The sequence below is a fragment of the Herpailurus yagouaroundi genome, unplaced genomic scaffold, assembly GCF_014898765.1.
Source record: "Herpailurus yagouaroundi ecotype Mexico unplaced genomic scaffold, PumYag 77, whole genome shotgun sequence".
In the NCBI taxonomy this organism is placed as follows: domain Eukaryota; kingdom Metazoa; phylum Chordata; class Mammalia; order Carnivora; family Felidae; genus Herpailurus; species Herpailurus yagouaroundi.
In genome coordinates this window covers 8,386,705-8,457,251 of record NW_024412388.1, presented here as the reverse complement: position 1 = coordinate 8,457,251, position 70,547 = coordinate 8,386,705, and the positions used below count along the sequence as shown (strand labels likewise).

Sequence of the window (70,547 nt, the reverse complement as noted above, 5' to 3'; positions counted from 1 at the left end):
AGGTATTAAATACTTGTGAGCTGTCTTTGTGAAGCCAGAGGAGGGTGATGGGCGCTGTCTCTTCTGCATGAATGAGCGTGAACAAACCTGGCCCTGTTGGAATTTGTATTTAAACAAGGAGTTGGAGAGGCCTTGTGTCATTTCAATTAATAGGAGCAAGGTGCAGTGTCCTCTACCTGGGTTGTCTTGTTTAATCCTCCCAGCAACCCCACAAGATGGGAGTTTCTGTCATCTCTCTTTTACAGACAAGACAATGAGACACAGTGAGACTGACTAATGTGCTGGGGGACACACAGCGGGCAGGCAGCAGAGCCAGGAGTTAGAGCCAGGCTGGCTTGGAGATCACACTCTCAGCCTGGATGCTGTGTACCTGAGGGAAGGGGGTTTCATTTCTTCCTGTGGGTTGATGACTCTGGCAAGTAGTGGATGACGAAACTGGGACTGGTTGAGAATCCACGTGTTCAGAAAAGAGGAGAGTAGAACCTCAGAATCAGGGCAGTTTCACAGCACCTGGAAGGAATAAACACAGAAAAGAAAGAAAAGGAGGAGAATTGAGAGATTGTTCCAGAGTCAGAATCCAGGAGGCTGTAGTGAGAGCAGGGGGGTGGGAAGAGCCCAGGAATGGGCTGGAGGGGCTTGGAGAATGACTGGCCTGGGTTTGGCGGGTAAAAGGGACAGGGACCTCAAGGTCTATGTCACTGACATAATACAACTCGGGGCAGGGCACCATTTATAAGGAAAAAGAGGTGAGTGGTAAACCCTGCAATTGAACAACTGAGAGACCCCGCCTGGGGACACTTTGCTTAGAGGAGCAGCCAGCTCACCACAAAGAAGAGGAGGGAATACACAGAAGAGCTTACTATGTGCTTTAACACTCTGCCCAAGCTAACTGGGCACTGTGAGGCCCAACACGGGAACAGACCCACGTGTACATTGTCTTTATCCTACAATCATTCCTGCCAGCGGTGAAAGTTGGTACGTTCAGAAGTGGTGGGCCCCATAGGCAATTATTCAGGGGTTAGATATAGTGCCTGTTTGTCTCATGTGCTTATCTGTCTGCCTTCTAATTCCTATGGGAAACAATCTCTCTACCACCACACACACACACACACACACACACACGCACACACACAAAGTTCCAGTTATCTTTTGTCGCATAACCTATTACACCTAGGCTTTGTGGCTTAAAACAACCATTTTATTATGATCACAGATTCTGTGGGTTAGGAATTGGGAAAGGACATAGCAGGGATGCGTTGTCTTTGTTTAGAGGGTGTCTGGGGCTTTACCAAGGAGGACTCGCTATTGGGGAGGAATCATCCTGATGCGATGTCACTCACATGTCTGGTAGTGATGTTGGTTGTCCACTTTAACCTCCACTGGGGCTGTTCTAACTGAACACCCACCCTTGGCCTTTCTACATGCCCTGGGCTTCCCACAACTTGGTGGCCTTGAACTTCTTAAATGGGGGCCCAGAGCTTCAGAGGTGAGTGTCTCAAGAAACAAAAAAATAGAAGCTGCCAGTTTCCTTTCTCTTTTTATTTTTTTAAATGTTCATTTATTTTTGAGGGAGAGAGAGAGAGAGACAGCATGAACGGGGAGGAACAGAGTGAGAGAGAGAGAGAGAGAGAGAGAGAGAGAGAGACAGAATCTAAAGCGGCTCCAGGCTCTGAGCTGTCAGCACAGAGCCCGATGCAGGGCTTGAACTCATGGACTGTGGGATCATGACCTGAGCCGAAGTCAGACGTTTAACCGACTGAGCCACCCAGGCACCCCAAAGTTGCCAGTTTCTAAGGGATGGACCTGGAAAAAGAGAAAGAATTACTTTTAACATATTCCAGTGCTCTAAGCAGCCACAAAGTCTGCCCAGATTCAAGGGGAAGGGACCAACGTGACCATGAGATGAAAGGAGTGTCAGTGTTACGTTGTAAAAGAACATGGGAGATACTGGGGCGGGGGGGGGCATGAATGGAAAAATACAATATACATATACTTAGTCTTGGTGTGTTCATCAATAATGGTGTTCTTCTTGTCTGGGAGTATGAAATCTCGGGCCTGTGGTGACCCTCTTGGCTAACTGGTTGGGGCAGGCCCACCTGCAGAATGACTCCAAGCAGGCATAGGCAGAGCTGAGAGTTGGAAAGAGACAGAGTTCTAACAAATTACTTAAGCCTCTGGGTAGAGCCATGCCCCAGCCAGCTCTTGTCCAGGGTTTTCATGTTTCTGGCACAACTGAAAGAATTCTTAACAATAAAGCGAGGGAGAGAGGGATGGTTGTACCACAAAAGTAGTAAAAGGGCCAAGATTTTGAGCCCCAAGTCTCATTCTGTGGGGGAGAAACTTCTTCTAGACGGAGGCAGAACATCTCCCAGGGGAGAGATAGTGGGAGACTGCTTTGGGGAGGTTCCACCTCTCACGGAGTATTATCACCTCATTCCTTCCTTTCCTCTCACCATGGCCCTAAAGAACCCAAGAATCACGGAGATGATCTAGAAGTTGGGCAATTAAAGGTAGCTGCTTTCCATTCCTGTGATATTGAGCAAGTCACTTAAATCTCTCTTAGCTTCAGTCTTCTCATCTAAAATGTGGAGATTATGGGGTAATGTGAGGATTAAATGAGATGATACTCAGGAAATCCTGAGCACAGTGCTGGGTACACTGTAAGCTCTTGATGACTAGAAACTATTACATGAGCTCTTTGGGTAGTCAAGATTCTTCTGATGTTAACACAAAGATGGAGGTCTTCGCATCTCTGAAATAGCCTCAGGTCTGCCCAGCCTTCTCTCAGTGCAGCCTGTGGAACTATTAGAAATGACAGGAGGCTCTCTTGCAGATTTATATGTATGGGTGAGCGGTAATTTCCATAACAAACACAACCACACACAGGCGGGGCACAGATACCTCCAAGGCCCAGGAGCTGCAAAGGGAACACCTACTAAATCAGGACTGGTGAATAAAGCCCAGGGTGTCTTCCTCCCCTTCCCCATGCTAATGAGCTTGTATATCCCAACTTATGAGCCCAGTGGAAGGGCCTGGCCATGATGGGATTTGCCAGTAGCCTTGAAACTGAAATAGTCATACATACCCACCAGAGGCTGCATGGAGTACAGGCATCTTTGTAGTACCAGCATACCTCCTGATGATGACCAGAGAGGTTGCAGAAGAGCCAGAGCCCAGCAGGGGCTTGAAGGGGCTGGGAGAAGGGGAAGGGGATGTCTGGAGTGAGGTGAGGAAGGCTGTGCAGAAGGCACTGCTGTGAGTTCCTTCTGGAAGAGTTAGGATTTACCTGAGTGAGTTGTAATTGCATCTATGTCCTCTCTCATTCAGTTGGTAGATACGTGAATGGTCCTTGTGATCTTGAGGCCTCGGTTTTCCCATCCTGAAAAATGGGCACAATGATACATACTTTCCATACTTTTGGGGGGAGGGATTTGGGGAGTACAAGAGGAGATACAAAAGAATGTGGGAAATTGAGGTCCTAGGGCCATTGCAGGTTTAGAGACTTCTTGAGCTAGAAAATCATGAGGTTCAAATAAACCCCTTCATTTTGCATTTGAGAAAAACAAGGCCCAGGGAAAGGAAAGGATGCACCTGACATCTTCAAGTGAATTAGTGAATGAGATGAGACCAAGTGTCAGAGAACCTGATACTAAGCCATGTGATCTTTGTTTTTCCTCTCCTTGCTCAGTTTGCTCCCTTCCTGGTGGTCATATTGGATTCCAGTTCCCATATTGGATACTTATGGCTGGTGAACCTAGTTGGATAGAGCATGGACTCACATATTATGCATTTGTGGTCTCCCTTGGTCCTGTGGCTGGTCCGGGAAGTGATATCACTGTTACATTAATGCTTTAAATATCATATACATTCATGCTTTTGTTCACTGCATGATAGATAGTGTATAGTCTCCTCCAATGACATCCCATCAGCATGAGCCTACAATTCCCACTGACTTGGTAAAGCTTATTTCTCAGATGATGAGCCATGAGGAGTGGATTCAGTGCTCTGCACATCCTTTCTCCCCAAGCAGTAACCCATGAATTGAGAGAGTGAGAAAAACTGGTGTAAAAGAGGTAATAGATTCTATTTCTAGATGAGACAGGTGGCTCTGAAGCCACCACTTATTCGTTCTTTCAATTGAATGAGCCATAATATGTGACCATGTGCATGTTCTCTCATAATATCTCACAATAACCAGTGTGTGGCACTGATTATAAGAGGGACTGGAGAACAGGAACATGGGTGACTCAGACAAGTGCATCCTTAATTTTGGAGACAAAATTGCAAACGGTGGGAGGTGAGAAGGGTTATCGTAACCATTGTCTCTCAGTGGACCTTTGCCACAGTCCAACTTGGTCTGCTAGCTTCCTCTCCCACTTCCCCAGTCCACTCTCCCCATAGGGGCTAAAAAGCAGGTTGTTTTAAACAGAAATCGGATCACTCCCATGCTTAGGATCCAAATGTCTTATATGACCCACAAGACCCACGTGGACCAGTTCCTTCCTATTTCTCCAACCTTATTCCTCCAGGTCTTCCCCTCGTGCACTACACTCCATCCACATTGGGCTCCTTTCCACACTCTGAACATGCCACATTTGTTTCCACCTGAGCACCATTGCAGTTGTGGCATCCTTTTCTTGGATTGCATTTCTGCTAGCTCTTCATAAGTCTGACTCCTTTTCATTGTTCAAAACTCAACTCATTCATCATCTCTTCAGAGCAGCCTTCCTTGACTATCCTAGCCAGAGTAATTCTCACCCTGTCACCATAGCCCATTTCTCTGCTTATTTTCTTCATAGAACTTACAACGAACTGAAATTATCCTAGTTACTGATATATTTATGTAATTTTTGTCTTTTCCTCCCACTAGCCTGTACACTCCGTAAGAGCAGGGAATTTCTTTGGCTCATCACTATATGTCCAGTGCTTAGCACAAAGCCTGGCACACAGCAGGCTTTCAATAGTCAAGGAAAGATTTCTAAATAATAACCTCACTTTTCACTCTCTCAGAGAGGAGGTATTCTTGCATGTAGGTTTCAGAGGGAAAATAAGTTTGGTCCCAGGGGTTCTGCTCTTCTACCCATGTACTCCACTGACAACTTTAAAATATGAGAAACTCCATTTACCTGGGCATTCCCTGAAGTGCAGGTCCCTTGGGAAACACGTGGATTGGAGGAAGGAGGTGGAGGTGGAAGGGAGGTAAATGTTGGGTGTTTTCCAAACCAATCTTCTCATCACACATACATTTTTAATGCTGTCAGAATTTAATTTGTTATACAAAGCTGGAAGCAGTCGCGTTGTGTGTAAATAGCAAACTGTGGGAAGATTGCTCTCTGCAAATAGGTTTTACCAGCCCAGTCTATTTCCATACCCATTAAATGCACGAGCCGCTGTCCCTGGTGCTGAAATAAGAGACCCAGCTGGGCACCAGGGTTTAGCGAGGGTCCTTCCCCTGTCCAAGGTGCTGAAACAACCTCTGGGAGCTACCCCTGGCGTCTGGTCACCAAGCATAGCTGGATCACTGCAATGATAGCTGTTGGGAATCACAAGGCTGGACTGTAATTCAATTCTAATTTAGTATGTCTTGAAATTAATCCAGGAGCTTCTGCGACAGCCATCCTATTCTGCTCTAGGGAGAGTGGCAGGGCTATGGGATGATGAGAACTTTTGGCAGCTCCAAGGGGCATGTCCAGCCTCAGGCGTTGTGCACCACATCAATAATGCCATGAGGAAGGACAGAGGTGTCACAGATTGTAGTTCACAGTCTCCACTCGCCATGATACCTGTCAGTCCAGCCTTACACTACGTGGTCTGTAGTGATGTCTCTGCTGGAAGATCCCATAGCTCATTATCCTCATCTGCACAATGAACAACTACGTTTCCATTTCCCTCAAGATGGAAAATAAAGAACAAAGGTTTGTAATTTTATAGCCCTTGAGAAGTGAATGACAGGTGATGATTTAAATTTTGGACTGAGGGAGTGGAGTGACCATTTGAAAACATTTATTAATCATTTTGAGGAATAACTTGTATAAAGTACACAAATCTTAAGTATACAGCTTAAAAGTGTGCACGTGTGTATAACCACTATCCAGATAAAATGCGTAACATTTTCAGCACCACTTTCTTGTGATGCCTCCCACCAAGGGTAACTCCTTTTCTGACATCTGTCACCAAAGATTAGTTTTTCTTGTCCTTGAACTTCATATAAATGTATTCACTCTTCTATATCTGACTTCTTTCATTCAACATCATGTTTTGAGATTCATCCATGTCATTGCATATCAGTAGTTCATTCTTTTTTTATTTCTGTATAATACTCTTTTGTGTGAATAAACCACAGTCTATTGATCCATTCTACCATTGAGGGACATTTGAGTTGTTTCCAATTTGAGGCTGTTATGAATAAATCTGTGAACATTCTTGTGCATGCCTTTTGGTGGACAAAGCACTCATTTATGTTGGGTACATACCCAGGAGTGAAATTGCTGATTATATGTATATTTGAATCAATTTACAGTCATTTTTTAAAAAAAGATGAATTTCTCCTTTGTGATTTTGTCTTTCTTCATCCTTTTGGTCAACAGAGAAGATGTTCTAGGAAAAACTCTGTTTAAATAATGTGGCTTTAGATTTTTCTGGGACATTTTATTGATTAATATTGATTAGTCAACTATTCCCTACTAATCTTTTCCTGGAAACCAGAGACATTCTTCCCTGAGATCTTTCTTCTCTTTGGTTATCACCATGACTGACCCCTGTAATGGAATGTGAATGAGATGATGCAGAGCTTATAATGAATAATCTTCTCCTTCCTCTGCATCCAGGTACAACATGTCTGAGAGAAGAATCTGGCCAAGAAGAGCTAGGAGCATCATATTTACCTCCCCCCACCTCCCCGCCAGTGCAATGAAAGAATTTTGGGAGCTCCACACACTCAAAGGTCAATTAAAAATCTGCAAGGAGTTTTATGCTCCAAGAATGGAACGGGGATGGGTAGCAGGGAAAATAACAAGGTCTTTGTCCTTTGTTATTCTCCATTCTTGTCTTTTGTCCAGATTTTATGAGATTTGGGAGCATTATATTCACTGCTAGTATACAATGTTTAGATAATTTTAGGGTTCAAATTTGGACTATATTATAGACAGCTCAACAATCTCAAGGGCACACATGGAGTATTTTACAGATTTTCCTAAACATTGATCCATTCATTAAGAGACCAAATGCCCAGTCTGCCTCACCTCCCTGGCTGTTCTCCCTGGCCTTGAGGTCACGAGATTTTCCATTACACATTTACTCCTCTGTAAAATTTCTCTCTCTCTGTTGCTCTATGCTCTTTTTTTTTTTTTTAAACACTAGGTCTGTCATTCTCCTCACTTCTTTCCTCTGGACTTCACATTTTCCCTCTCTGTTTCCCTTCCCACTTCCTTCTGTCAGGCATACCCTTTGGACAAAAGATCTCTGGGTTCAGAGCAGCCAAAATGACTGACGAAGAATAAAATGAGACCCTGATGTTCTCTTGAGATGGAGATAAAGTTCTTACAGCCCCTTTGGAGGTAGCAGTAGAGACGGATAATGGTTTGTGCTTTATGAAATGGAAGCAATCAGAACTACGTCAACAAGAACCAAAGACCTTCCATCCTGCCTTTCTGAGTTGGGGTTAGAGAAGCTCTTGTCTGAGCTGAGGGTTAAAGGACTTGAAACTTAGGATAAGGAAGGAAAGTAGAACACACTTGTGGTATACCTTGGCTTGGATCCCTTTGGACTAGGGAGTTGGGGGTCAGGAAGTCATGGTGGGACAAGAGAGGGTGCAGTGTTCACCCTGGGGCCCTGGGAATCTTGGAGGGTCACACATATCTTTGACATGCCTTTAGGGAGTCCCTGTAGGACTGGAATTAAGGGCTCTGCCTGCCTCAAGGTTATTTAACTTCCTCATCAGCCATCAAGGCTACCTGCAGGTCATACAAAAAGTGATCTCCAAATCTGCCATAGCTGCAGGATTCTCCCCTGGCCCACCCCACCTCTCTGGCCTGAAGATGGTCACTGTCAGCACTTTCCCTCTCTATGTAGATCAATAGGGCCCTTGGATATGACCTCAAGTTCAATTATGGCTTCACTTATGGAATAAAGAGGCCGTTATTGCACACCTACCTCTTATTAAAAACACTGCACTGGGGGGCTGGCAGAGACTGGACCTGGGGGGAGTCATTAGCCCACTAATTTGAAATCAATTTAAAGTGTATTTGCTTAATGGTATAAGCATAGTGAATTATCTATAAATTGTTAATTTAGTGGAATGTCACACCAGATTTTCGTTTTATAAATTGCATTTTGGGGTCGGCAAGAGTATATGTCCTTTCTCTCCCCTCCACCCTTGCTTTCTCTCTTTTTTCTAAAACAAAGCTCGATAATCTGTCTTCTGGGATTCAACCCGTAACAGGAGGGTTGAAAACAATTCAAGCCATTATAGGAGGCCTTGTGCACTCCTGCTCATTCTTCAGGAACCATGACGCTGCCTTGTGAACAAGCCTGGTGAGTGACATATGGCCCTGTGACCCTTGTTCCCCCAGATTGACAGCTAGCCAAGCCCCCAAAGCAAAACCACTCAGTTAACCCACAGCTGACTGCAGACACATGAGAGAGTCTCTAGCATCAGAAGAACCACCCAGATTATCCCAGCGTAATTTAAGCATGAATCATGAGCTAAATAAGTGGCTATTGTTTTAAGCCACTAGTTTTTGAAGCGGTTTGTGAGGTGGCAGTGGATAATTGGTATATTGAGACTCAGAGAGATCATGTGGCTTTCACAAGGTTGCACAGCTATAGGTGGAACCCATGCAGCCTGATGGTCTGATTATCACACGATGGGGAAAGGACCTGCCCCAAGGTATCAGATGTCCCAAAGTCCCCCTGGGTCAAGGGCCCCAGAGTCCCTTAGTGGGACCTCTGGAGTTCAGTGATTCAGGGGACAAAGATGGGAGGAGTCTTGCCTCAGCTCCGCCATTTGCTGTGAGATATTGAGAGAAATAACTTCATCTTCCTGAGCCTCAATTTTCTCCTCTGTAAAATGGGGTGCTAATAGGCCTGCTTTGCAAAGTTGTGTGAAACTGGCGAGACAGCCTCTTGTGGGTTGCATAGTGTTATACTCATTTTAGGGTGTCTCTATTTTTATTATAATAATGTCTTCTATGCTCTCTGTTCCCTTTGGTGCTACCTGCACCACTGAGCCACACCAAGTCACTGCTCAGGGCGGAGGCAGTTGCATGCAGTAGAAACTGACCTTGGAGTCAGCCAGCCTGGGTTAGAATCCCACCACTAGGTGAAGATAGGTGACCCACTTTCTTCTCTGAAAAATGGGGATACAATCTTCCTTTCAGGGAGCGTAGTAGGAATGACACGATTTCAAGGCATGTATAAGGGACTCAGTTATGTCTCAGCTTCCCTCCACCCCTCCCTGTAGAATTCTGCTGTTCCCACCAAGGGAAGGCAGATCTGCCCTGAAGGCACTCTGGCAGGCAGAGTGGAGGGACTGTTGTGGCACAGTCTGGTCAGAAGCCCTCCTCCTCTCCCCACACAAGCCAGATAAGTACAAGCAGCATCTCTGTCAGGTAGGCTTGTGCAGAACAAAGGCTCCACTGATCTGCCAAGAAACCCGTCCTTCACCTCGAGTCCCTTTGACAAGAGGTGGGGGAGGAGGCTGAAGGCAAGGAAGGATGCAGGGTTTCTGGAGAGTAGAAGGCACCTGTTAATTCACCCCCCTGTAGAGAAGCAAAGCAAGGGCATCCTTCTGCCCCAGTTCTGATGAAATAGTTCCCATTTTACAAGTAGGCAGATGGAGGCTTGAAAGGGACAGGAAATTCATTCAGTCAGCAGATATGTACAATGAATATACTCTATGCCAGGAACTGGGGATATTCAGTCTTTTGCCTTCATGGAATATGCCCTCGTGGGGAGAGAGAGACAAGTAGAAGGTCACTAAAAATACGGGGCACAAGAAATACAAAGGGCTGTGGGGTCACATCCCAGTACAGCCAACTCAGACATGGGGCAGTAGTGAAGCTGAATCCCAAAGGGTAGGAAAGAGCTATCAAAGTGCAGTAGGGAGAGGAGTGTTCCAGGCAGGGAGAACAGCCCACAGTGGAGGCTGGAGGCGAGTCAGAGCACTACATGCATCAGGACTGAAATAAATTTGGTTCAACTGAGGCCCAAGGCACAAAGTGGAGTCAGTAGTGTGAGATAAAAATGGGGAAGTTGTCAATGAGACCCTAAAAGAATTCGAAGACTACATGAAGGACCTTCAACTTTATTCTGGAAGTAATGGCCAGCTTCAGTCAGCTATTGCTGCAATAATGCTGCAAAACAAATCTCCCCAAACCCAGTGGCATAAAACAACAATCACTTACAGTGTCAGCTGAAGAGTCAGGTGATCTATGCTAGGACTAGCTTTGCTTGACTCTAGACTACAGCTTGGATCCAGTCTGTTCCACATATCTCTCAGCCTCCTAGAACAGGTGGGCTCCCTGGGACACATCTTTCTCTTGGAGAAGCAGAAGCTCAGAGGGCAAGTCCCCTCAGACAGACATATTTCAAGCCTTTGCTTGCTTCACGCCTGCCAGCATCCCAGTAGACAATGCAAAGTCATATGGCCAGACCCAGCAGCATCAATGGGACAGGAAAAAAACATTCCACTCACAGTTGGAGAAAAACTAATTGGGAAGCAAATAGTCCCTATTTATTGAACAGCTTTTCAACTTTAAGCACATAAATGCTACCCTGAGTTGGGAGAAATCTGTTATACAACAATGACGATGGTAGTGATGATGGTTTAGCAGATATCACTATGGCCAAGTCCTTGGCATTATATTATCTCATTTAAAATACAACAAGCATGCACCATGGACTATTCTATTTAATGGATGAGCAAACAGGTTAAGATAGAGCAAGTGACTTGCTCAAATTCACACAGCTAATGGAGGCAGAATGAGGACACAAAACCCGATTTCTAGGACTGCACACCAGCCCAGACACATAGCCTGGCCCCGGCCTTTTTCTATCACCCTGTGCCCCTACCAAACATCCCCTCTGCCTTCCAAACTACAAGGGGGAGAGGAAGAGGCATCAGGCAATGCCACACTCCTGGTCACTCCAAAGCCTCCGATTAAATTCTTTGGCTCCAGAGCAGGTGGTTGTCCCATGTTTCTGCTTAGAGAAGGAGGCAGGGAGGCTGCCATTGGCCCCACCAGCTCCTGGCAGTGCCTGGGTTCAGAGCACTCCAGCTGATGTTTGTAGATGCTTTTTCTGGGGGGAGGGTGCTCCCCTCCCTCCTTCCTCACTGTTCACCCTGCCTCACTACACCCTCCTCCAGTCTACCCTCTGCCCGGCAGCCAGAGTGAACTCTCTAAGGAGTAGATGAAAGCCACATTTCTCCTCTGCTTAAAAAAACAATCATCCAGGTACTACATTCCTGCAGTCAAAAAAAAAAATCCAAGAATGTGAAAAGATTTATTAAAAAAGTCTTCCTCCAGTGATTGTCTGCCATCTGCCTGGTACCCTCCCCCCCCCCCATGCCCACAGGTAACCAGTGTTTTAGCTTTTCTTGTTTCCTTCAGCATTTCTTTATGCATATACAAGTGAGAATGAGTATATATCCTCTCACCTACCTATTTTTTTAAACACATAAGCTAGCACATTTTACACACTGTTTTGCCACGTTCCCTGATTTGATGTAGCTTGGTGATGTTTCGCCTGTTGGCACTTAGCTTCCTTGTTCTTTCTTTACAGCCATAGAGTATTCTATTGTCTGAAGGGACTAATTTATTTCATTGGTCCCTGTGTTGATGGATATTTAGGAGCCCCCAGTCCTTTGCTATACCAGACAAGGCTTCAGTGATTAACGTCTACACTTGACCAGTGTATGTTTATCTGCAGGCTAAATTCTCAGAAGTGGGTTCGCTTAGTCAAAAGGATCATGCAGTTGTGATTTTGAGTGTTACTGCCAAATTACCCTCCATTTTGAGTTGTTTCTACTCTTACCAACAATGCATAAGAGAGCCTGTTTCCCCAAACCTTGCCAACAGAGTGTGTTATCAAACATTAAGATTTTTACCAATTGGGCAAGCCTATAATGGTCTCCTGCTTTAAAGAACCCTTCATTATATCCCCATTCCCCTGGGATAGAGTCCGGCTTCCTTGGGCAGTCATAGGAGTGGGCATAGCTTTTTCCTTTTTAAGACTACTTTGTCAGCCAGGAAGGTAGATGTGGACATGACTCATGGTGACATGGAACATGGTGTTCCAACAAAGAGCCATGCAAGAGAAGTGGAAGCCTTCATGGAGAAGATGGCATCTGAGCTGAGCCTTGAGGGACAGGCCAGAGTTTGACAGATGTTAATGGGGGAAAAGTGAGGGGGACATGTACGTATAGTCCAGAATGGAGATGGGGAATGTCTGGGGCAGATGGAGAGTCTAGGATGGCTGGAGGACCTTGAAGGAGGTGAGCTTGAAGGGAGGCTTAAGGCCAGGTCATTATGGGCCTTGAATGTTATATGCAAGAGTTGGGGTTTAAGCCTGTAAATAATAGAAACTCTTGAAGCCTTTGGTGCGGGGTTATTTAGTTAGGACTCTTGATTTAAAGTGAAAGAGAACCTTACTCAAAGTGGCTTAAGGAAAAGGGGATTTATTGGCTTAAGAAAGAAATCTAGGCATGTCTAGCTTCAGGCATGGCTGGATCCAGAGGCTTAAGTAATGTGATCAGAAATTTGACTTTTACCCTTAGCTCTGCTTTCCTCTGATCTGGCCTCATTTCGAGGCAGGCTCTGGGCTCCTCCCACAACCTGGGAATATCAGTCAAAAGACAGTACATCTTTCCCATGATTCCAGCAAGTCCCCAAGAAGACACTCAATGGACCGGCTTGGGTCAAGTGCCCATCCCTCCACCAATCACTTTGGTCAGGAGATGGAATGTGCTTATTGTCCGGGCCTGGGTTACATACCCACTCACCTGGTGGAGGGGTGGGGGTGATGTAAGGGGGTAATTGGGGGAGCGTGTGTGTATGGGGGAGGGTGGCCTCAGCCTCGCCTGCACCACATGTCCGGGATGCGGGAAGATCCTCAAAGAAAAATCAAGGTGCAGTGACCAGAGAGGGAAGAATGGGCTTGTATGGGAGACAGATTACAGGTGGGGAAGCCAAGAAGGAGACAGTAAAGTTTAGGAAGAGGGTGGGGGAAAGGAAGAGGCTCCCTTTGAGCCCCCTGTTGGGGGTGTGGGGGGGGGGGGGGGGGGGGCATGAGCACCTCTTTGTGGCTGGGAAGCACACTCTGCCATCTGCTGCAACCTGGTCTCGGGATGCAGACCTAGTCTCTAAGGCAAATCCAGGCAGCCTTGGAGGGCGGGGCTGGTCAAAGACATCAAGCCCCATGCCAGCCTGAGCCCCTCAGGCACAGTGATGTGTGGAAGAGGGAGGCTGGGCTCGTATTATTTCACATCCGCTGGGAGTGGCTGGCATTTCACAGGACTCTGCAGAGCCTTGAATGCCAAAGGCAATGGTATTTAGCCTGCTGGAGTGCGTGTGACCACCGCTCCGAACTCCTCTAGAGGCAAAGGAAACTTGATTCTTCCTGAGCAACTTTCTGCAGGAACCGAGGCTGGCCTGCAAGGCCTGTGCAGAGGGCCACTCCGCGTGCTTCGCTCAGCTCCCTTTGATTCACCTGGTGGGTTGTGCGTGTCACTCTGAGCCAGATGTTCTCTCCTGGGCCAGCGTGTTACCTCTTTCCATGTCTGCTGCCCCCAAAGCCTCCAGCCTTGCCCCCTCGAAGATCCAATGAATCCCTTCTTTTATGCCTAACATCAGCCTGCAGTAGGCTGTCCTTTGGCTCAAGAAGGCCTGTATCTGGTGGGATCAACTCCCCAGAGGCAAGAAAACCGGTCCTCAGTCCCTGTCCCAGTCCCAGTCCCAGTCCCAGTCCCAGAAAGGGCCCTTTCTCCTCACTCTTCTTCCTCACTGTCTGTTTGTGGTTATGTGTTTGAGGTTTTTTTTTTAATGTTTTATTTATCATTTGAGAGAGCGTAAGTGAAGGAGGGGCAGAGAGAGAGAGAAGGGGACAGAGGATCTGAAGTGGGCTCTGTGCTAACAAGCTGACAGCAGTGAGCCCAACGTGGGGCTGGAACTCACAAACTGTAAGATCGCGACCTGAGCCGAAGTCGGACACTTAACTGACTGAGCCACCTAGGCACCCTGAGGGGTTCTTTTGTTAATTTTCCCCACCTCCACAGTAAGGTTCAGGAGGTCAGGGTCTGGGTCTGTGTTTGCGTTACCTTGTATCACTGAGGCCTGGAATGGTGCCTGGCACACAGTAGGTGCTCGGCAAGGAAGTTGTTGGACAAATGAACACACAGCTCCAATGGGTATTCTTCTGCCTGTCAGATGTGAACAATGATGGGAACAAGAGAGATTTGGGATGGCCACCGATGGTGGACGAAGAGGACAGCTGGACTTCAGGAGACTCAAATTCTGCCAGCATAGCAGTGGAAGGATTCGGAGCTCTGGACATTGTTTTGTCCCCTACCCCATTTCCCAAGGGATTATATCAATGTTCACTGGTTTGTTTAAGATCACCCAGGCAGGGCTGGAGCTAAGACTCGGACACTGGACTCTCAACTCTAGACCTGGTGTTCCTTTTTCTGAGAGGAGCATGCAGGCGGGGGACAGCAACTGAGGGACATTTGTCAGCTGGCCCTCGGGTCAAAGGTGGTGCATGCTGAGAGGCTGAAGGGGACAGAGAACATATAGTCAGGAGCCAACAGCCCTGGGTGGGAAGCCCAGCTCTGTCTCTCACAAGCTGTGTGATCTCAGCCCAGTTACTTTTTGTCTCTGAGCTTCAATTTCCTTCAGCAGTGAAAGAGAACAAAAACATTCCCTTCTGAAGCTGTGAGAATTCCCAAGAATGCATGGATAGGACCTGGGACGCAGTCGGCACTCCAAAAAAAGCTAGCTCTCATTAATAAGTATCTCCTGGCCTCCAAAGGAAGGAGGGAGAGAAGCTGGGGCTCAGGGAACTTTTGCAGGTGACAAGGGTCTCTCTCTGCCGGGCTCCCCTGGTGTCCCATGGCCCTCCTTGGCCTGCTGAATGCCTGCACATCTTCACAGACCCCAGAATAACTGCTGTGCCCGAGCTAATGAAGGGCATCTCAATGCTCAGCAAAAGCTCATTAAAACCGTGAGCTGTGCATCAGTAGCAAAGGAAGGTCAAGGTTCTTTTCATGGGAGTTAGTGCCTCTGGGACTCTGAGTGCAAATATTCACAAACAAGTTAAAGGGCGATTTACTTGTAGACAAGTAGACAGGTGCGTGGGCCCAAATAGTCACCCACATCCTTCCCTCAGCCTTGCCTCGGCCCCCGCCCCGGGTGAGGAGAGCATTCCTGGCCGGGAGCTGGACAGAGCGGTCACCACACAGGGCCTGAGGGACCAGGACAGGTCAGCTTTGATGAGGAAATAAAGATCCGAAGTTGAGAATGCCACCCACAGAGGGGGAGCCTGGCAGGGAGGTGGGGTGGGGGTGGGGGTGGCGGGAGAAGCCTGGTGCTACCGGAAACTGCCCTCCCCTCTGCGTCCCAGGTGTTCATCTGTGAGACGGGAGCCGAGCTCACTGGAGAGCTAGAGGGGTCCCCAGAGTAGTGCCCCGGCAGGGCAGCCCTAGTCAACTGCGGGGAGGTGACAGCGACACCAAGGCCTGGCTGCCTGCTCAACACCCCCACAACACTGAAGAAAACAGAGGCCAAGGGGAAGGAGGAGGAGCTGTTTCTGAAAAGGAAATAGGCTAAGAGAGGGTTTCTTTACAAATGGGCATTATTTGGACTGCATGCAAATGATATGCAAATGACTTTGCCTCCGCTTTAAAACTACGTTATTGGAGAGGCTATTAGACAGACGGGGCAGTCCTTTCTCAGAGCACCTTCCGGGCTGTCTTGTTGACTTGCCTCCCGGTCACCCCCTCCTGCCTGGGCTTCACCCAGAAGCTTGCCTGCTCCTCCCACAGTGCTGATCACCGGAAGGGGCACAACCCCGGAAGGGTCCTCCACGCTGCAGAGCCCTGGGTTCACCGGCCTGGCCTGAATCCCTGAGCAGCCCCTTCAGGACTGTGTGGTCCCAAGCACGACCTGCCCCTGAGAGACAGTGCTCTTTGCTGGCCCTCCAAGGGCTCAGGTTTCACATAAGGCTGACGAGACAGTGCTTAAGTGTGAAGTATGGTACACATTCAACGGTTTCCATCTCAGATTTTCTAACCACAGGCCTCTCGCTCGATGTGACCACCAACCTTGAATGTCCCCATCATCGGGCTTTGTTATAATTCTCCCACAGGCAGTATGCCCTTACTGGCCGAGCATACATCCTGGGGCAAGCTGGCTGGGGGTAAAGTCTGGCTCCACCTTAACTAGCTATGTGACCTAGCCAAGTCCATCTCTTAGAGCCTTGGTTTCCCCGTGTGCAAAATGGGTATGCTAGCACCCACTCTGTAAGGTTAATGAAGGATCTATGCAGGCTGAGCCCTGTTCTGGGTTGAAATGTCCCCCCGAAAGACGCACTGGAATTCTAACCCTGGCACCTACACATGTGAGCTTACTTGGAAATAGGGTCCTCGCAGATGATAAAGTCGAGTCATTAAGACAGACCCTCATCCGATACCACTGGCGTCCTTAGAAAGGGGAAATGATGTCCACATCACAAAGACGAGCACGAGAAGGTGAAGGCAGAGATTGGAGTGATGTGTCCAGAAGCCGAGGACCACCAAGGACTGCCAGCAACCAACAGGAGGCAGCAGAAAGGCCCAGAACAAATTCTCCCTTGGAACCTCCAGGAGGAACCACGCTGCCGACACCTTGGTTTTGGACTTCCAGCCTCCAGAACCGTGAGAGGATAAGCTTCTGTTGTCTAAGCGCCGCCCCTGCCCCCCACCCCAGTCGGTGGCATTTTGTTACGGCAGCCCCAGCAGATTAACACAAATCCCCAGAAGGACGTCCAGCACGGTAACTGGTACCATTAACTACTCAGTGTCTGTCTTCACCATAGATGGCGGGGGGGGGGGTGGGGAGGGCAGCAGTCCAAAAGTCTGCTGTTCCCGGCACAAATACCGAGTCCCTGCTTGGTTCCAGGCGGGCACTAAGTGGGAACATGGTGCTGTGCTGCTGTTGTGCATCCCTGGACCCCAGTTAATATTTACAGATGGCCAGGTGAGCTAGCCCGGAGACCACCCTTGACGCCTTTCTCACCCTCAGGGCTCAGTTCCCGCTCAGTCTGTGTGCAGCTCCCCAAAGCCCAGGGGGCAGCGTCTGCCCCGAGGAAGGAGGCCAGTACCTGGTGCAGCACGCGGCACGCCAGACGTGCTCAAAAACGCCCCAGCCGAGGAGCCAGAGGAACCCCTTAAAAGAAGGCACATCTACTGAGCCCCACTCCCACAGAGCTACCCAAAGCCCCCAACCTCGCCCTTGCACGCAGAGCACTCTGGGACCTTGGTCCCTGGGGGGGCCCAGGCCCACCCCCTCGCCTGCGAATACTTAGTTATCACGATTTGAAGAATATGGGGGAGCCAGAGATGTTACGATGCTCGTGTTAATGGCAGCAGTTTCCTGTCACTGGGATTGGAACCGTCTGCTGTGAGATGCCGGCAGGCACAATCAGCCCCCATCTCCCAGGGGCTGCCTCCCTCAATTCCGGCCCCAGAGTCGAGTTGGGGAGCTGGGGACTTGGATCAGCGAGGAAGGCTGTGTTGGGGCCCTGCAGCCCCCGGGGAGAAGGAGCCTGTTGAGGCTGGGGCCAGGGTCGGGCATGCAGAACCCCAGGCCAGTCTCTATACTCTCTGGCCAGGACCAAAAGGCCTGGGAGGGACCACAGGACCACCCAGCACTGGCCACCATAAAGCTGGGGGAAGGGGAAAATAGGATAGGGGGTGCAAGGCCCCTGCCCTTGAACCCGCTGTGCTCTTCCTGCAAATTCCCCGAGGGAGGCATGGGACTCAGGAGGCGGCTGGGCTCTGTCACCGACCCAGCTACAGGTCGGTCAGTTTGCCTCCTGGTGCCTCAGTTTTCACATCTGCAGAACGGGGGCCCTGTAACACCCGCATGCAAAAGTTGTCAGCACTGAGGCAGTGTGAGAGGGACACCCCCGTGGTGACCCGGCATGGAGGGGGGCTGGACTCTTCTATCAGGGGATGTCTGGCACGGTGGTAGCCAGCTTCCCATCCAACTCTGGCTGGCGCCGTGATGAAGGCAGTGCGGGCCACACAGGTGGGCATCGGCTCCCACACTGAGCGACTTGGTGCCTTTCCAGCTCAGGCCTGGGAACAGAACGAGTTAGAGCCGAGCCGGGAAACATGTCTCTGGGATCAGAGAGCAAGGGCCTCATCCCACACCCGCTGGACAAAAGGTGCGTTAAGTCAGGACCCAGTGCCAGCGCTATAGGGAGGTCCCAGTGGGCAGGGGGATCTTATAGCCACTCCGGAGGAGCATGAGGCAGGCAGCCAGCCCCAGGGCCCCCGCCAGGAGCACAGCGCCCAGGGCTTTGAGGAAGGAAGTCCTGGTCCGGGTGAAGGAGCCGGGGGCCATGATGCCAAGCAGGGCCGTGCTGACCGTGAGCGTGTAGAGGATGGAGACACCTGTGTTGAGCGCGACGATCTTGCCGAACTTGGCAAACGGGGCGATGATGCAGAAGAAGAGGGGCACCGTGGCGATGACCGTGGTGAGGGCGCTGGAGACGATGGCCACTCCCACGTGCCGCACGGCCTCCAGTGTCCTCCACTGGCGCTGTGAGTGGGCGTCCTGGTGTGGGGTGAGGGCAAGAGCTGGGGCCAGGGACGGACATGCCAGCGGGATCCCTCCCCGCCTGGGGCCAGCCCGCTTCTGGAGGCCCCCAATTCTGCCTCCATAAATGGGGCCAGTAACGGCACCTGCTCCCCAGGGTGGGTGTGAAGATGAACCAACTCCCTGAAGAAGGCGCACAGGCAGGCGCTTAAAGGTTGGTATGACGACCAGGCTAAGGCCGATTTGCACAGTAGGTCCTCACAAATGGCCCTGATTGGAACGGAGCTCTTTCTTTTGGCCAAAAGCACCTAAACACATAGCTGATTCACGTATTTATGAGCGTTTTCACACCACCACAACTCCAGGTTAGGAAACAACGAAAACTTTACAAGACCCAGAACTGGTGTGGGCACAGAGTATGTGAGTACATTCTCACTAAGCCGAGAGGTCCGGACGGGTGGTTGGTGGCCTCAGAGTCACGACTGGAACAGCCCGCCCTGCTCCCCGGGCTGGAGAATGAGACTCGGACACAGGGAAGCAGGAAGGGCCCTTGGGCGTCAACGGGTCCAACCCCTTATGCTCATTAGAGAAACAGGCTGGGGGATGGACCCGCCCAAGGCCCGGAGCGCTGCTCGGTGGAAATGCCTTAGGACCCGAGTCCCCTGGGCGAGGAGACTGGCCGTGGAAACCTCAGCCCCTGGAACGCAGTCTGGTTGGGAGCTGGGCACCAGGGATGTCCAGCTGTCCTGGAGGGTCCCTCCGCTGCAGCGGGGACGGGAGATGCGTTGGGGTAGGACTGGCAGGTCGCTCACCTCAGCCTGGTGCGGGGGCAGGTTCTCTCCGGCCAGCAGGTAGCCCTCAACCAGATGGACACAGTAATCCACGGAGGAGCCGACGAGGATGGACAGGGAGATGGCCTCCACGGCACCCATCTCCCAGCCGCTCCAGTACATAATGGTCACCACAAGGCAGACGATGCCTGCAGGGGGCAGGGGGGGAGGCAGCTTGGACCCAGCCTCACCCACACAGTCCTGGAGGGGTCCTGGGCGAACTCGGAGGGCCCCTGGGGAATGGGGCCAAGCCTAGAGTGGAGCCCCCACTTCTAGACACAGGAGGGACAAGGAGGGCCAGGGCCAGAGAGAAGCAGACGCTCCAAGGCGGGGGACAGGTGCGGCAAGGGGTCACTGGGCCAGGAGCTACTACCCGGCGACACGCGGCTCCCTTGCAGGAGCACACACGCCTGTGGGGCACCGTCCTATGCATGCCTGTGGCTGAGGGTCTTTCTGCCTGGGAGGGAGGTGGGGGTGGTTGGGAAACCTTCACCGAGGAGATGTGACAGTTAAGGGTGGAGAGAAACCTGCCGACCGGAGGCCACTAGCAAGGCCCCTGCCCACTCCTGGCCCCCCAGCCTGATGCCTGTCACCCCTCTGCCACATACCTAAGATGCTCAGGAGCACAGGCAGCAGGAGGAGCACGTGGGTGGTGAACACGGCCACGGCGGCCACACAGATGAGCAAGGACAGGGCCAGGCCGTACAGGGCGCTCTGCACCCCTGGAAGGCAAGAGCAGACGGTCCTCAGCTGGGCTTCGTGGGTGCGGCGCCTACAGGCCCCCCTCCCCTCCGTGGTTCCGAGGTTACTGGGGTTCCACGGGTGGACACGGTCATCACTAGCTGTGTCACTCTGGGAAGCCATGACCTCCCTGAGCCTCACCCGTAAAAGAGGGCAATCACAGCCCCTACCCCACAGGCCTTGTTGGGAGTTTAGAGAGAACGTGGGTCAGGCCCTCGGCACGGGGCGTGGCACCGGGAAGGCCCAGCATGACAGAGACCTGCCATGTGGTGATCACTGTTACTTTCTAGGCGGCCAGATTCAAGATCAGAGAACGTGGCTAGGTACCCCAGAGCAGGAGACCCCAATTCTGGCCTCCGATGGGTACTCCTGGCCACCATGCTGTTCTGGTTGCTGCAGGGCTCTTGGCCAGGACTGAGGAGATGACAGGCTGTAGCTCAGACAGGCCCTGCCCTGCCCTCCCCACCCCAGGTCACCTCCCTGTCCCTGCCCCCCCTCCCCCACCCGCTGCCACCGGCCCAGCCCTGGCGTGGGGGGCAGGGCTGCCACTTGCCTATGATCTCCATGAAGATCTGTTTCCAGTGCTCGCAAGTCTGGAAGCCTCGGCGCAGGGCTGAGCCCTCAGGGAACGTCTGCAGCTGCTGCTGTAGGAAGCTCTCCCAGCGCAGGTAGTCGGAGTATGTCTGGAAGGAGGACTTGCCCTTGTACGTGGTCTGTGGGGCACATGAGTCAGTGAGACGGGCAGGGGGCGGTGCCCACTCACCCTTCCCAGGTGACAGCCGGTCTGCTCTGTGGCAGATGCAGCCGGCCCTTGGCCACCTGCACACAGAGGATGCTGTGCGTGGGGGCGGAGGGTGCCACAGTCCAGGATTACCTCCCACCAGCCTCTTCGTGCACATGTGATCCTTACAAGGGCAGCAGGTTCTGATGTAACCACAGTCCCCGTCCCTTTGTAGCAGAGCCCGCTGCAGCTCCCAGAGCCCCCACGCTCTCACGCCACGCCCTCTGCACACGCTGTTCCCTCTGCCTGCACAGCCAGCTCCCACTTGGCCTTCAAGGCTCTCACTAGGGTTCTGTCTCTTCCAGGAGCCCTTCTTTGATTAACCAAGACAGGCCTCTGCTGGGCTCTGCAAGGCCTCGGTGCTTCCCCATCATAGCTGTTGTCACTGCCCAGCAAGCTGCTCGTCTCCCGGCTGCAGCGTGAGTCTGCTTCACAGCCCCCAGCTCTGAGGAGCCGTTCGGGGGAAGAGGCAGGCACTCACCCTGCTCTGGGACTTTCACGTGTATCCTCACTGACCCCGTTCTGCAGAGGAGGAACCTGAGGCCGGCACTGATTTGTTCAAGGACACAGAGCACACCAGGATCAGAGGTGGAGCTGGACCCTGGGTCTCGGCACACGGACAGCAGGGGCGGGCTTGGGAAGCCTCGTGGAGCGAAGTGCCAGGGCCCTGAGGTCCGCAGATGCCCAAGTCAGGGCTCTCGTGTGCTCACGTGTACGTGCGTGTGCGTGCGTGTGCACGTGGGAGTCCAGGGAGTGTCAGGATGAGAGAGGAAGTAGTGATGTGCGCGGATGGCTGGTCCTTTGGCTTCCAAGCTCTTCCGGGGCAGGCCCAGCACCTGGCTCTGCGACCCACAACCAGGCCCCCCAAAGGGGCCCTCAGAGGGGAGCATCCTAGACTCTCACCAGCCCCCAACCTCGTCTGCTCCCCAGCCCAGAGGCTGCAAAACGACACACACCCTGGGCTGGTGGGAACCGGCGGACAGCCGACATCAGAGAAAGGGCAGCGCCCTGTGGTCAGGTGGCCCTGGTTTAAAACCCGATGCTGACACTCATAACCACGTGACCCGAGCAGCCCCTCTGGTCTCGGCCGGGGACGGGGAATCAGGTGCACACACGTGAGGCGAGCCCTCGGCACTGTGCCCGGCTGGCCACGGGAGCTCACCGACTCAAAGGCCATGGAGATCCACTGCACTCGGCCTTCCTTGACGCCCACCGCCCCGTGGGACAGCTGCCCCGGGAGCAGGTTGGGCTCCGGCAGCTCCTTGCATTCAGGGTGCAGCATCTGCAGGACGGAGGAGGTGCTGTAGCCTGCGGGGAGAAGGGGAGAGAGGTGGTCGGGGAGGGGACCCCGGGAGAGCACCCCTGGCCCCCCCATCCCCCCCCCCACCGGACGTGTGTCCTCACCCGTCGGGTGAGAGTATGGGAGGGGTGCACGCCCTTCCCCCAGCCCTCCAGCTTTCAAATGTGTCTGTAACCAGTGGCAGTGCCATTAGGCAACTTACAACAGTCACTTGCCATCGGGGTGGAAAAGGACATCTTGTGCCCCCTTGAGCAGAGCCCTGGCAGGGCCTCATCTGTGTCAGCCCTGGCCCTGGCTCCCAGTTCTGGAAAAGCTACTCCTGCAGGTGCCCCCACACATGTGCACGTCTGCACCTGTTCATGTTCACCCATGAGCCCACTCGGGAAGAGTCACGCACCCCTCACCCCAGCACGGATGCAAATTCGGGCACAGATGCATGTCTGCAGGACACGCGCCAGGCACACGTGTGCTCATGGCTGTCCACCCGTGGAGCCTCCCCAGCCTGTCCTCCCCCCGCGCACCTGAGGGAAGGCACTGGGCCCCGCCTGGCTTCACCAGCTCCGAGTTCCCCGCGATGGCCTTGCAGAGGCGACACAGGTGCCCAATTTCTTTGAAGAGATCAAAGCTGCTGTCATAGATGACACTGCCCTTTCCCAAGGAGACACAAGCGGGCAAAGGCTGCTCAGTGAGTCAGGAACTCGGCCCTGGGCCCTGCCCCGGGGCCAGAGCCTCCCAAGCTCCCACCACCATCACAGACACTGTGCTGGAGCCCCGGGCACAGTCGCCTGAGGTCCCTGCCTGAGTCCACTCTGTAGGGCTCCCACCACTGTCCACCCTGCACGGTGAGCCCCCCGGGCTCACCCCTGCTTTGACCCACAGGCTCTCACGGGGGCTTCCTGCTCCCTCCCCTCCCTCTGCACATCCAAATCCCTCACCCACTTCCCCAGTGCGCTTTGTCCCCTCCTCACCTCCCCACCCTCCCCTAAACACCTCGGGATCCTCGGTCTAGACCTGATCACATAGATCTCAGACTGTTCTGGCTCCCGAATTACTTCGGGAAAGATTCCTGTATACTCAGCTGGACTGGCTTCTCAAGGCAGGAGCTATGACGGTACCACATCCACAGCCCTGCCTACCACGTGCTCAGCCCCCACTCTGTGCCAGGCGGACCCAGCCACGGCTCCGTCCGCGTCTCTCCCTTTCAGACACCCGAGAGCCCAGCACAGGGCCCAAGCGTGTACAAGGGAGGAGACAGAGCGGAGGGCCCCTTGGTCAGGCATGCAGCAAGGGCTGCGGGCACAGGGAGGGCCTCCTGCAGAAGGAGGGGGTTTGTACACCTGCATTCTCCCTCAGCTCCGTTCCAGCCCCTCATGCCGAGGGGGCAACCAGCTCAGGCCCGAAATGTACCCAGATTCCTGGGTGATTCTAAGAGCTCAACCCTGATCACTCCTCAAGAGAAACAGTGCCCTCAAGAGCCCATGGTGGTCCTGACTGAGCTCGGTGAGCAAAGGAGCCAGGAGGGGGTGTGGGGAGCAGGGCTAGTGGCCGCCCGAGCCTGGTTTGTGAACCTGGTGCAGTCGGGTCCTCCGGCATCTGCTCCAAGTGGGCCCACGTACCGGGTCTCCGATGACATGGTTGTCCACCTGCCGCGTGCGGTTGATGCCAATAATGCCAAAGACCACGAAGACCATGGCCCCGGTGTCCACCAGCGGCCGCACGGCTGGCTTCCCACAGCCGGTGTTCACGCAGGGGTTGAAGCCGAAGGTGGCTGAGAGGCGGGCCTTGGGCACTGCAGAGGGAGTCACGTCTGTACAGGAGGGTGGGGCCCGGCCTCCCCAGGCCCCAAGGCAGCCTCCCTGTGCACGTACCTTTCTCGCTGGGCACATAGAAGAAGCCTTTGGTGGGGCCGTCGGGGCTGGAGCTGAGCAAGCAGCCCGGAGGCGCGGCGCACACACGCCCGTGGAAAGGGGGCTTGTGGGACTGAGCAAAGTATACTTTCCTGTGGAGGCAAAGGAGCCGGGCTGAGGCTGGGAAGGCCGGGAGGAGCCTGGGAGGTGAGGCAAGCACAGCCATGTGTGGCTGCGAGCAGGGGCTAGAAGAGTGCAGGGGACGGACTCGGGTCCCCCAGCACAAGGATGTGGTCTCAGGTTGGGGGCTGGGCTCTGGAGGCCACTTCTAGTCTGGCCACTGCCAAGGCGCTCCCCAGGGCTGCCTCACAGCCTTCCCTTCTGCGTGTCTCCCCACCTGCTGCATGAGGGGTGAAGACCAGTTTTCCAAACCGCCCTGCAGGGGGTGCAAGAGTTCACAGAGGGGCCCCCCCGGGCCAGCCTCAGGGTTCCTGCTCAGAGGCACCCTCACCTTAACCTGAACAGTCACTGAGCCTCAAGATTCTGTCTGAAGCAAGGGTTCCGCGGTTAGCTTGTTCACCACTGGACCTGATGGAGCTCAAGGTTCTTTCTAGAATGTTCTAAGCTCGTCCAGGCAGCCTGATCCCAGTTGCCGTTGTGTCCTTGCAGAGCAAGCCCAGCCCTGGCCTCAGGGGAGAGCGGGCAGAGGGACCCCCACTGCCCGAGCCAGGGCACCCGAGGCTGGAAGGACCCAGGGAACCCGTCTCAGTCACCTCCCCACTCCCCCCAACCTCTGCACCACTGCCCTCTGCCTCAAGTGGAGTCCAGCCTTTGTGGGTGCCTGGTGCCCTGAGGCCAGGCTGTCAGAGACCGTAGCCCCGTGTGTCACCAGCACAGGGACTGCACTGCTGCTCTCTGGGCACGTATCATCATTTGTAACGACATCGCGGCTGACTCGTTAGCTGCTGTCTCCCGCTGGCCGGCCTAAGGGCAGGACCCACATCTGTCCTGTTTACCACTGTATCCCCAGGACTAGTGCGGTGCTGGCACACAGTCGGTGCCCCGTGTTTGTTACGTGAATGAACGATAAAATACAGCCTCAATGGAGAAATGAATGTGGGGTCAGAACACAGGAATAAAACCTGGGAAAGAGGTGCCCCCAGCTGCTCAGAGACCCGCCCCCCCCCCCACCCCCGCCTCCAGTGCACAGGCACAGAATCCCAACACTCATTAAGTATTTTGGGGCACTTATGTCATACCAGGCACTAGGCAGGGCCTGGGGATACAACAGGTAAGTATAATAGACACAGTCCCTCTCCTGTCTCCTTATGGTCAGTGGTGGGGGGAGGGCGGTGTTTTCTGAATTGATTATATTGGGAGAGAATGTGAAGAGTGCCTTCGAGAGGACGTACGGAGCGCACACGTCCATTCATTCGGCAAGTGTTAGCCGAGCGCCCCCTGTGTGCAAGACGTCGTGCCAGGTGCGAGGGACGGAGCAGGGGAAGCAGTCAGGGCACCCGTGGAAGGATGCCCGCGTGCTCCTGATGCAACACAGCTTATAAACCAGCCGGTCAGTGTGTTTCCAGGTGGTGATGGGGCCAGACTGGGAGCAGGGGGTCCCTCGCAGGGAGAGAGAGCAGGTGTGGCTCTTCTGGATGGAGGCGGGGGGGGGGGTAAGCCTCTCCCCAGGGGGGGCATCTGAGTAGACACCTGAACCCTGGAAAGAGGCCAGCACATGAGGTTCGCGAAGGAGCTACAGAGCCAGCACGAGGCAGAGCGGCAGAGCAGGTCACGGGCCGTCCTCTGCGCCCGCGTTCCCCGCGCCCCGGTCCTGGGCACAGAACCACCTGAACGCGTGTGTGCACGCGGACAGGGGTTTCCTAAAGGCGTCTGCTGACATCCCTGGCGAGAAGGGGGCCGGGCTGGCGGACACCGGCTTATCCGCGATGCTCTGTTACCGGGTGTGCTGCTGCTCCTTGGCGGCCGCGTAGAAGCTGAAGTCAAACTTCCAGCCCCGCTTGGCGTCACAGGCCAAGGTTGTCACCATCCACTTGCGGGAGGGGCTCGCCGCCTGGAGCAGCCCTACTGTAGACATACAAGCGGTCAGCTTCTTGGTGAAGTTACCCAAAGGCGCTCTATACACCTAGGCAGTGGAGCGACAGAGACAAGACACGTGACTCCGGGGGGCTGCCTCGGCCTGGGCCCGGCCTCAGGCTCCGCGCCCTCCCCCCGAGGCTGGTCCCACCCCGTCCTCGCGCCCACAGCTGGGGACAGAGGCTCAGGAGGCCTGGGTTCGAGTCTGCACATTGGGCAAATCCTTCCCTCCCTGTCTGAGCCTCAGCCCTTTTCTGCAGCTGAGCACCTACTGTGTGCCAGGCCCTGAACACACAGTAGTCAGCAACATGGGCTTGGTCCCTGTCTCCCGGGGGGCTGCCGATCACCATGGCTTTGGGTTCTTGCAGGGGCTGTGAATTAAAGAGTCAGGATGATAAGACACGGGATAAACGGGCAGGGGAGGAGGAGGGCGAACCGAGTGAGAAGTGCGCGGGCACAGGGCCCTGTGAGGAGGTGACAGTTATGCTGAGGTGTCAGTGAGGGGCCTGCCATGCATTAAGCTGGAAGGAAAGCTTTCTGGGCAGTGGGAACAGCAGTGCAAAGGCTCAGGGTCAGGAAATGCCACAGGCATCTTTCAAATGGAAATATAAAGCCTGAACACAGGAACTGATGTAGGTAATTACGTCACCCAGAGGGTGTAACATGTCAGAGAAACACAGATGACTCCTGACAGGGCCTGGTTGGCCCTCAGAGGCTCTTTGCTGGGGTGCAGGAGCGGCTGCCAAGAACCACACGTAACTTGCCAAGCAGCACTTGCTGTGTCTTAGGTGCTACATGCCACGCAGGCCTCACTTCATGGACCTCCGACCCTGGCTGTGCTTTACACACCCCGTTTCACAGATGAAGAAACTGAGGCTCAGAGATTAAGTAAGCTGCCCGAAGACACCCAGACTACAGATGGCAGAGCCAGGACTCGAACCCAGGTCTGGCTGACTTGGGAGCCCATGCTGTCCCCGCTCTGTAGGTGCCGCAGACCTGGCTGGGAGAGGGTCCTCATCTCCTGTAGCAGCTCCATCCTCGCAGACCCCGCCTCCCCCTCCCTACATGGCCAGTGCCCGCCAGTGCGGCGTCGAGGGCCACCTTCCTCGGCAGCAGCGGTTCAAGTCCCGGCAGCCCGGACTCACCTGAAAGGAGGGCACCTCCCCGTCCCCGGGGGACACGATCTGCCAAGGGGCAGGCAGGCTGGCGTTGAGGGAGAACCTGTACACGGCCGGGTGGCCCTTACTCTTCACCTTGGAGACATACACGGTGCCTGGGGAGTCTGGGAGACAAACGAAGGATGGAGGAGGGGTGGACAGTCACCCTGACCGGCTTCCCTGACCCCGGAGCAGCCTGCTCTCTGTTCCGCATCAGGGCTCAGCTCTGAATGCTGGCTCTGAGCCTCTCTATTGGACCGAGCCCACGGCAAGCTGGGGGTGCTGGTGGTGGACGCGGGGATGGGTTGGTAGCACAGATGAAAGGGAGATGGCAGTGGTCACCAGGATGGGGTGGCGGCATAGGTGGAGGGAGTGACGGCGATGGTACGGATCGTGGTGACGAGGTGCAAGCAATGTGGGCAGTGCCACCCAGGGCGGGGCGCGGGCTGAGCGGTGGGGCCAGAGCTGGGAGCGACAGTGGTAGGCACAGAGGGGTGACGACAGCCAGGGGATGACAAGGACACACAAAACTGCCCCAGGGTGGGGGCTGATTCCTACACGTGTCCCAGCACCCCATCTGTGACAGAGACCCGGGCAGGGATGAGCCACCCTCCAGGGCTCAGGACACCCCTGTCCTCCCCCAGACACTCAGGGTGGATCTGGTGCACGGCGGGTTCCTAGGGCACCAGAGCCTGGCTGTGGTGCTGGCAGGAGGGGCCCTGAGGTCACCCCCCCCCCCCACAACCCAACCCCTCCTCAGTGACCCCAAGAACACAGACTGTTGTTCTCCCAGGAGACCCAGGGAATGCATGTCATCTATCTCCACAGGACCTCCACACCCCAGCATCGGGCAGGATCCCCCAGAGCCCCCACCCCAGCCAGAACACATGCCCCACTTACCCTGTGGGGTGGCCTCAGGCCGGCTGGCCCAGGAGACCCCTGAGCCCCGCTTCTTCTTCTCCAGGGACGTCCGGATGTTGTTCTGCAGGCTGTGGGGCTTCTCCTGGAACAGACCTGCCCCCCCCCCCCCCACCGACACGTCATTAGGGACACAGGGCCTCCCTGGCTGAGCCTGGCAGGGGAGGGCAGAGACTGGGACCGATAACAGCCCCAGGGACGTGGGCCTCAGGGCTCTCAGCTTAGGGGGAGGGGTGTCAGGGGTCTGAAAGAAACAGGATGGAACTGAAAAAGTGCCAAATATCGAATTTGCAGGAATCTTTATTTAAAATTTTTTTTTGTTTATTTTTTTTGAGAGAGAAAGACAGAGACACAGAGTTCTAGCAGGGGAGGGGCAGAGAGAAAGAGGGAGACACAGAATCTGAAGCAGGCTCCAGGCTCCGAGCTGTCAGCGCAGAGTCCGACGTGGGGGCTCGGGCTCCTGAACTGCGAGATCGTGACCTGAGCCAAAGTCGGATGCTTAACCGACTCAGCCACTCAGGCGCCCCTGATTTCGCAGGAATCTTAAGGTGAAAGAAAGGCACCTGTCAGCTCCACCCAGAGAAAGACATGCGGACGCATTCCCTTGTCCTCCTCGCCATGCCTCACATCCCTGCTCTGGCAAATGGGGTGACCTCGAATCTCCAGAGGGTGGTGGAAGGACCAGACGGGGTGCTGCATCTCGTGCATTTGGCTACATGTCTGGTTCGTGATAAATGCTCATTTAGTGGGAACAATTAGAAAAGGAACATCATCAACTAGCACAGATGACAGGGGACTGTCTCGTTTTGCCTCAACCACTGCGGATGAATTTTCTGTTTTCTTTGTTGTTTTCTAATGAGAGAAATTTGACACCTTCAAAGATGCAATCTTCACAATAATTCTAGAAGGTCGCTATCATTAACCCCGCTTGACAAAGGAGAAAGCAGAGGTTCAGGGAGGTGCCGTGAACCGTAAAGGAAGTGAGAGGCAGAGCCTCATTCAGATCCAGTCTCATTGGCCCTGCAAGCCCTTTTTGGGACAACATGAACAGGTCCCTCTGAGAGGCAGTTCAGAATGCTGAGAGCTACAAGGGGCTGGGGGCTGGACTTGGGCCGGCATCCTGGCCCTTCTCCAGATGATTCCAGGAGTTTCGGCACTATCCTCGGTTTTGTCCATCTGTGAAATGGTAGTGGATGTGGCTTTTTGACTCCGGGCCCTGAGGGATGGCAGGTGGCCTCATAGCAGCAGTAGTAATGGAGTTTGATGCATGTGCCCCGGGGGGGGGGGGGGGGGGGCGCGGGGCGGCGCCCCCCCGGGGCCGCGCCGCGCGTGGGGGGGAGGGTGTTGGCTCCAATTTAGGAGGGGCTCTTCAGGCACCTCCCTGAGCCGCACTCAATTGTCATGCATTTGGCTAATGCCAATACCAAGGGGAAGGCCAGGTTAATATGGACACCGCCCTAATTAAACGAAGGCAATTAGAGCGGTCAGCGGATCCTCTCCTAGGAGCAGGAAGCACTTGCCCAAGCATCTTCTCCTTTGGTTCTAACCGACTGGCCAACTTCCCCTGCCCCCAACCCTGACCTCAGGCTCTCCTCTGGACCAGACTACCTCTAAGGTGAGGAGACATCTTTAACTCACCTCTTTGCTCATCCCTGACACCAACTCCATCCCCAAATCCTATGGCTTTCACTTCCTAAAAACCTCGTGGCTCCGCTGTCCCCATAAGCACGCTGGCCTCAGGCCCACCATCTCAAGTTCAGATGAGGGCACCAGCCTCCTACCTGGTCTCCCAGCCAGCTTGCACCCTGGCCCTACCGTCCACCTCCACACAGTGCCCTCCATCACAGCCCTACTCTGCTCAAAACCCTCCACTAGCTCCCCCTGCCAATTAGAATAAAATGCAGACTCCTCGCTCTAGCCCTCCAGACCCTGGCCCCACCTACCTGGTTGGCCTTAGCTCCTGGGGCTGCCTCTCTCAGACTTGGCCCTGGTCTTGCCCACCTCTCTTCTCTTCTCTCTCGAGCTCCCCAGGTGCCCTGTTCTTCCTCCATCACAGCTCAGATCCACTATTACAACGCTGGCCACTGGCAGGCGAATGAACTCCCTGAGTTCAGGAAGCCTATCCTGCCCACTGTGGTCTCCCCAGCACCCAGTAAATACCTGTTTCAGGAAACGCGGAAACACTCAGGCTCAGCGATTTGCTGAGGTTGCACAGGGACGGACAGCCTGGACACGTCACATCTCTCAGGCTGACAGTCTTGGAGACCCGAAACTCCAAAGAGAGCAGGGAGCCACAGGGGACACCCCGACAGAACTCTCACCTGAACAGGTGATGCACGATATGCCCTCAGCGCTCAGGTTGTACTTGAGATCCAGCAGCACCTGGATGTTGGTATCGGGCCGGAAGAGCAGGGGGGCCCGGCTGGCGGGGCGGAGCCGGCTGGCAAACACCAGGGACAGGATGAGGACGGAGACAAAGAGCCCTGCCAGGAGAGGACGACGCGCTAGGTGGGGGCAGGGCGCAGGAGGCACCCACAGCCCCAGGTGAGAGCTGTATCCCTTTGTGGGGTGGCAGGGTGGGGCGGGGGCCCAAGGGAGCTGGCAGAGGTATGGTGTGCTGGCCTGGGGGTGAAGCCTTGTCAGGGACTGGTCCTTGGTGGCGGGGGTGGGGTGGGTGGGTGTGGGGAGGGATGGATGTTATTTGTGTCGTTTGGAGATCAGGCTATAAGCTGCAATCTCAGACTCCTGGATAAGAATCGGCCACTACCTTAGGGCACTTAACAGTTGATAAAGAGCTGGCAGACGCGCTTGGTTATACACAACCTTAAATACTGTCAATCGTTATCATAACAGCAGCACTGATGTTTCTTGAGCACTTACTGCGCCCCACACACCCGGCTGAGTTCCCTACTTGCCCCACGACTGCCTTATTAGATACACACTGTTCTTTTTTTTAAGTTTGTTTATTTATTTTTGAGACAGAGAGAGAGAGAGACAGAGAGAGAGAGAGAGAGAGAGAGAGAATCCCAAGCAGGCTCCACGCTGTCAGTGCAGAGCCCAACGTGCTGCTCCATCCAACTCAGGAACCGTGAGATCACGACCTGAGCTGAGATCAAGAGTCAGATGCTCAACCAATTGGGCCCCCCAGGCACCCCTAGATAGATGCTATTCTCCTCCTCAGAAACAGGATAGGAAAGTGAGGCTCAGACTGACTCACAGCTCAGCCTTACTGGCTGGTCACCCAGTTGGTGACTGACTGGTCTGACCGGGTGGTCTGACTCTGGAGCCCAAGCATTGAGGGCTCTGCTCTCCCGCCCAGCATGATGACTGGCGTGTAGTAGGTGCTCAACAAACAACAGCTGTTGTGGGACCGGCTCCATTCTACACAGGAAGGGGGGAGGCCCAGAGAGTGAGACACTAACCCAGGAGGGGGCTGGGATCCCACCGCAAGACACAGGGGAAGGAGGGTGGAGAGCTACTTACCTACGATCACCCAGCGGCTCTTGACGGCTGACCACAGAGCCCAGTGGTACAGTAACTCCTGCAGCTGGGCAATGAGCTGGCCCCGGCTGCCCCTGTCGGGTGCTGGCTGTAGGCTCTCCGGGGGCACAGACACCAGGGACACGTCTCCCAGCTCCAGCGACACTGCCAGGCAGAACAGCGGCCCATCAGAGGCCTGGCCCAGACACCCATCAAAGCCCACCCGCGTCCCCGCCCTCCCTAGGGAAGCCCAAATGCTCGAGGGGGATCCCCAAGGGCCATCAGGATCCGCCTGTCCTCAAATCACTTCGTCGAAAGTGACCTCCCTGACAGACACAGCCCCAGGTCCCGCCAGGGTCAGCAGGGCAGGCCTGTGCCGGAACTCACCTGGCTCCTCCTCCACATTCAGCAAGGGGATGTCATCATCGAGGTAGGGCATGGGGCCCTGGGTGGGGCTGCCCCCAGCCCGCTCGGGGGTGGCAAACACGTCCCCGGGGAGGTGCAGGGAGCTCTTGCGGCCACACTTCTGGTGGCAGCTACGGACAGAGTCGGGGAGAGGGGTGAGCCCCGAGGGCCCCAGGTGTGCCAGGAGGGTGGGGCACGCCCCCCCCCCCCCCCCCCCCCACCGCCCACCACGTGAGCCCGGGCCTCAGGCTGCTGCGGACATCTTCCGAGGACACGCGTCACGGACTCCCAGGAGCTTGTTGCCTGGTTCCTTCCCGGTGCCATCTGCCCCCCAGACCCTCGGTGCCCCCCTTCCTCTGGACAAAGGGTGACAGCAGCCATGACCCAGGGAGAGGGACCCCCGCCCTGGTGTGCCCTGCCCCAAGCCCAGAGACCCTGTCATTCCCAGCACCCAAGCCCAGCCAGCCACCCAGGCCAGACCCCATGTGGCCTCCCTTGCTCTCCCTCCTTGCCCCACCACTCAGGCCGCGAGACCCCAACCCCCCGACCTCTGGCAGCAACCGTGGCCCTGACCCGTTCACGTCTGCACACAGCTCACTGTGTCTAAATATGTTTCTCCACCGAGAGGAGAAGCCTGGGGACATTTAGTATGGCACCTGGGCATGGGGTCTGGTCAGATTATGAGGTTTTAATCTCAGCTCTGCTGCCTACTGAATGGGTGAGCTTGAGAATGTCACCCACCCTCTCTCAGCCCTTGTTTCCTCGTGGGTAAGACCGGCAAAACAAGGGAACCCAGCTCCGAGGGTCCCGGGGATGGGGAGGCGGTGGGAATAAGGTCTTGTGCAAAAGCGCTCTGCCCACTTCCCGGCAGAGAGCAGGTAATCACAAATGGTGACTATCAGGGAGGGTTCTCTTCTCCTTCCTTGGTCCCCCAGTAGCACCCAGCATAGAACTGGGCATACAGAAGGTGCTCAGTAAAGGATCACAGAGCTTGTAGAAGAGAAGGTGGTATGCTGAGTGGCCCCAGAGGACACGCCCCCCCCCCCCCCCCCCCCCCCCCCCCCCGCACCTCTGCCCACCTGCTCACCTGGTCTGGCAGGCACTCTCCAGTGGTGCCATGTAAAGGCTCCAGATGCCCAGGGCAGCAGGCATGGTGAACAGCACAGCCAGCCAGCAGCAGGACACGATGAGAGACATGAACAGGCCAAAGTCATGGACGGCCGGGATCTGGCAATGGAGAGGTAAGGGTGGGATGTGAGGCTGGTCAGGCCTGGAGCCCAGGGAGTCTGAGACCCTGCAGCCGGACCACCTCCAGAACGAGACGGGATGAGGAGGCTCAGGCTGCCAGGCTGCCAGCCACGGGAACTAGGAGGACGTCAAAAGGCAAGGGCTGGTGTCAGGGGACCCAGCAGGGGAGGGACACTCCCAGCTCTGGGTCGGAGGCTGGTGTCCATGCTGCAGCCCACTGGCCACAGCGGTGCCTGACTCGGAGCAAGTGCTCGATAGCAGTCATTCCAGGAGCGACTGACAATCAGAGGAAGACAGCACGTTAGACACCAGGCCGTGTGTTAATGAGGGTAAGGAAGAGAATGTTCACATATGTTCCTGGGGCCGAGGAACAACGGGTGTGCTCCAGCGTGTCCCAGGGACCCTCACAGGGATGTGGCGCTCAGAAGGAAACTGTAACCAACAGCAGACAAGCCTTCACTGTTTGTGAAAAACTTGGGACAATCATCTCCTTTTAGTCTCTGAATAAGCTACACAGGAGGGAAGTGAGGCTCAGAGAGGTCTGGAGGTCACGTGGCCCGTCACAAAGGTGGAACTAGAGCCCAGCTCTGCCTGTGTTCTGGATGCAGTTCTCTAGCACGGCCTGGATAATCCCAAAGCATCTAGTGGTTTCTCGATGGGACACCTGGCCCAGGTCATTAAATGTTTTGAAGGCTCAGGTGGGCTCACTGCCTTTCAGGTTCTGTCAGCACCAAGGCCCTGGCCCCAACACAGACCCTTCTCCTGAGCCCAACTCAGAGGCCTGAAGGAGCATGGGGCCAGGGGAGAGGGACGTCAGTGAGAGGGGTGACGACAACACAGTGTGAAGCCGGTGGTTGGAAAGAGCTCTGGATGGAGGGTCAGGGGACTTGATAGGCCACCACTTACCAGTTGTGTGACCTTGGGGAAGTTGCTCTACCTCTCTGGGCCTCAGTTTCTGTATTTGGAAAATAAGGATGTAATTGTACCTTCGTCCTATGTCTTGAAAACTAAATGTGGAAGAGCTTTGGAAATTGCCACATACCCTTTAGGGCAGAGGTTGGATGACTACCATTTGTTAAGTTCTGGTAATGGTGACTAGTAGCCAGAATGGTGTCTAGGGACATGGCAAGTGCCTTGAGGCAAAAGCTATGTGGGGCATGTGGGAGGAGCAGAGTCCAGGGCTCATGATGGGGGGAAGGAAGAGACGGGGCCAGGGACAAAGGCAGTCTCGCACCTGGGAGAAGACATTAGCTGCATAGGCAGCGGCCGTGGTCAGGGAGGTGAAGAAGGTGGCCTTTCCTGCCGTCTGGATGGTGTGGATCATCCGCAGCTGTGGGTCTTCCAGGTGGGTAGCCTGGCGGTAGGTGTTGATGAATACAAAGACATCGTCCACACCTATGGGAGGGAGTCCCAGGCCAGCAGGGGCAGGCTCAGGATCATTTTGCTATATCCAGAATCAGGCCCAAGCTGGGCCTAGCCCAATCCTGAGTCTGCCCCAAGAGGTCAGGCTTCAGGGGAGTCCTGCTTCTCAGTCTGGAGTTTGGAAAGACCCATCCAACTTTGGCTCTACCCACTCGAAATCCAAGCCCTGCCCTCCATTCTCCCTGCCCTCCCCAGCCCCCGTCTCCAGAACAAGGCCCCTGTTTCCAAATCTTGGCCTCCTTTCCACCTTTCCCACCATGCCACAGAAGCAACTCACCAATGCCCACTATCACAAAAGCAGCCACCCCGTTGAGGATGCCCAGGTACTGGATTCCAAAGACCACATGGTACAGGAAGAGAGCCACCAAGCAGCTGAGGCCGATGCTGGCGATCCCGAAAAAGGACAGGAACACTGGGCAGGGCAAGAGGGGATACAGTGGGAGGATCCAGCAGGACACACACCCTTCAGGGACACAGCTGGGTCCTGTGGTAGCCCTGCACTACCCTGGGTGTGCCCTGCACAGTTCTCACACTCAGAAAGAAGGGGCCAGGCAGGAGCCCGAGTGGCAGAGGAAGCCATCTGAGTAGGTGGTTCATAGGCCCTCATCTTTGCAGAACCTACCTCAATCGCTAGTAGGGAATTATTATATGCTTAACATCTGTCACCCCAGTAGACTAGAGGTTCCGTGGGGGTAGGAAATGTGTTTGTGATGTTCACCACTGTATCCCTGGCATCTCAGAGCATCTGACACATAGTTGGTGTCCAATTAATATTTGTTACATGGACGAATGAGTGTCTTTTCCATTTGTGAAGGTATTACAAATCTGTTGTTCACCTGGGCAATAGAGAGTACCCACTATATATGCAGTGAGAAGCAGTCAGGGTACATGGAAAGATGATGCTGTTAAAGTGACCTTGGGGACAGAAGGGCAGCTGCACTGGGACTGTAAAACAGGCTACAGAACAATCCATAAAGAAGGGTCCAGTACTCCAGACTCCCCAAAACCAAATTTTTAGCAAGAAAACGATGGTCAAAGGGCAAAAGGTTAACCACGTGAGGTCCCGGGAGCAGGGGCCCTCAGGTATGGCCCAAACTGCCTCTGGACCTCAGTCCACCTGCCTGGGGTTGGAAGGTGATTTCTGAGCACCCTTCCCCAGAATCCTTTGACACAATGGATTTGAGATGATTTCTGGCATTCTGGAGAAGGCAGGCTTTGGCCGGACAGAAGCACACAGGAAGGAGAGAAAGGGGCTGGCTCCTGCTGGACCTTCCAAGGAGGCCTACCTGAGCAGGAGGTGAGAATGTAGACAAGGGCAGCGATACAACTGCTGCTGATGAAGGCCAGGAGCATGTCATTGTTGAAGGTTCTGCGCACCTCGTAATCAAAGAGGTCTGTCCCCCCATACAGAACCTGGACTTTGCTGGAAGGGGAGAGGAAAGACAGAAGTGGGTTGTACTGTTGATACTTGGAAGAGGAGCAGGAGCTACCCACCTCCACAGGGCTCTTTACCTTGGCTCCATGTTAAATCACCTGGGGGCTTCCAAAACTCCTGATGCCCAGGCCGTTCTCTAGACAAATTAAACCAGAATTTCTGGGGTGGGGCTGAGTCATCAGTATTTAAAAATCTCCCAGGTGATTCAAACATACAGTCAAGGTTGAGACCCTGCTCAACACAGATAATAATCAATTATAGTCAAATACTACATCATCTCCCAATTCTCAATTATTCACTGCAAAATTCTAAATTCAAACCAGCTTCCACTTAGGCAGTTTTACACTGCTATTCAGTGTGCACTTAACACAAGCTATTCTTCATAATAACAAAAATGTTAACCGGGCTGGTCAAGTAGAGTTTTAAAATACAAACAGGAGTGATATCTGCTTCTGGACACGATGCAGTGATAAGATGAAATCTAGATTTACCCTCCCCATAAAACTACCAAAAAAAATAAGAGAAGCTATATAAAACAAGAATCTGGACATGAGACAACACAGGATGATGATTCTTGAGAGATGAGAAGCAAAATGGGCCCTATGGTTATCCTGACTAATGGCCTTGAGAGTTGCTGGGTCTCAATGTAACCTTATACATGGGTTATGGGGCTCCCCAAAGGAGGCTGAAATTTTTCCAAACTTGATGGAAAACTATAAACCCACTGATTTAAGAAGCTCGAGCAACAAACTCCAAGTACAAAAAAAAAAAAAAATGAAATGACATGACAACAATGCACATCATAACCAAATTTTTTCAAAACCAGTGACCAAAAGAAAGTCTTAAAAGCAGCCTGAGGAAAAAGGCGCATCACATACAGAAGGACAAAAATAAGAGAGACTTCTCATCAGAAACAAGTGCTAGTGAGACAATAATGGAGCAGCATCTTTTACCTATTGGGAAAAACATTGACCCAGAATTCTATACCCAGCAAAAATATACTTCAAAAGCAAAGGCAAAATAAAGACTTTTTCATTTTTTATTTTATTTTAATTTTAAAGTTTATTTATCTTGAGAGAGACAGAGACAGCATGAGCAGAAGAGGGGCAGAGAGAGAGAGGGAGAATCCCAAGCCTGACGTGGGGCTTGAACTCATGAAACCATGAGACCATGACCTAAGCTGAAACCAAGAGTTGGCCACTTAACCAACTGAGCCACCCAGGCGCCCCAGTAATACATGAAAGCAGAAGGAATTAATCTCCAGGATCCCTGCACTATAAGAGATGTTAAAGTAAATCCTTCAGGTACAAAGAGAATAACAGATGGAAATATGGATCTATACAAAGGAATAAAATGGATTAAAAATGGTAATGACATGAACAAATAGAAAATATTTTCTTATTGCTTATTTAAGTTTCTTTATAAGATAATTGACCACCTGAGCAAAAATAATAATGTAGTGTGGTGTTGATAACACACATGAAAATAAAATACATGAGAACAATACATAGAGGCTGGGAGGAAAGAAATGGTAGCATACTACTGGAAGTGTCTTACACTATACACAAAGTGGTAAAACGTCATCTGAAGGTAGACTGTGATAATCTAAGATTATATACTATAAACCCTAAGCAACCATTAAAATAAATAAAAATTTATAGCTAAAAGACTAACAAATGAGGGGCACCTGGGTGGCTCAGTCAGTTAAGTGTCCTACTTCGACTCAGGTCATGATCTCGTGGTTCATGAGTTTGAGCTCTGCATTGGGCTCTGTGCTGACAGCTCAGAGCCTTGAGCCTGCTTCAGATTCTGTGTCTTCCTACCTCTTTGCCTTTCCTCTGCTTGCTCTCTGTCTCTCAAAAATAATTAAATGTTAAAAAAATTTTAAAAAAAGACTAACAAAGTCTTTTTAACAAAAAAAAAAACATGAAATCAGTCCAGAAGAAGGCAAAAGAAAAGAAAAGGGGAACAAAGATAGACTTAAGTCTAGCCAGATTAATAACTGCATTACCTATAAATGGTCTAAACACCCCAATTAAAAGGCAGAGACAGACTAGATTTAAAAAAAAGCAAGACCTAGAAGCTTACAAGAAACCCACTTTAAGTATAGAAACAAATAGGTTAAAATATTTAAAAAAGAAAAATATATGACATGCTAACTCAAATCAAAAGGAAGCTGGAATGGTTATATTAATAACAAATGAAATAAATTTTAGAGCGAAGAATATTACTAGGGATAAAGAAGACGATTTCAAAATGATAAAGCGTTTGATTCATCAAGACAACACAATCAACCAACTTGACCTGACAGGTATTTATTAAACACCCCACTCATCAACAGCAGAATATGTATTCTTTTTAAGTGCACAAGGGAACATTTAGTAAGACAGACCACAATCTGGACCATAAAACAAGACTCACTAAATTTAAAAGGACTGAAGTCATACAAAGTATGTTCTCTGACCACAAATGAATTAAATTAAAAATCAGCCACAAAATGATATCTGGAAAATTCCCAAATATTTGGAAACTAAATAACATACTTTTAAATAACACACAGGTCAAAAAAGAGATCAAAGGGGAAATAGAAAGAATTTTGAATTGAATGAAAATGAAAACACAACATGTGAAAATCTGTGGGATATGCTAAAACAGTACCAAAAGGGAATTTATAGCAATAAATGCCTGTATTGGAGAAGAAGAAACATTTCAAGTTAATGGCCTCAGCTTCTACTTCAAAAAAGTAGAACAAGATAAAAATTACATGTAAAGTAGGCAGACAAAAGGAAATAACAAAGATCAGAGAAGCTAATGAAATACAAAACAAAACCAATAGAAAAAAAAATCAGAGAAATCTAAAGCTAGTTCTTTGAGAAGATTAAAAAAAATTTGATAAACCTCTAGTCAGAATGATCATGAAAAAAGAGAAAATACACAAGAAAGATGTGACATCACTAGTTTTACAGATATTTAAAAGATAGTAAAGGAATATTATGAACCACTTCCTACCAACAAATTTGACAACTTAAATGAAATGGACAGATTTAATGTTAGACTCAAAACTACCAAAGCTCATGCAGGAAGCAATAGATAACTTTAATAGCCCTATCTATGTATGTTAAAAAATTCTTCCCATAAAGAAAATTTCAGGCCCAGACAGTTTTATTGATGAATTCTATCACATATTTAAGGAAGAAAGAATACTAGTTCTATGCAAACTCTCCAGAAAATTAAAGAGAAGAGAATACTTTCCAACTCATTCTATAATAGCAGAATTACCCTGATACCAAAATAGGACAAATACCTTACAAGGAAACTACAGCCCAATATCTATGTTGAACATATTGTGCCTATGAACACAAAATACAAATAGAATACAAAATACAAAATAGAATCTAACACTATATAAAAAAGAAACTATATCATGACCAAGAGCTGGGGGGGGGGGGGCGGCTTGGGTTGCCCCAGGAATGTAAGCTTGGCTTAACATTAAAAACTCAATCAATGTTATTCACTACATTAAACTAAAAAAGAAAAATTGTATGATCTCTCTTTAGACACAGAAAAAACATTTGAAAAAATTCAACATTCATTATTGATTAAAAAAAAAGCTACCAGCAAATTAGGGATAGAGGGAGCCTTTTTAACCTGATTAAGGACATCTACAAAAACCCTACGTACTTTTGATTAGGAATAAGACAAGAATGTCCTCTCTCATTACTTTTATTCAACCTTATACTGGAGGTTCTAGCTAGTGCAATCAGCCAAGAAAGAAAAATAAAAGGCATCTAACTTGGAAAGGAAGAAGTAAAACTGTGTTTATTAGCAGAAAATATAATTAACTATGTAAAAAATCTAATGTAATTTACCAAAAAACTTCTAGAACTACTAAGGGAGATTAGCAAGGTTACAGGATACAAAATCAATTATATTACTATATACTAGTAATGAGCAATTGAAAAATAAAATTAAGAAAATAATACCATTTACAACAGCATAAAAACATGAAATAGGGATACATCTGACAAAAGATGTATATACTACATTCATGGGTAAGAAGACTCAATATTGTTAAGATATCAGTTCTCAAGTTGATTTATGGATTCAGCACAACCATAATCAAGATCCCAGCAGACATTTTTTTTTTCCTGGAGAAACAGACAGGTGAATTCTAAAATTCAAATAGAAATGCAAAGGACCTAAAATAACTAAAATAACTGTAAAAAAGAATAAAGTTGGGAGGCTTAACAGATATAGTATAAAGACAAGATATGGTATAAAGCTACCATAATTAAGGCAGTGTGGTACTCATGTGTAAATAAAGAAACAGATTGATGGAACAGAGAGTCCAGAAATTAACTTATATATCTATGAACAATAGATTTTTGTCCTAGGTGCAAAGGCAATCTTTGTTGAGGGAATAATCCTTTTGACAGTGATGTTTGAACAACTGGATATATGTATAAAAATATGTGGCATCTTGGGGTGCCTGAGTGGCTCAGTTGGTTAAGCAACCGACTTCAGCTCAGGTCATGATTTCACGGTTTGTGAGTTCGAGCCCCGTGTTGGGCTCTGTGCTGACAGCTCAGAGCGTGGAGCTCACTTCGGATTCTGTGTCTCCCTCTGTCTTCCCCTCCCTTTCTTGTGCTCTGTCTCTCACTCTGTCTCAAAAATAAATAAATGTTTAAAAAAATTTAAAAAATGTGGTATCTCCATACACTGGGTTACTGCTCAGCATCTAAAAATAATAAACTGTCAATGCCTGCAATAACATGGATAGAACTTAACGTAATTAGGCTGAAAGGGGTCAACCAAAAGAGTGTATACTATATGATGCCATGGATATAAAATTCTAGAAAATGAAAACCAGTATGTAGTAATAGAAAACAGAAAGTGGTGCCTGGGGTAGGGGTGGAGAGGCAAGAAGAGGCAGGATGGACTCATTAGCCAGGGGACATGAGGAAACTTTTGGGGGTGATGGATATGTTCACTATCTTGATTATGGTGAAGGTTTCATGGTATATACATGTGTCAAAACTAATCAAACTGTAAACTTTAAGTATGTGCAGTTGGTTGTATGTCAATTACATCTCAATAAAGCTGTTTTTAAAAACAAACAGAACACTTAAAAGTAAAATAGAAAAGATCTCTGAATTATCTACTTTTTAAGTTATATAGATCAATTGGTCTTTCATTAGAGTAGACAACTGAAAATTCAAGCAATTTTTTAAATGTTTATTTGTTTTTGAGAGAGAGAGAGAGAGAGAGGGAGAGTGCATAACTGGAGGAGGGGCAGATAGGGAGACAGAGGATCTGCAGCAGATCTGTGCTGACAGCAGAGTGCCTGATGCAGGGCTTGAACTCATGAACCATGAGATCATGACCTGACTCCAAGTTGGACTCTTAACCGACTGAGCTACTCAGGAGCCCCAAGCAATTGTTATTCATTCACTCATTCATTTGTACAGCATTTATAGAGTACCTTCTAAGTTCCAGGTCCTATTTTAGTTGCTGGCTATAAAAAGACACAGGCCCCAATTTTCACTCTCAGGTGTAAAGGAATAGTTCATGGAAGACAAGTATTCCTGCCAAGAACTACTAAAAAGATAAAATTCAGAAATCATCTGTTTGATGACAGTAGAAGGTTCCTGAAGTAATGGGAAGTAGAGGGACTCCAGAAAGATTCCATAAAGGGAAGAACCTAGGAAAGGTAAGCTGTTCTTCTACAGCTATTTTCACCCTGGAGGCATCTGCTGATTCTGAACACAGGCAGAAAGATATGAAAATAGAGGCTAGGAGTCAGATGAACTAGCAGAGTTTCCCCTCAGCACTTTGGTTAAATACTGGAGCTGCATGAAGCATTAGGCTAGAAACCTAAGCAGAAAGCTTCTTTAAAAACGTGGCATGGAGTTTCTGTTGATTTTGTGTGTGTGTGTGTGTTTGTAGTTTTGAGAAACAAAGATTAGAGTTTGGAACTTGTTAGGGGAAAGAGTTCTGAAGAATACACCAGACTCCCAGTAGAAAGTCCCAGAGAACCAAGGGCAAACAAGGGGCAGACTGAGACTTTCCAGGGCTGCAAAACAGCCTTGACTCAACAAAATGGTTGGTTACTTAAGGTGATCAGTCACAACTCTGTCTGCCTAGTGGAAGGAATGATAGACTTTCTGTGCAGGAAATAATATCACCTGGACCTCTTTGTTTTTTTATATATAATGTTTATCGCTCAATAAAAATTACCAGGCATACTCATAGGCATGACCACATGAACAAAAACCAAGTGAAAGAACAGACTAAAGAAACAAATCCACAGCTTATCCCTATGTTGAAAGTCAGCTGATAAGGACTTTAACATAATGATAATTTAAAAAATAATAATAATATGTTTAAGGACAGAGAGGATACTATGGCCAAAATAAATAAAATGATGAATTTCACCAGGGATTTAGATAAATAACAAAGAATCAAATGGAAATTCTCCACAGAAAAACATACCATTAAAATGTCAACAGACATTAAGTGGCAGATTAAATATAACAAAAGACTGGATCAGTGAACTAGAACATCTAAAACACAGAAAGAAACGAAACACAGAAAGTAACAAAAACCAAAACATAGAAATAAAAAACAAAAAACCTAGAAAAGATCCTGAAAACACATGGGACTCAGTGAAAAAAAAATGTAACATTTGTGTAATCAGAATCTTAAAAGGAAAAGAAACATAGAATGAGGTAAAAGCAATATTTGAAGCAGTAATAGCCAGGAAAACTCCCCAAACTGATGAAAGTTATCAATCTACAGATTCAAGAAGTTCTGTGCACCCCAAGCAGAACAAATTCAAGGAAAACTACACCTACATAACTCATGGTAAGACTGGTGAAGCCAAGGAGAAAAATCTTAAATGCAGCCAGAGGAAAAAAAAGACAATTTTTCCAAGGAACAACAAAAATATTTACAGCTGACTTTTCCACAGGAATGATGGAAGTCAGAACACAATGGATTGACAGCTCTAAAGTACTAAAAGAAAATAACTACCAACTTATAATTCTATACCAGCAGAAATATACTTCAAAAATGAAAGTAAAATAAAGATGTTTTCTAGGCAAAAACACAGAATTTATCCTCAGCAAATATGCACTTAAAAAACTATTAAGAAGAGGTCTACAGACACAAGGAAAATGATTCTAGGGGGAAACATGAAATTGTAGAAAGTAATGAAGAGCAACAGGAAAAGTAAATATGTGAGTAAATATAAATGAGTACTGACTTAGTAAAATAATAATGTGATATCATGCGGGGCTTCAATGTATATAGAATTAAAATGCATGCAACAAAATGCAAAAGGCTAAAGGGTATAAAAGCAGTGAACATGTTCTAAGATTCTAATATTATCAGAGATGTAGTGAAAGTGATCATTTGTATTATTCTGTAGTTAAGTCAAGGTGCATGTTGCCATCTCTTGGGTAACCAGTCATAAAGTAGTAAAAAGATCCAATTATTCCAAAAGAAGATACTAAAGTCTATAGGGACTCTGCTTTTCATTGCTCCTATGAAGCTCTAGGGTGATGGGAAGGGGAAGAGAGGCTTTTTTACCCAGGCAGAGGTTTTTGTCTTAACAGCTGAACATATTACGCAGTGGTAGTTTTTGGTATTTGAACCCTAAAGATCCTCCTGCAGGCAGCCCCTCCCAGTTTCCCACCCTAGCCAAGTACCTTTTTCTGGAACACCTCTATTTGTTCATCCACCCCCACCCACCCACTCATTCATGCCCAAGATAAATTCCTACTGAGAGGTTCCTGGCACTGTCCTAGGGACTAGGCCTATAGAAAGAAGCCAGGAACAATCCCAGCCCGCAACAAACTCACACTCTCTTGAAACATAATGAAACTAGACCTTCCTCAAACTTTAACATGCAGACAAGTCATCTAGGATCCTGTAGGTCCAAGAAAGGCCTGGAGATTCTGCATTTATAACAACCCCCCAGGTGAAACAGATGCTGCTGATCTGAGGAATGCACTTTGAGTGACAAGGAATTAAACAGCTAAAATACAGACTGACAACTTCCATGATGAAATTGTAGCTCAGAGAGGTGAAAAGAGCTCATGGAAACTCCCAAGTGGACTAAGTCACTGGTATGTGACCTTAGACATATCTAACTCCAAAGCTCATGTATGCTCTTTCGTTCCTCCTCTAGTGAGAAGGAAGGGCATGGTGGAAGTGGGGTGTAGTGGGCTTTCAATCCAGCTTCAGGGAAAAACTGCCCAGGCTGGATCTTAGTGGATGAGCAGGGGTTTGTTTAGCAAAGAAGCAGGGCCAGGAGAAGGTTCCTAGTGCAGCGACTGGCATAAAAACAAAAGGGGTAAGGGCTCTGGATTGGAAAGGTTGGCTTTTAGTGCCAATCCCACCACTGATAGGCTTTATAATTTGGACAACTCACTTAATAGGGCTGTGCCTCGATTTCCTCAACCATAAGATGGAGATGATCATAATAGCACCTGCCTCATTGGGTCGGTGTTGAGAATTAAATGAGATGGTGTGTATAAGGGGCTTATACCAGCACTGTCCCACATAAATGTTGGTTCTGATTATCATAGTTGTTGCTCAATGCAATGGATGAGTAATGGAAGGAACAAGGGTATTTCAGGCAGAATGATTCATTTGCCTGGAGCTGGCCTGTCAGGGCAGGGGACTGAGAGGCATCACAGTTATTGCCCATCAGGACTGATAGATGAACTATTTAATGCCCTTTCTGGGTGAGGAAGGGCCTACGTGTATTTTTAGACACATAGCCCAAGGTTTGGAGGACAACCAAAGCACCCACTACCTGAGAGCACCTTCACATCTCTTGGCTCACCTCCTCCTAATGCCTCCAGAAGGTATCGGGACTCATCATCCCCATTCTACAAGTAGGGAAACTGAGGCCCAGAGAAGTAGAGGCATATTTGCCAACTCTCTCTCTGGGTAGAGGAGGCAGACAGGCCAATACTCCCTGGTCAGTACTCTTTCCAGAAAGCCCTGTAGGCACCATCTCAGGAGAAAAATCAATATCCAAGACTTCTTAGGCAAAAGCCCTGGGATTTCCTACCTCTTCCAAAGCTTTCATGTTCACTAACCATCAGCACTGATCAAGAAAAGGGGCTTTTTGAGCTGTCAGAGTGACAGTGAGGATGTATCTGGCTCTGCCCCTGATTCAGGAAGAAAGACTTCCTAGGGAGAAGGTTCAGGGTAGGTGATCTGGGGTTTATGAGAAAGAAGCACTCGAAAGACAATTTCCTACCCTAACACAGCCCTTTCCTGATATACACAAGGACAAACAGACACTGCGTGCAGCTGGACCTCCTACCTACCTAGTAGACTGCTTGGCCAGCATGGCCACGTAGGTGACCACAAAGCTCTGAAACTTGGCCCGCTGCTCCTCCCAGCGATCGTCCACTGAGTAGTAGTTGGGCAGGGGTGCTCCAAAGAGGATCTCGCTGCGCAGTAGGGAGCTCTTGAGGTTTTCTGCGGAGAGGCCCTCGTCCACATACCAGTAGAACTCGGGGTGAGTCATGGCCAGCTCTAGGGAGCCTGCAGGGGCAGGGGTGGTGGCCCAAGGAGCTCAGAGGGCAGCTCCCCACAGCCCTCCATCAACATCACCCTGTCCTCCTTGCTAATCTCACTCCTTTCTAAGGAGGTGGCACTCCCCCTCAGGCTGCCTCCAGCTGTCTCAAATGGAACAGAGCAACGGTTTAAAGAACTCACTGCCCAAGAGCAGCAGTCCCCCAGACCTGCTCAGGCAGCCCCCAATAAATTCACATTTTATTTGCATGTGAACCTCACCTAATTCCAAGGCTCAGTCTTTGCAGCCCTTGAGTTCCACCTTTCCATTACAGTCCCCATTCATCTGCCTAGAATCCTGCCCGTGTGCCCCTTAGAAGGCACACCCAAGCACCCAAGCCCCACCCCACGACCATTCTCTAGCCCACCCCACCTTTCAAGTCTCATCCCTAAATTACTACAAACTAACCCCACCTTGGTCTCCCTTCAACTTGTCTCTCTCCCCTATCTTCCTCTGATTAGATGCCCGGTCCTCTAACCACACCTGGGTTTCCCTCTAACCAACCTCATGCCCAAGCCCTACCCCACCCATTCTTTAACTGGCCAGTTTCCCACAATCCAGGTCTGCACCTAAACCTTCCTTGCCTCTCTCAGATTCCATCTCACATCCTACCCTGCTGCCAGCCCTTCGCTGTATCACCTTCAGGTCACGCCCAGCAGGCAGCTCGATCCTGAGTCTGCCCACAGCGGAGTCCCACCCCATTCTCCTTCAGGTGTGAGTCCATGGCCAAATTTCCCATGGGTCTCTAAAGTACCTTCTCTAAATCTCATGAAGACCCGCCCTCAGCCTCACTGAGGCCCCGCCCCTTACAAGCCCCACCCACCCAAGGGCTCCACCCCTTACAAGGCTCTCCCCAGCAGGCTGTGTCCCCAGCCACACACAATTCTGCTCACCCCGGATGTCGGCCAGGTCCTGGCCCATGCCATCATAGTAGATCTTGCCGCCTCTCTCAGTGGGGAAGAAGTAGGTCATGAGCGAGCTGGGTGGGGAGCAGTAGGAGTAGGACCCTAGTGGAAGGTCCTTGAGCACCTCATGGGGTTTCCAGCAGAACTCCCGGAAGCCCGGGTGGTCCATGATCTTGCGCTCAATCTCGTGGATTGTGACCAGCCGCTCACTGGTGAAAATGTTGCGCTCTGCGTCGCCACGGGCCAGGAAAATGAGCTCAATGCGCCAGTGCGCATGCGTCTGGGTGTTGGCGCTCACATAAGAACGTGAGTAGTCCCAGCGCGAGGCACCCCTGCGGGCTCGGCTCTGATTGGCCGCAGCCACAGCACAGGGCAGGGTGCTGGGTTGGCACCGTCCATTCTTCTGCATCCCCTGGTTCGTTGGGCCTTCACTCTGGTTGGCTGCCAGATCCACCAGGGTTGGGGCCTCCCGCCGAAGACGCCCACTCCGATTGGCTGCGGGTTTCTGGTCTGCGGAAGTGTCAGGGGATATGCCTGGGCCACGCCTTGGGGCCGCAAAGACTGCCCGTGGGGGCCTGGTGACCGGTCGAGAGCGGTTGCCCAGATGCAGCTGCTGCAACTGCTCTGAGATAAGGCGCTGGAGCGTCTCAGAAGTGAAGTCAGCCAAGTCGCGCCGGTTGCGCCCCCAGGACCCAAACTGGGACTTAAGCGCCAGCGTGAGGGCATCAAAACGCTGGGAGGCCTCATGGTTGCGGATCTCAAAGGCGTTGTAGGAGATGTCAATGTCCAGCGGCGGGTAGTAGAGGAACATGAAGGCCGACAGCGCCATGGGGATGCTGCAGCCCAGGAAGAGCACCAGCCCTGCACAGCAGGGATTTGTGAAAGCCCAGCCCAGGGTGCTCCAGAAGCCCGAGGCAGGCGGCCGCCCTCCTTTCCCAGCTCGGGGCCCTGGCTTCTGGGCCCTGCTAAAGGCCTCACCGGTTGCTTCCTCCTCTTCCTGCTCCTCCTCTAGCCACACGTCTTGCAGCAAGGGGTCATCCTCCGAGTCCATAGCCTACAGGAGAGGGAGAGGGTCAGCAGGCTAGAGAGAAGGAGAAGACGGTGCCCTGTGGCTGCAGTCGCCCAGCCCTGGGTATTAGACCCGTCCACAAATACTGCGATGGAATTGCATCGCGTGGGCATGTAACTCAACTGAACTTCATCGCTTGTACACGAAACAAAGAAAAATATGTTACTGGTCCATCACCTCCCCCAACTAGATCTTGGCTTTCGAGGCCACAGGAAAGGGAGAATCACAGCCCGTTTGCAAACAGAAGAGACATTCCTCCCTGTGTAAGGGATACTGGGGCGGGGAGGGGGGGGGGGTGGACTCTGACTACACATGATTTCTCAACTTCCTCTTCATGCTTTGAATCTAGAACTCATGGCCAACAGGAGGCGTTACTCCACTGCCATCACTTCTACTTATAGTTAGCAACTCTAAAGTAGATCTCCCCTATGACCCAGCAATAGCACTGCTAGGAATTTACCCAAGGGATACAGGAGTGCTGATGCATAGGGGCACTTGTACCCCAATGTTTATAGCAGCACTTTCAACAGTGGCCAAATTATGGAAAGAGCTTAAATGTCCATCGGCTGACGAATGGATAAAGAAATTGTGGTTTATATACACAATGGAATACTACGTGGCAATGAGAAAGAATGAAATCTGGCCTTTTGTAGCAACGTGAATGGAACTGGAGAGTGTGATGCTAAGTGAAATATGTCATACAGAGAAAGGCAGATACCATATGTTTTCACTCTTATGTGGATCTTGAGAAACTTAACAGAAGACCATGGGGGAGGGGAAGGGGGAAAAAGTTAGAGAGGGAGGGAGGCAAACCATAAGAGACTCTTAAAAACTGAGAATTAACAGGGTTGATGGGGGGGTGGGAGGGAGGGGAAAGTGGGTGATGGGCATTGAGGAGGGCACCTGTTGGGATGAGCACTGGCTGCTGTATGGAAACCAATTTGACAATACATTTCATATGAAAAATAAATAAAGTACCTTCTGAAGTATCAGGGTAGGAGGAAAGAACGTGGTCTTTGGAATCGGAGTTTGGGTCCTGGTAAGATGAACGTTGGCAAGGCAGTAAACCTCTCTGAACCTCAATTCGTCATCTATAAAGAGGTGGCCACTCCTGCCTCACACAGTTGTGAGGAGGGCTGCAGTCTGGGTAGTATATTAGTTACTATCTGTCACATAAGCAGATTTCTTTGCTCCCCTCTGGGGGCTGTAATGTGCCTAGCGGTCGCCCATGGATGGGGCTGTGCCAGAGCTGTCATAGCTCTCCTCAAGAACTCTCAATAGCTCCCCACCCCCTCTTTGGGACACTGCAGCTGCAGCCACTGTTTGTCAGGCTCAGGCCACTTAACATGCAGCGCCAGCAACATCAAACCTTTGGGCACGAGCAGGGGCCAGGCATCTGTCTCCCCAAGACTTGGGCACAAGCAGCAGGAGGGCCTGGCAGGAGAGGGCAGCCCGGGCAGCCTGAGGACTCCTGCAGGGTGGCCCGAAGGCAGGAGGCCTTCCGGCATCCCCGGGCATGGCCTGTTCCCCTTGTCCCTCCTGTCCTCAGTTTGGACGGGGAGAGACTCATTATCCAGTTAGACGCCAGGCAGCGAGAAGAGGAAGCTAATTATACCAGAGCTGGCTAATTAATGCTGCCTTTCCTATTAACATTCTCTAGAGTGCTCCATTTCAATTAGACGGTCTGTCCGGGAAGAGAGGGGGCTGCCGTCAGCCCAGAGAAAGTGAGGAAGAGAGGGTGAGGGGAAGGAGGGAAACAGAGACAGAGAGGCAGGAAACGGGAGAGATGAGAGACAGAGACAGCTGGGAAAAGGAGACAGAGAGGAGAGGGGAATTGAGTGGGGGGTGGGCAGACAGAGATGCAAAAAGGGAAACAGAGAGGAGGGTGGGAGAAGAGGAGGGCAAAGCAGAAAACTTGAAAGGGAGAGAGGCCTGGAGGGGATGGGAACCGCTCCTGTAATATGCAAGAGTCCTATCCTGTGATGAGATCATTAAACTTCCCATTTGCGATGCCCTAAAGCATTCTGGCCGAGGGGACGCCATATGCTCCCAGGACCAATTTGTGTTAGCAGGAACTCCTGAGTGTGAACCAGAGGCAGCTCAGACTCACCCCATGTCCAAGGGTAGAACTAAGTCTGCATGTGGAGGTGGGGGCAGGTGGGAGCTTCGCCCCCACTCCCAGCCTTGGAAGGAGGATGCTGATGGCAATATGGTGGAGAGAGAGGGACAAAGGCCACTTCTGCCTCTTTTTCTGGGGTCCATCCACCCTGTCCCCAGCCTCAGCCTGCCTTTCAAGATGTATAGTTTACGGTATGTTGATATGTGAGCGGGGGTCCAAGGCCAGGATTCTGGGTCACGGCAGCACTTCCTGAGTGATTTGGGGGATCTTGCTGTTGCACCGGCGATGCCATTCCCTTCCTCAGGAGTCTAATCCATCTTTCAAGGTCTTGCTCAAGTGTCACCTCTGACAAGAAGCCTTCCCAGATCTGAAGCCCCCAGCGACCCATCTAAACTTCTCACCACACTTAGGGGGTACAAATTACTCAGGGACAAGGAGGGAGAGGCAATATAGTAGGACATTAAGAGCTAAGGCTTTGGAGGCAGACAGATCTGGATGTCGGTCCCAGCTATACAATTTAGAGCAGGCGGTGTATCCTTTCTGACCCTCAGTTTTCTCATCTATAAAATGGGGCTACCAGTAGTCATCATCACAGAGGTGATCAGATGATGTATACAGCAGGCTGACCACAGTGCCTGGTACATGTAAGTGCTTGGGAAATGACTGCTTCTGTTCTTTTATACTCTGCTCCTCCGCCAAGGCTGTGAACTGGAAGACTCACATGGCTCATTGCATTTGCCAAAAATGATCACAGCAATATCTTTCGTCTCATGTGCTTTTCTCATGGTATGACTGAGACTTCTCCCATCAAGAAGTAATGTCTGCATTCCTTCCCCTTGAATCCAGGAGTGTGGGGGCTGTGACTGCAGCAGAAGTGGCTCTGAGACTTCTGAGGCTTGGCAAATGGAGAGGTAAGCTTCCCCCCCTGGCTCTCTTGGGACGCTTTGTCCTTGGAGCCCAGCTGCCATGCGGAGAGGAGGCCCAAACTAGCACAAGCAGGGAGACCACATGCGGGAGCTCCTGCTGACAGCCGGCATCAACCATCAGATATGTGAGTAAAGACACCACCGGCCAAGGAGTAACCCAAGCCTTCGTGTCTTCCCGGCTGAGACCCAAGTACCATGGAGTAGAGCTAAGCCACTGTCTCTTGTACCCTGTCCTGACCCACAGAGTCCAGGAGCATAATACACTGGTTGTCATACATCACTAAGTTTGGGGGATGATTGATTACATACTAACAGTAACTGAACGATTATAATGGGTCCTGTCCCCTATGTTTGACTCTGTGCCCTGCAGACAATATTTTCTGGATTGAAGTGCCCAGAAAATTCTGCCTCCCAGTGAGAGCCCCATAGCCGGGTGGACATGAACTCCAAGAGAGCAGGGACTTGGCTGTCATGTTCCCTGCTGGGGTTCTGGGTTTCGGATAATTGTCGAATGAGGAAAGGTAAAGGAATCTCTGGAGAATCCGGGTTAGGTATTAGAACTTCCCCCGGGACAGAGGATGATCACCAAACAATATAAACATGCAGCCGAGAGTATGGTTTCTTCTGCCTGGGGTGGGGAGGATCTTGAAGAGGGTGAAACGGACAAACAAGAAGTGGACTCGATGAGTTCTTTGTCTCTCATGCCTCCCACCCCCACGCTTGTCTTCTCTACCTCTGGAAAGAAAAGCTGCCACGCGGGAAATGACACCAGATTGGTGGTTGACCACCACGGCTGCAGGCCTGGCTCAGCCATCAACTTTCTGTGTGGCCCTGGGCCTGTCCATCCGCTCCTGGGGCCCTGTCTCCCCCATCTGGCATTGGGATGGTAAAGCCTCAGGTCCCTCTAGTGGTGACTCCCGCCGAGCTGCAGAGAAGCCCTGGTCTGCAGGCCAGCGAGGGTGGGTGGGGTCTGAGAGACCCTCAGCAAACCCAGGGAGGCCTCAGCTGGCAGGTGGGGTCTGACAGCAGCACCTCAGTGGACAACCACCTCCTCGGGCTTTTCCACAGGGTGGGCAGCAAATTGCACATTTCTTTTCCCTTCTCAAATGATGAGAATTGATTAGCCGAGCAAGGAGCTCCAGCTGCTCCATGGAAAGGCACTAAGGACAGCTTATGAGGGACCCGTCATGAGCCGACTTCCATTATGCCTTCACGGTCTTCATCATGGTGGGCCTGCTCAGTGCCCAACGTCCTCTCTGCCCTCCCCTGTCTCTCTCTGTCTCTGTCTCTCCTACACACACACACACACACACACACACACACACACACTCAGAGATGGTCAGAATTGAACTCTGAGCCTCTCAGGTGCCCAGGAGACAAGGTGGAGACATCCACAAAAAAAGGTCTCCCTTCTCTTGGGGGAATCAAGAGGGGCAGGTGCCTGAAAGGGAATGGTAGGCCCTGGGGGGCCCAGAGTGAGGAACCTGGCCCAGTGTTAAGGGCCAGGTATGGGGCAATCCAAAGCCACATTTGAAGCATAATCTCAATATTATAACAGAAAAAAAAAAATTCCACATGCATTAAAAGAAAAAAAAAAAACACTTACAATGGTTATCTCTACTTTGGAGGATTATGGGTAATTTTCATTTTCTCCTTTATACTTGTCTATTTCCAATTTTTCTGCAATGATCAGGTGTAGCCTCACTTTTAGAATGAGAAAAAAAAACTTATTTAAAAATAGAATGTGTGTGTATGTGTGTGGAAGGGATTTTGTGAACAGCCTCCAACTCTTTGAGGAGTTAGGATAATAGGGCCTGGGAGGAGGGTTCTGTCCCCAAAGGAGAGCAAATGCGGAGGGGTGGTGACTGAGTTGCAGCAGGAGAGACCCTGGTTAGAAAACAGAAGGTTCTGGAAGAGAGGCAGCTGGCAAAGGCCAATGAGTGAGTGAATGTGGAAATCTCCTGTTCTCCTGAGAGAAAGAGAGGGGTCTTTTTTTTTTTTTAAGCTTATTTATTTTGAGAGAGAGAGAGAGAGAACAAGCAGGGGAGGGGTAGAGAGAGAAGTAGAGACAGAATCCCATGCAGGCGCCACACTGTCAGCGAGGAGCCCCAAGCGGGGCTCAAACCCATGAACTGTGAGATCATGACCTGAGTCAAAATCAAGAGTTGGAGGCTTAACTGACAAGCCACCCAGGTGACCCGAGAGGGTTCTTTAAAATGAACAGGGAGGGGCACCTGGGTGGCTCAGTTGTGTCTGACTTCAGCTCAGGTCATGATCTCACGGTCCGTGAGTTCAAGCCGCGCATCGGGCTCTGTGCTGACAGCTCAGAGCCTGGAGCCTGCTTCGGACTGTGTCTCCTTCTCTCTCTGCCCCTCACCTACTCGTGTTCTCTCTCTCTCTCAAAAATAAGTAAACATTAAAATTTTTCTTTAATGAACAGGGAGTAGATCATGTCCCAGAAGGGGCATCAGAGCACAGGCAGTCCAATCCCTTTGTCTTCCAGATAGGGACACTGAGACCAGGCAAAGAGAAGGGACTCACCCAAGGTCTTATTTCAGTGGCAGAGCCAGGACTCCGGCTTGAAGGAGTGCTCAGTCTGCTCCATCGGCAGATTCTGGGGGGACTTCTTGGCAGTCCCTGGGAGCCACCAGGTCCGGAGAAGACGGCACGTGCTCCCAAAGAGCCAAATAGGGAAGCAACTTTTAAGGTCTAGGGAAAGAGGCCTTCTTTAAGTCCCAAGCCAGATGGACCCGCTCCCCAGCCTGGACAGAATGGGGCTTTGGTGGGAGGCAATGTTGCCTCAAAGACCCCCTCGACCCAGTTCTTGCTCTCCTGCAGCATGGCTCCCAGGGATATGGCCCCACGCCAGAGCCTGCCTGCAGCGCTGGTTACAACGTCCCTCCTTCCCGTGATAGGTGGCAGAAACATTCCTTCTTCATTCCCTTATCCCAGCCAGACTACTAAAAGTCACATTAGACATGCAGATTCAACTTCAAATACATACATGTATATATAATTTAACGGCAATTAGGAGCTAATCAGCTTTTTCTTCCTGTCTCGGGGTGTTTTGCCTCCCTGGTGCGGCGCTGGTCCTCAGAAACATCTTGGGGTGTTTGATTCTTCTACCCTTCGGCTGAGAGATGTGCGTGCAAGTTCAAAATGAGACAGTTGGAGTTGAATGGTCCCATTCTCCCCTGACACTGAAGTGGGGGACATCATGTCCTTCTCTGCTTCCTGGTTCTGGGTCGGCGCCTTTGGGTGAATTCAGCTCATCTGAGGTGGAGAAGGGCGGACAGGAGAAGGGAGAGACCTCCTGGGCAGCAGTGTCCTAATGCCCTATCTGCTGATGCCCCATCTTCCCTCCAGATGCCCCAGCTATGTGCCTTCCATCCTGAATCCCCAGCCCTTCTCCAAGACCTGGGCACTCCATCTCAGGCCAGGAGGCTATAGGAGCAGTGGAGACATGGTGGTAAAATTGGGGCCAAATCACCCAGATGGGGTGAAGCTAAAAGCCCCACTAACTCACTACAGACACTCTGCCACCCATTAAGATAATCACAATCTAATAATTAGCTGTGTGTCTGCGAGGTCCAGGTACTCTCTCCACCCTCCCTCATACACCAGCCCTGCGAGGGAGGCAGTAGGAGCGTCCTCATTTAACAGAAGAATAAACAGAGAGGTTAAGTGACTCCCTTACGGTCACATAGCAAATAAGGGGTGAAACTAGAGTTTGAACCTCAGGTCTACGGATTCTGAAGCCCATGATCATTTCTGCATTCCAGGGGACCCGTCAGTTTCTTGAGAGCTGAGATGGCAATACCCATTGAAAAAACCCACTGCTCTTTAGCAAGCCTGCACCAGCACTGCAAGACCTAAAAATCACTCTGCTTTCAGTACCTGTCAGCTCAAGGCATGACTTAAAGGAAGTCCCCATCAGTCTCGGAAGCCTAGCCTTCCCTCCAATGGGAACACGGGTGTGTTGGTTACCTTTGTGTGGCTGGGCCATGGGATGCCCAGACGTTGGACCAAACATGATCCTGGATATGGAGCCTGAGGAAAGCAGAGGACCACCCCCCATAACGTGGGCCTCATCCCATCAGTCGAAGACCTGACTAGAATAAAAGGGCCGGGTAAGACGGGGCTTCTGCCGACTGCTAGAGCTGAAGCATTAGTCTTTTCCAGCCTTCAGACTCAGTCTCAGACATCGGCTCTTCCTGGGTCTCAAGCCTGCTGGATTTCGGACAGGAACTTACATCATCTGCTTCCCTGGTTCTCAGGCCTTTGGCCTCAGATTGGAACTACCATCGGCTCTCCTGGGTCTCCAGCTTGCTGCCTGTGGACCTTGGGATTTCTTAGTCTCCAAACTCATGTGAGCCAATTCATCTATCTATCTATCTATCTATCTATCCATCCATCAGCCTACATCCTATTTGTTCCATTTCTTTCTAACACAGTTTTCTCAGAGGGAAAGTGGGGGTGAGGCAGGAGCCCCATCCCAGCAGCTAGATCCTAGGGGTCTTCCTTCAAGAAGCCCCAAGTCCTACCCAGAATCTCAAATGAAAATGGCAAAAGAGCCAGGCAATGCCCTCCAAATCCATAGAGGGAGGGGCATGGTTGGGAGGCTCTCAGGGCGTGTCTGAACCCCTCCCTCAGCAAGAAGTTCCTCCATCTACCCCCCCCAACCGCCCCCTCCCCCAGCCCTGAAGAAACCTGGCTTTGCAGCTGTAGTTGAAGCTCGCACATGCCCCTACTCCCCTTCAGACCCCCTGCCCCTCAAGAAACACCACATCCTCATTAGCTAAATGTGCCAGCAGAGGGCAGGAAGTTCAGAAGGACACATGTGACCACTTCTCAGAAAGCAAATCTGGGCTTATTTATAGGGAGGCAGAAGGGGTGGGAGGGAGGGAGTCGGCAGGGGCTCTGCGGTGAGCCTGTCCAGGCCCCGTGTTCCCCAGACCGGGGCTGGCTGCGGAGACAGAGTACATGAAGGACAGCCGGCCTCCCGGGGTTGACAGCTGGTGAGGAAACTGGGCACTGACTCGCAAGCCCAACAGCTCAATATATATCAGGCAAACAAGCTTTGCTCTGGTCAATATATCACCCGGGGAATGTCTCAGCCAGCACCAGAGGAATCCAGTATTAATGGTCACCAGAGCATTGCCACCTTCCGCCGTTCTGTGTGTTCTCTCTAGTGGGCTCAGGGGAACAGAACCGGCCTCCCCCCAATGCTAAGAAGGATCTGGGGTACCAAGAGCATCAGGGCCTGATTTTGGTGGGGGGCAGTGGGGAGCTAAGCATGGATTTTGCAGTCAGATACACCTGGAGTCAGACCCTGGCTCTGCCGCTGGCTGGGCGCCTGGGGTTTCGGTTTCCCCATCTGTGAAATGGCGATGGTGACACCTGCTTACTGAGTCACACAGCTGCTGGTGCGATCAGTATGAGCTTCAGAGATGGGGAGAACCCTAAATCCGGCCCCGGCTCCTGTGCAGGGCTGTACATTGGCTGGAGCCACCTCTTTCATTCTCTACGACCTTGGCCCTCAGATGTTAACATGGGTCATTCACCAGGTGCACTTGTTCAAGTGCAAACTTCTGGGCCAGACACCAGATCCAGTCATTCAGACTCTCGGGGGGGGGGGGGGGGGGGGGGGAGCAAGGCCCAGGAATCTAGTGATACCACCTCCCCGGGTGATTCTGTTGCAGGTGGCCCGGGAGTATTCCTTGAAAGACTCTGCTGTCCTGGTCACCTTCCCCAGCTCCCCGTGGTTTCTTCTGGCAGGTGGTCTAGCCTTTGGCACTCCCTTTCCTGCGGCTCATGCTTGCCTCTCTGCAGGCTCACCACACCCCCGGGGGGCCCTGTGGATGGGCTCAGGGCTCACTCCTCTAAGCGCCTCTTCCTCCAGCCGTGAGGAGGGAAGAGATGACGGCATCTGGGCCAGGAACAGGACTTTACGTCCAGAGAGAGGGACACAGGCCGCCCAGATCTGCCAACCAGCTCTTCAACCAGCAGTGAAAGAAAACAGCAGGCCAAGGGCTTACTCTCTGGCAGAAGCTGTGGGAGGGGCCTGGGCAGGGAGCTTCGCATCCACCAGGCACTGCCGTGTGCCCAGCACTGGGCACTTTACTTATGTCCTCTCTGGTCCAGCCTCAGCTCTATGAGGCAGTGTGCAGGGGTGGCGCGGGGATCCGGGCCTCTGCAGGCCCAATGTCAGAGCCCATCATTTTAGCCTCTGTGCTCTACTGCTAAGAGGGATTCCACCCAGACTGCCCCACTCTACACCTCTTGCCCCTCCCCCACACCTCTTGCCGCCTAGGAACTCAGACCTCATAGCCCAGACCCATCAGTCCGGACTCCTGGAGCCCTCCAGGTGACCTTGGCATCTCTGAAGAAGAGGCAATGAAAGCTTAATAAAACCAGCAACACTTACAGAGGCCGTAAAATACAGCCAGGCCCCCAGGCGTTCCTTGCTTGAAGGGTCAGAAGGTTCCTGAAAACCCTCACTACATGCTCTGGCCAACCTGTCTGCCTCCCACCACCTCTTCCCCATTCCCTGGTCCCAAGTCCTGGCTGCCGTCTGGTCTTCAGTGTCCACAGGGCCCAATAGCCAATCAGCTCCCCAGCCCCAGACCGCTAGGTTAATAAAAAATAAAAAGATTCCCACAAAACACGACCAATAACCATGGCCATAAAAGCCAAATTGGATTCCTTCGTGGATGATGAGCTTGGGGTCCTTCTCTGTCTCCGAGACCTGATTAACAAATATGTAAAACGATTCCCCTATCATCTCTGGCTCCAGCCAGCTCTCCCTGCAGCTCCAAGCTCAGGGACAAGGAACGAGGCAGAAGCGGGGGGATGTGTATCTAGGGCAGAAGAAGTGGCCCTCTGGGCCTCGGCACTGGCCTGCTGTGTGACTCAGAACAAGTCACTTAATACCTCTGGATGGCGGTCCCCCACCTGGGGAGAGACGCTCTCACACCCTCACCCTTTGTGTTCTCGGCCTCTGCCCAAGAGGGGGACACAAAGGAAAGGCAGAGGGCTGCCCTTCACCCCATCCAGAAGCTGTTGTATGACTGGGGGAGGGGGAAATGCTGGGAGGGTCCTGCTCTGACACCAGCCAAGCAGTACGTCCTAGGTGCCATCAGCTTTGCTGGGACACAGCAGGTGGCCGGCCACCTGTCAGTAATCAGCTCTGGGGGAGGCTTTGGAAACTGTATCCCTTCCCACCCCCCACCCCCCCCCAGAGCCCCCAGACCACATCTGTGGGCCCAAGGACATTGCAAGACCCTTCTCAGCCCCACACCACAAAAGACAAGCATGGAGGTAAATCGGAACACAAAAGATAAAAAAGCACATAATACGAAGTGCTCAGACCACAGAGAGGCCACCACGACTGGCTTGGGATGGAGCTCCAGGGAGGCTGTACCCCAGCCTGACTGCCAGAAAAAAAACAGGGAGAGCCCTTAGGGTAAATGTCCCCTCTGAGCACTCCGAGCTTCCCCAGCCCCTGCTGCTGACGCTTGCGGAGGGCCAAGGAGGCCAGCACCGGCCGAAAGCAGAGGAAGGAGATGCTGGACGCTGCTCAGACCCTGCGTCCCCAAGACAGAGCCAGCCCTGCCCCTGCCCCTCACATCCTGGGGGATGCATCTACGCAGCATCTTACAGCTTGTAGATCATTTTCACATGGGGTTTCAAGTCCTAGGACTTATTTTCAATTTGCAAACAAGAACTGAGGCTAAAAGAAGTAAAGGGATTTCTTTGAACCGGATTTCTGATAAGCTTGGCACTCTCCTCACTATATTGGACTTTATTTGAGCCTTACATGTTTGAAACTCTCCGAGTTCTGGAATCAGCCCTCCTGATCCCTGCTGGTGCGCACACAGGTGAGCGCCTTCTCCATCTCCCTCGGTCTTTCTCAGGGTCCGCACCCCCTGCCCCCCAAAGAGTCATCCTGGCCACAGCCTAGGCACAGCTCAGGCCCCAGGGAAGGGAGGAGAGGAGCATCTGGGACTAGCAAGTGAGTTCATCAACTTGAGTGTCTAGGTAGAAATGCACCTTCAGTGCCCACACCGGTCAGTGGCTCCGGGGAAGGGCTTCCTGGCTACACTGATGATGACAACTCGGGTGCCTATAGTGGGGAGTGGCACAGAGGCCCCCGACAGGGTGGGGAGTCTGACACGGGCTCTCGGCCTCACCCCACACCCTGTGATGGTGCAGCTGTCTACAGAGACAGGAATTAAGAGTACACGCTGAGCAGGCAGAGCAGAGGGCCCTGGGATAAAGAGCAGATCTCTAAGCATCCTTCCTCAACTCCGCTGCCTTTCCCAGGAGATTCTGGGCCCCAGCAACTGGCTGTGGCTCCCAGCTGTGGGGACCACAAGAGACCCCAGTGAAGTTACCTGGACTCAAGAATCCCAGTCCCTTTCCACCCCACACCACCCCTGCTCAGTGGTGCAGTATCACCCTAAGTCAGTGGGAATCCCCACCCCAAATCCTTCCACAGTAACGGAGCTCTGTCTCCTCCTTGCTTGTGATCTCAGGCTAGTCTTCCTTCCTGGGTCTCAGTTTGCCCTTTGTCAAGTGGGAGGGCTGGGCGCACTGAGCTTTTAGATAACTTCCAGTTCTGTCATTTGGAGACCCCAAAAGGCCAGGACACAGAAGTGTGACAAGTGCACATCAGCTGTGCAGCCTCTGGGTTTCAATCCCTGCCATGGCCAGGAGCCAGAGGACACCTGTGACTGGAGGGTCCTGCAGAATGGGATGGGGGTGGGGCATGCAGTGAGGGGCCAAGGTTCAAGGACTCAGCCTATCTCTCCCTGATCCTGTGCTGAAGGGTGTTCCAGGGGACAAGAACAGGTCCCTTCCCTTTGTCAGTACTTGGGGTCAGGCTCTGCCAGATCAAGGTCCTGGCTGTCAAAGTCTGCCAGCCCCACTTACCAATTCTACATTTACCCATTCATTCATTCATTCATTCATTCATTCATTCATTGTCTTAATTCATTCACCTGATGGTGCTTGCTGTAAAATAAAGAGTTTCCGGGGCACCTGGGTGGCTCAGTTTGTTAAGTGTCCGACTCTTGGTTTCCACTCAGGTTATGATCTCACAGTTCATGAGTTCAAGCCCCACATCAGGCTCTACAATGACAGTGTGGATCCTGCTTGGGATTCTCTCTCTCTCTCTCTCTCTCTCTCTCTCTCTCTCTCTTCCTCTCCTGCTCTCTCTCTCTTTCTAAAAAATAAATAAATAAATCTTTTAAAAAATGGTTGAAACAGTAAATTAAAACTAAACTAAAGACTTTCTGTTAAATTACCTTTATCTTGAACTCCTTTTCTCCAGAAGACTCTATGAACCTTCCCACCCCGGATCTATTCTCATGGTCATTAATGCCCAAGAGTACCTCTTGGCTGACATGTTCCTGCTCATCACAAATTCCTGGCTCTGTTACATCTGCTCAAAGCCTCTGGAAAACAGGGTTAGAAAATCAGGAGCCCTTGCAAGGAACGTGCAGATGTTACTAGCCTGCAGTGTTCTTCACCAGTCAGCTTCTCCCCAGCTTCTTCAGTTGAAGAAGGGAAGGAGGGGTCTTCTCCTCTGGCCGCTGACACTTTTCCAAAGCCTGACTTCTCTCTAGCTTAGCCTAATGTGTCTCAGGCCTGGATGGCAGAGAGGAACCAAAACCAACATCCTGCCTTTGTGAAGCCACAAGATGATGCTTTAAAACCAGCAAATACTTTTCACCCAGGGATCTCGCACATGCAGTCATATCCAGAGGGATTTGAGTCCCAGCTGTGTCTACATGGCATGAAAAGGGGAAACATCTGGAAGAAAGGCAGGCAAGTCCCGCCAGGCTGCCAGATGTGGCATGCATATGGACATCTGAAACATGGCCCGCTTGGCTGTTTGGCAGTCAAGAAGCAAGTGGTCAACCCATGTCACCCTGTCAACCGGGACACGGCCCCAGTCCATACGTACAAGTTACTCAGATTACTGAAGGATCCGAAAAGTATTTTGGCTGCAATCTTTAGAGACCTACATCAAGATAAAGGCCAAAGAAGGGCCTTGATCATCATCTGGGGTCAGTGCTGAGCCCAGCTTGCCTGTGTCTCAAGCGCCATCACTCACCAGCAACTTGCTTTGTCTCTCCGTGCCTCACATTTCTCATCCTTAAAATGAAATAATAATAGTAATGCTTTGGGGTGCCTGGGGGGCTCAGTCGGTTAAGCGTCTGACTCTTGATTTTGTCTCCGGTCATGATCTCACAGTTCGTGGGTTCGAGCCCTATGCTGACAGCACGAAGCCTGTTTAGGATTCTCTCTCTCTCTCTCTCTCTCTCTCTCTGCCCCTCCCTGGCACTCTCTCTCTCAAAATAAATAAAAAAGCTTTAAAAAAAGGAAAATCCTTTTAAAAAAATAATAGTAATGCCTTCATAGGGCAGGTATGAGGATGAAATTATAACACCCATTAAGCTCTAAGCCCAGTGCCTGGCAAGCAGTAAACATTCCAAATATGTTGGCCATGATTAGAATCACTGTCATCAGGGCTCCTGGATGGCTCAGTTGGCTGAATGTCTGACTTTGGCTAAGTCATGATCTCACGGTTCGTGAGTTCGAGTGCCGTGTTGGGCTCTGTACTGACAGCTCAGAGCCTGGAGCCTGCTTCGGATTCTGTGTCTCCCTCTCTCTCTGCCCCTCCCCTGCTCATGCTCTGTCTCTCTGTCTCTCTCTCTGTCTCTCTCAAAAATAAATAAATATTGAACTAACCAAATTTTTTAAAAAAAGATTCATCATCATCATCATCATCATCATCATCATCATCATCAGACGGGTCATTCTGCAGAACTCTCCCAGCTAAGAACACAAGAAACCATCCCCAGGACAGTGCAAAGGCCAGTATGGGAGGGAGGGACACATACTTCTCCCCCCAAACATCCAAGGACCGCCAGTTTGCCAAACCCTTTGCCCAGCTCAGCCCCATTTAAGCCACCTTCCCCAGAGACAAGGAGATCTCTCCACATTCTGCTCCATGATAGGAATAGCTTCCAGCCGGCAGTCATGTGTCCTCTAGTAACAAGGTTTGGCAAAGGACATGTCTTCCAGGTGCCAGTATGTGTGTCGGATGCCTCGGGCAGATGGTTGGGCGGGGACAAGCTTTCTCTACATCCCATCTTCCACCAAGACATCATGCTAGGAAGAGCACCCAGGTGTGCTGTGGGCACCACCGGTGGGAAACTTTCCTCCTGACCCTGGAATGACTGCTTATTTGGATCATGTCCTGTGAACCCCAAAGGACAGACACCTGGGTTCCTCTTCTGCTTCTAGTGGGGGACCTAGAGGAGCCATCACTTTCACCCATCACCTCTGCTCCAGGGAGGAGACGCCAGGCGAGGATGGGAGACTCTGGTGAGCCCTCCAAGGACAGAGACAGGCTTTTCCACTTCTGCACCCAGTGCCTGGTGCACAATGGGTCTGCACAATGGGTCTGCCCAGGCAGACACTTGTGGGATTGCAGGAATAAGGAGATGGCTTTTTCTTGTAGAGGAGGGTTCAGCCTCTTCAAACATTAGCACAGCACCTGGCACATGGTCAGCGTTCTGTATTTGCTAGTGTTGTTGTTCATGATGATGCATAGGTGGGGACCTGGGCAGGTCGGCAGGGTCAGGTTTGAGCTGGGGGTGCAGGGTGTGGGGGAGAGGACTTGGTGCGAAATGCAGTGAAAGCCAGCTGCATTTCACCCCTGCAGTTGGAAGAGAAGTATTATCTTTACCGCCTGTATCGGCTCAGCTCCTTTTCTGAGGCCACTTGGAGGCTTCCCATACTCAAGGCGGCCAGCCTGGCTCCCTGGCGTTTGGGCCTTACCACCAATGTGCTGCGTGATGCTGGGTAACCCACCCCCTCTGAAGTAACCTCCCCATCGGTAGCCCTGGCATGTCACAGAGGTCAACCGTTTTCCTAGTCCAAGCCTCACCGGGGGCTCCTGCCCGAGCCCCTCCACAGGCAGACAGGTTTGGGCTCCCATGGTTGGTGACAATCCAAGATGCAAAGGCAAAGCCCCCAGTCCCAGCCCTGGAAACCCATCCTCCCTGAGACAGGGCCAGAGCTAAACTCAGGGGACAGCCCTGAACCTTTCACCCTTGGTGGGGCCAGCAGAGGAATTTACATTCTTTTCAAAACCATCATGTAAATGGTTTCTTGACAAAAACCATTCATTCAGTGAATGAATGAATGAATGAATGAATGAATGAATGAATACCAGAAACAATGCAGAATCCTGGCCAAAGTAGGGTCTTTTGCTTCATTTGATTAAAATCTGACCCCAGTGTGGCCTCTTTTAGGTTTACAGCTTTAGGAAAGCTTCTTCACTTCTCTGAACCTTGATTTTCCCATATATTAAATGGGAATAATGATCCGTACTCCACGAGAGATGCTTACAAGGTTAAGCGAAATAGTATCTATACATGCTTAGTAGGTAATCCGCAAACGGCAGCCTCATTATCAGCATTGTTATTCTCAGCCTGCTGCTCCGTTTGTAAGGCAGAGGACTGAGGCCATTAGCCTTGAATGATGCCCATTTCCAAAGAGCTCTGATGAGCCTACAGACACACATTAATTGCGGCCCTCCCACCCGTGTGCCTTCCAGCTGGAAGGAGCAGAAGCCGCCGTCTGGTCTCTCCGTGGCCAGGCAGGGAGCTCACTCACCAGGGGAGGCTCGGCCACCTTCTCTGGGCTATCCCGGCAGCACCCGTGCCTCTGGCTTTTGTCGAGCAGCTGGAGTGTGAGCCGCACTGTCTGCCCGTGAAATGCGACTTTCAGAAAACATGCATATTTGTGAGTTGGTGCATGTTTCTATTTCGGGCCGACACTGCCCTCTTTATTTATTTTCCCTGGGCTTTGCATTTGGAACCCAGCTTGGAAGGGTGTTTTGACAGACTTTGACACCGCTGTGGCTCCTCTGGCAGGAGACATGCTCTGGTGGGGAAGGAGGATTTAAAACGACAATCTTTCTCTCAGCTAGGGTCCATTGACAATCAGACACTCCTGCCTCCTGGCCCAGCCCTGGGTTTCCACATATTTGGGTGGGGGGGCGGAGTAGAAGAGATACAGGTGGGGAAACAATTTCAAAGAGGGGGAAGAAGCCCAAAGAGACTAATCATCGAGCTTCCAAAATCATAATAACACGGCCGTCATTATCAACACCAGTAATGTTACTATCAACTGCTGTCACCACCACCACCACCATTTTTGGGTTCCTATTTTTATGACTGACAGTGGGCTGGAAGACTGCCCTTAGGGAAACCACCTCATCTTTCAGCATCTCACTGTGCTCATCTGTAAAGGTGATTTTGCAGTACTCAGCTCATGGGGCTGTAAGAAGTGGCCGCTCAGTCAAATGGCAGCAGTGACTGTCTTGCCTCCTGGTCTCAGATCTTGGCCAGCTGCCCACGGACAGCCGACTTGGTCAAGTCTTAGGGATTTGGGGCTGATTGCCAAGACCCTACCAACCAGGCAGCCTTCTAAAGCTGCTCTCAGCTAGTCCCCTCTCTGTGGTCATTTACAAGCAGCCCAGAATTGACCTTAACTCAAGGAGGAAGGACCTTCGCTCAGACAACTCCATCTGCCTTTGGATGACCAGGTGAGTGGAAGGGGTGATGAAGAGACCAGAGAGTTGTTTAAATGCTTAAACTGTCAGACAAAAGAGCCTAAACCATGATTCCAAGGCTCTGAGGGGCAGGAGGTCCAGGCTTAAGTTCCTCCGTTTCTACTCATTCATTCATTCATTCATCCACTAAGCATCGGCCAGCAGAATCAGTGGTTCACGTAGAAGACATACTGACAGGGGAATCAATGTCTGCCCCAATGGCGATTGCACTTCAGCAATGTGACCTCAAGAAAATTACTTGACATCTCTGGCCCTATAAAGGAAATCATCTTAACATCCACTGCTCAGGAGACAGAAAGAATTCACCAGTGGTGGGTGCTTTGGGCAGGGGGGAAGGTACCATAACCCCTGAGGTTAGAACCATGGTTTCAATCCCACCCGCACTCAAGAGTGAGTCGATGTTCCACATCACTAGGACCAAACAGGGACTCTTGAGGGTCCCTTCAGCCAGCCCTGCACCGATGGGAAGCCTGAGGCTCAGGGAAGGGAAGTAACTTGCCCAAGAACACACTGGGAGACTGTGGCCAAGCTGAGACTAGAACCCAGGTCTCCCCACTTCCACTCCAGTGGTTCTTCTACCACATCACACTGGGATGCTTCCTCTTCCAACAGAGTTTCTGGAGTTTAAGGGCAATAGCAGAAGAGGTATCAAAGGGCAAGCCAGAGCATGGGTACTGGATGCCTCAAAATCCCCATGGAGTGAGGGTTTGCTGTGATTCCACAACAGAGGAATCCCAGCCTGTTGGAGAGACTGCGGAGGCTCTGGGGCATCCAGTCCTAGAAACATCCCCAGGGAGGGGCTGGAAGCGGCTGAGGCCATGGGCAGGGAGAGGGGTGCTGTCAGCCTTTCAAAGGGAGGGGAGTGGAGGCATGGAGTCTGCCCAGAGAATGGAGTCAGCTCCTCCTAAGGGTCATCTGTGTCCATATGGGAGCAAAGAGTGACTGGATCAGACCCAGGCTGAAGGAAAGTTGGGGAGAGAGTGAAGGAAAAGGGGGGGGGGGAGACACATGGGAGAGGAGAACAGAGCAGGGAAACAAAGAGAAAGTGCAAGCAAAAAATGATGCAGAAAGAGGGGTGTGTACTCTGGTTGTAGGAGATTTGTCTGGAGTACATTTGAGGGAGGGGAGCAGGCATGGGGGCGGTGAGCAAAGCAAAATGGATTCTGAGGCTAAAACCAAGATTCTGTTAAGGCCAGGCTTCTGCCCAGATTCCACTGGGCCACAGCCTCTTCCTTCCATTTGGCAGATACCGGGTTTTCTGCTCAGGTCTGCATTGGTGGGGGGGGGGGGGCGGGGGGGAAAGAGGGGGGAGCTGCTCCTCTACCCCACCCCCCACCCCACCCGGAAGTGTGTGTGTGCACGGGGAGCCCAAGCAGCTCTGTGAATCGCTGGGCACCCCTGTGAGCACCCAGGGGTTGAGCTCCGGAGTCTGGGGCTTAGTAAGATGTTGGGGAACAGCAGGATCCGGAGTGAAGATGCCCGCCTGGATGCTCGTGCTTGTGGGGAGACCTGAGTGTGTCCACGTGCGAGTGGATCTTCCCTCTGTGTGTGGGCTGTGAATGGATGTATGTTTGCGTGAGTGGACTATGAATCTGTGTGGGGATTGTTTGTGGTCTGTAGATTTGCGTGGGTGTGCGCATGGACTGTGGGTCCGTGAGCTTGAGCGGGGGTTGTGGGTCTCGGAGGCCGCCTCGCGGCGCTGTCCGCGGTGCTGACCCGGGGCTTGGATGGGAGGGGACCTGCGCCCAGCCTCAGGGGGACCGCGGGAATCTGGCGCCGGCTGTGTAGCAGACAGGAGCCGAGGAAAGGAAGCCTCCAAGTCTTTCTTGGAGGCGCCTTCTTAGTCCACCTGCGGGTCCCCCCCCCCCACCCCCGGGGGAGTTGGGAAAAGTTCTGCCAGCGGCGGGGTTGGCTCGGGGGACTCCGCGCCAATCGCACCAGGAATCTTACCCCAACCCTCCGCGCCGCTACGGCCCCGCTGCCCACCGCACCTCCACCTTCACTCGCGTTCTCGGCAGGGCACGGGGCTCCCCTATCGCGCTCGGCTTCCACCGCCTGCCCGGTCTGCCCCAGAGCTCCCGCGCGCCCGGCTGGACCTGCAGCCAGGTTCATTGCTTTCCAGGACTCGGGAAACGTCTGGGTGAAAGCATGAGTGCGCTAAGGTAGGGAGTGGATGGAGAGGAGGCCAGTCACCTTTTATCCCTCCCACTCTAGCCAGGCCGAGAGCCGGATCCGGGGCGGCTTCAGACTGACTCAACTTTTACGGAATCAGTCATCCACCCGCGAGGACGAGCAGGGGGCCGGAGAGTGAAGCCTCCCGGGAGATCGGAAGCCTCGCCCGTTATGGACCTCAAACTGGCCCGTGCAGAACGAAGCTGCTCCGGCCCCGTGAGGAGTTGGTGCGGAGCTGGAGCCCGGCCACGGGGGGCCAGCTCCGGGCTCTGCCCACTACCGGCTGGCTTTCCCGGCGGGGGCGGGGCGCCAAGGCCTGCACCCAGGGCTGGTTGGAGAGCGAGAGAACTTCACACACAGCCCCGCGAAGGCCGGGGTGGGAGCGGCGCGGAGGGCTTGTCCCTTCCTCCGAGCGATGCATCCCCCCAGCCCCGACCCGGATGGCGCCCAGGGGCAGTCGCACTCACCTCGGCTGGCCAAGCTGGGCTGGCTGAGCCGCGGGCGCGGGAAGGAGGCGCACCGGAGGGGCCGGGGGCTGCGGCCACCCCGCCGTGAGGACTTGTCCCCTCGCGGAAGTCGCAGGGAGATGCTCTTCGTAGCTGCAGGAGGCCCGAGTTCCCCGCTCCGCTCCAGAGAGCGCAGACCGCGCACAGCCTAGCGCTGAGACTGGTCCCCGGCGCGCAACCCGAGCGCTCGGCGCCGCCGCCGCCTTTTATTCGCCGCCCGCCTTTGTTTGGGTCCCGGCTCCTACCACGGGGTATGGGGGTGTCGGGCGCAGGCTCTAGAGCCGCGCCGCCTCCTAGCCACTGGCGCCTCAGGCCTCCACGCCGCCTGGCTCTGCGTCAGTGGCCGGCAAGGGCCTGCGCTCCGCCGCGCACTGCTGTCCCTGGAGCCCGCCGCCAGGCGCCGCCGTGGCCGCCGTTCCCCCTGCGGGAGCCGCGCGGTGGTACAAGCGGGCTCCCATTGCCAGCGGGCGGGGCTGCGGGTGGCGCAGCGACCCCTGGGGGTGGGTCCACGCCTCTGCAAACGGCCCAGGCTCTGCCTCCTGCCCCGCCCCCAAGTTTCGTAGGTTCCCAGGTCTCTTCCCCCCGTCTTCGCTCCTCTCCCAGTCCTCGCAGCTTTGGCAGATCACCAGCCGCCTGGACACTCTAGGGCGTCCCCGGGTCTCCTCCGGAGGGAGCTGCCAAACTCGGGCTCCTGGCGCCGTCCCTTCTTCCCTCCTTCTCCATTCACCTCTCTGGCACCAGAGCCCAGAGCCACGCCAGCCCCTGAGACCCGGCATCCCTCCAGCTCTAGCACATGGTCTGCCTGACACCCCTGCCCGAAAGGCCACAAGGAGAAGGGGCTGGGGAACAGAGACCGGTGCCTGACCCCTTTCTCTTCATCGGGGCTCTGAGGGCATTGGCACTGCTGTCACCAGGGGAGAGCGGAGGCGGATGCCTCAAAAGCCAGGGAGCTGTAGGACCCCAGATGCAGGATGGAGAGGTTTTACTTACAAAAACCAGAAAGAAGGGAGGCCACTGCCACTGTTGTGTGAGGGGTGAGCCGGGAGTTTATCGTGCATCCTCAGACTGTGTGCTGGGAGGATCAGGGAAGACAGAGATGGGGAATCAGAACCTCCTCCTGCAGCAAGCTCCCAGCTTAGAGGAGAGATGAGAATACCAGAGAGTTCCAAAATGAAACACCAAGCCCCGCACCCACAGCAGGTATTCAACCCAGTTTCTCCAGCCCTTCTCTTTAAAAGAGGAAAGCTGAGTTGAGGGCATGTCTAACTTTAAGGCGCTGAGTGGCACCCTGTCACTCACCTGCCGTTCCTGCTCTGTCTCTCTGGTGTGCAGTCCCAGGGAACTGTACCACTGGCTCACTGCCAACTGGACACATTGGTATTTATGACCCTAGATGCCTCGAGAGCTCATCTATGCAGAAGCAAATGGCCCGAGCCAGTGTCCCTGCCCCGGCACTCATTCCCCATGTGCTCAGGGTCCTCAAGGGAACCATTGCCAGACTGGCCAAGCCTGTTAGAAGACTCCCAGTGGCTTCATCTGGCCTTGAAGACTTTGGGTTGGAGACAGCTCCTGACTCGAAGCGTGCCACCCTGAGCTATAAGGGAAGAGAGAGACAGAAACAGGAGGCATCTTCTGAGAAGTGGGGAGTGCGTATGTTGCTACCCCAAGATCAGAGGCCAGATCTGACATAGGAGCACAAAAGAGCAGACCCAGGACCCCCCTCCACCCCCACACACACTTCCGGTCTCTCTTGCCACATCCCAGAGAGAAGCCAGAAATGTGGAGCCATGGGAGAGGGCGGGAGGAAGGAGAACGGGGCAAAGATTGGTTTTTAAGGGAGCAACAGGGGAGACACGAAATGTGTTCCCAAGCCCAGCTGAGAGCAAAGGGTTTTCTTTGCTGGGGGAATGGCTTACTCTTCTCGTTTGGTTGGATGGCTGCTTCGAGGAGCCTTCTCAAAGTTCTCTGAGGCTCCTGCACTGTTCCTCTCAGTCTGACAGATCCACAAGGAATGCCATTGTGTGCCCCATGGTGTGAGCCACCCTCAGCCCATCCTGGGGACACAGTCCCTTCTCCCCTGGGGAAGATTTTTAATGGTTTGGGGCCCCAATTTCATGCAGCCTAGCTAGCCACAGCTGTGGCCACCTTGGCCACACTCTCCCCCACACCCTCCCTGCCTCTGGGGGCCTCCAGATGATCTCTAGTGGGGGGTGGGCTTGCTCTGCCCTTGGCCAGAGATTTCTGGGTACCGAGGATGCAGAGGAGGAGGCCAATGGAGTGGGGGAGGAGGGAGGGAGGAGTGTGGTACCCAGGAACACTGAAAGGAGGCAATTTTCCCAGGCCATCAGCAGAGTTTTAAAAATGCAAATGGAACCGGGCCTTTGAAATATGCCTGCCATAAAGTGGGGCTGGTAGTGGCAGCGGGAGCTGGCGCGGGTGTGGAAAGTCATGAGAAGCCTCCTCGCGGGGCCTCATCCTCAGACTTCCTTCCCCTCACCCACTCCCCACTCTGCCTGCAGGATGCCTGTTTAGGGGGCGACTGGGACGCTGGAGTCGGAGATCCCCCCCCCCCAAACTCAGGGTACCTCCCTGAGGCTTCCTTTACCTCAATGATCTGCCCAACAGAAAGGCTGCAGAGAATGAGATTCTACACCCACCCCCCAGCCCCCCACGCCAGTGCTGTCTGCTGGAAGTTCTTCCTGAGTCTGATTTAAATGCCTCTTGGTGCCGATAAGCGGCTTCCCTTATACTCTATCTTCACGACTAATTGAAAAGCTTCTTTTGTAAGGGGCTTGAGCTATAAAGGGCTGCTTTGTCCTTCGTTCCCGACCCTTTATTTCTATTTTCATTTTCTCTCCAACGATGTCTGAAGGAGTCAGCCTCTGACTCCACCACTCGCGAGAAAGCTGTATTTCTGTTCCACCCCTTACCAGCTGCGTGACCTTGGGCAAGTCCCTTCACCTTGCTGAACTCAGTTATTTCGTCTATAAGATGGGGATGGTAAAGTACTTACCTCATAGTGGTGGTTATAAAAAGTTTATTAGATGAGTAAATCTCAGTGTACAAATAGCATTCAGCACAGTGCATGGCACAAACCAAGCTCTAAATAAATATTAGGTGGTGGTGATGATGATGATAGGTTCCTGTTG

The 70,547-nt window shown here is 52.1% G+C and overlaps 1 protein-coding gene across 4 annotated transcripts; it reads right to left on the bottom strand.

Annotated features, from left to right (window-relative positions):
* Positions 1–15,782: 15,782 nt before the first annotated feature.
* DISP3 (dispatched RND transporter family member 3) lies at positions 15,783–67,758 on the bottom strand. 4 transcript variants are annotated; one of them, XM_040461264.1, is made up of 21 exons: positions 67,360–67,757; positions 46,941–48,006; positions 45,797–46,016; positions 36,304–36,440; positions 35,295–35,429; positions 34,830–34,990; positions 33,435–33,574; positions 32,330–32,478; positions 31,946–32,107; positions 30,784–30,945; positions 28,445–28,558; positions 27,533–27,669; positions 26,252–26,436; positions 24,315–24,445; positions 24,063–24,235; positions 22,968–23,094; positions 22,309–22,454; positions 20,919–21,078; positions 20,233–20,346; positions 19,607–19,773; positions 15,783–18,812 (listed from the first exon to the last, which is right to left on the bottom strand). In XM_040461264.1, the coding sequence occupies exons 2-21, from the start codon at positions 48,001–48,003 to the stop codon at positions 18,450–18,452; spliced, it is 4,146 nt and encodes a 1,381-aa protein (XP_040317198.1). In that variant the 5' UTR covers positions 48,004–48,006; positions 67,360–67,757; the 3' UTR covers positions 15,783–18,449. The 4 variants fall into 4 exon arrangements, with proteins under 4 accessions (XP_040317198.1, XP_040317207.1, XP_040317217.1 ...); XM_040461273.1 differs by lacking the exon at positions 67,360–67,757 and adding an exon at positions 60,069–60,172; XM_040461283.1 differs by lacking the exon at positions 35,295–35,429 and having other exon boundaries at positions 67,360–67,758.
* Between the last annotated feature and the right edge of the window lie 2,789 nt (positions 67,759–70,547).

Excerpts from the sequence above, each read along its gene's own strand:
- DISP3 (XM_040461264.1), bottom strand. The coding sequence starts at position 48,003 with ATGGACTCGGAGGATGACCCCTTGCTGCAAGACGTGTGGCTAGAGGAG. Across the intron at positions 32,108-32,329 it reads GAATGTGGAGGAGGAGCCAG|TGTCGCTGGAGCTGGGAGAC; the intron begins GTGAGTTCCGGC and ends TCTGCCTGGCAG. Across the intron at positions 28,559-30,783 it reads ATCGTGCATCACCTGTTCAG|GTCTGTTCCAGGAGAAGCCC; the intron begins GTGAGAGTTCTG and ends GGGGGGGGGCAG.